The sequence below is a fragment of the Phocoena phocoena genome, chromosome 18, assembly GCF_963924675.1.
Source record: "Phocoena phocoena chromosome 18, mPhoPho1.1, whole genome shotgun sequence".
Classification (NCBI taxonomy): domain Eukaryota; kingdom Metazoa; phylum Chordata; class Mammalia; order Artiodactyla; family Phocoenidae; genus Phocoena; species Phocoena phocoena.
This window is the reverse complement of record NC_089236.1, coordinates 25473562-25545650: the sequence shown is the minus strand read 5'-3', so window position 1 is coordinate 25545650 and position 72089 is coordinate 25473562. Positions and strand designations below refer to the sequence as shown.

Genomic DNA, 72089 nt, shown 5'->3' with positions numbered 1-72089 from the left:
AAGAATAGGATCTCTGTAAGCGCCGCCAAAGCTTCATGGGAAATTTTATCAGACAAGAAGGAGCCAAGACCAGGGTACTAGGAGGCGTCTGCCTTGGTCTGGGGTGAACTCAGTGGCAGGGTAGGAATGGGGCAGTTCCTGAGCAGTGTGGCTCTGTGCTGAGACAGTGGATGCACTGGCATGAGCGCCTGCATCACACCCACTGGGAACGGGTTGTGTGACAAGGCAGAGTCAGCAAGACTCGTCTGGAGAGGTGCTGAGCTGACCACATCAGCCCAGAACAAGAGCCTTATTTATAGGCATGCATGTCCAACAGCATGAACAATAGAAACTCGGCTGGGGAAGTTTATCTTGCCAGCAGTGAATCTGAATCAGAAAAAAAAAAAGGATGTAAGGATGGATTCTGGAAAGAGCTGCAGTTCCCAAAGTAAGGTCAAGCCAGGATGGGGGCATGTACAGTCCAAGAACATGAGAACTGAAATACTGCCTGCCATACGGGTAAACAAAGTGTGCTGCAGCCATCCAGCCACCACATTACAGCCTCCCGGATGGTGAGCCCTGAAGGAACTCAGGATGGAGATGAATGGGCTGCCCACTGCCAAGCCCATCTAGCAGTCAGCCACTACCGTCACCCACAGTGGTGCACCCTGAGGAAACTCAGGATGAGAAAACACAGGATGCTGGGCCCAGAGAGCCGAGGTGCGTATCAAAGGAATGATTTCAGTGAGCCCACACTCTTGCACCTTCCCATACATAGAAAAGCGTTAATTCCTTAACTTGAGATATCTGGTTTTCCTTTATTAACAGTAACCTTTTGATGTTCCGACCACCTGGTTTTGTTGCAAAAACTCCTCTATATCCTGGCTCCCCCACCTCCCTCTTTGGAACAGTTTCTCAGCTTTACCTGAGATGCTGTGGCCCAGGTTTAAGTCCTCAGATTTGGCCACTGAATAAAACATCAATCTCAACTTTTAGGTTGTACTTTTTTTTTTTCAGTCGACAAACAGATGGAGAGCAACTGATGATCCAGCTACCAGAAACAGTTAGAAACCAGGGCGAGTATGGATGAAGCTGGGTATGTATGCCCGCCCTAAGGCTAGATCGGGCTATGGTGTGTGGATGCAGGTATCTGTCTTTGTGTTGTTTCAGCCTAAAATTCCCTTGCACAGCTTCTGACACATCATAATAACAGCAAACACCTTATTTGTGAGTTCCTACTACGTGCCAGCCACCGTGCCAAGAACTTTGCACACATAATCCTGATTTATCGTCACTGAAGTCCTGTGAGGAAAGTACAATTATTATTCCCATTTTAGAGGTAAGAAAACTGAGGGACTCAGAACCTTACTTGAGGGGATAGACTTAGTAAATGTCAAAGCTGCAGTTCAAGCTCAAAACCTTGAATCCGGAGCCTTGAGCCTAATCACTAGGCCATGCTGTTTCAAAGTTTACTGACTTTAACTGGAAAAGGAAAGATGTAAAAGCAGGGAGGTAAACTGTCAGAGCCCCATTTTGCAAAATTCACACTTATCGTGTTCAGGTTGGACCTGGGCAGTGGACAGAGGGAAGCAACAGGAATGACACTGTCAATCAGGACCATGGAATACCCCACCCCCAGCGTTCCAGAAATGACCGTCTGTAACCACAGCGACCTGGGCTGGGGGTGGGGATTGCAGGCCTTGCGTGCCTCCTGAGAAAAAGGAATTCTTCTCAGGTAAGAGAAGGTGACGTTGCCATGGCAACCACAGAATCTTGGTCCAATCCTAGAGCAGTAGCTGGAGTTTTCAGAAAAAAATAAATTAAATTAAAAAGAATGAGAGCCTCTCTCGGCCACAGAAGTCACCCACAAAGGGACAGTGTCTCTGTCAGGCTCGAAGTCTAAACAGATGAACCACAGATGCCAGGAGGCCAATGAGGGGCCCCGCAGGGGTGAAGCGCCCTTTCATACCGGAGGGTCCCGCGGCGGGGCCTCAGCGTGGATTTGCCGGGGAGCAGCCAGGATAAACACAGCACATCTCTCCGACGAGGACCACATTCCAGCCGTGGGCCTCCCGCAGCAGCCGGCAGTCGGCTTCTCACAATGCTGGCTTTTTCCCTGCCGGTCAACCCTCATTTCCCCAACCCAGCGAAGCCCTGGCAGCCCTGGGTGCTTCCCTCCTCAGCCTTCCTCAGTTCTTCCTTGCAGCTCAGAATCGTTCCTAAAAGCCTCCAGTTGAAACAGAAGCCAGTTGTAATTCCTCTCAAACGATGGTTCCCTCCTTAAGGCCCAACATGGGGAGTCCTGATGCCACTACCCTGTCCCCCAGTGGTACCTGTTCATCACCCCCACCCCCACTGCCAGGCACATACAGCACGGTATACACACGGGGAAGGGGACTCTCAAGTCCTACGATCAGGACACCCACTGCAGGAACTTGACCCACCGCTGCTACCATGCTACTCCAGGACATAGCAACCACCCAGAAATTGTATAAACCAGGTCCTGCTTTAACATCCTTTACCCCTGCAGTGCAAAAGTACTCAATGACTAGACTGCAAAAAAACAACAGCAACAAACGGAAACCTACCCAAATCCTAAAGCTTCCTGTACCTCAGAAGGGGTCCAACAGAGTGATGCCATCTAGTTAGAACCTGTTGACAATAGATTGCATCATCCTTTATTTTTATATTTCTATTTCAGCTTGTGCAGAAATTGTTGAAGCATTAAACAGAATTTTAAATAGGTGAAAGAAAACTGTGTATTCCATTTTTGGATCCCAATGGGGTAAATTATTTTCATTTGTCTCCACTCAACTGCTGTTGCCTTTTTATCTTTCCAGAGAACTTTGACTGTTGTATCTCGTCTGAAGTTTAACTAAGCACATGAGAAGAGTAGAATTGGCATTATTACCCCCATTCCATAAAAGAAGCCCAAATGATATAACCAAGGTCAGGGGCTCAGCTGTTCTCTCAAGGTCAGGACCAGAGCAAAATCTTAGTGAGTCTAGGGCTCTATCCAACTTTCCATAATATCCTTTGTATCAGCAAGGTTCACGTCCTGAGTTGAACCGAAGGCTGAGTGAATTAGGGAGATAGGTTTCCTTTCAAAAGCAGTAACAAAGATTGCCTCGTGGAAGGGGAACTGGGTGGCTGGAGCCTGGGGTGAAGGGGAGACTTTCTTTTCACTGCCTCTGAATTGTGTACTGTATGCAGGAACCAACTCTTCAGAAAATAACTAATATTTAATCTTAAATGTTAGCTTAAATGTAATTTAAAGTTTAAATGTAATTTTAAAACTTCCTTTTATAAATCAATTTTCTCCTGCCCGTAAAGCAATGGAGTTGAAACACACATTGTGAACGTTGTGATACTTAAGTCTGCTTAGAGCCTGCCTGGAAGGGCCCACAGCCAAGTTCAAAGGAAATAGACTGGGACTGGAGAGCCGGGACCCAGAGTGACCCCTCTACATCCTAAAAGGTGCATAATTCAGTGGAAAAAGAATAGCCAGCTCTCGATTATCGGTGTCAGTGCAGAAAAGTCCTGGGGTAGGTAGTTTAAATGCAAGTGCAGATTAAAAGTTATATTTAATTTATATTCAGCATTGGGATGTACGCGTCTGTACGCGTTGGAATATGGATCTGTTTCATGCCATGAACTTACAACACTGCACACTAAAAAAAAAACCAAAACACTGAAATATTGGGACACTGTCCATATTTTCCCTTTGAATTCATCAGAATGCTTTTGGCTACAAGAAACAAAAACCCTGACAGAAGCTGACTTAAACAGTGAGGAAATTTACTGTCTCACAAAACAGAGAGACCACAGGTCAGGGTCTCAGTTTGCGGTACGCGGGCTTCTCACTGTTGTGGCCTCTCCCGTTGCGGGGCACAGGCTCCGGAAGTGCAGGCTCAGCGGCCATGGCTCACCGGACCAGCCGCTCGGCGGCACGTGGGATCTTCCCGGACCGGGGCACGAACCCGTGTCCCCTGCATCTGCAAGTGGACTCTCAACCACTGCGCCACCAGGGAAGCCCGAGGGTCTCAGGTTTTGTTGAAGTAGCAGCTCGGCGGTGTCATCAAGGTCCAAACTTTGCTCTGCTGTTCTCAGTGCCAGCTTCCTCCTCAAGCTCATAGCAACAAGGTGTCAGGACTTCCAGGTGTCTTCTCCAGACATGACAAGGTCAAGGAAAAAAAGTGGAAGCATTTTTCTGTAGAACAAGGAAACCTCTCCCAGAATGTCCCCACCCCTACACCACCCCCAGACATCACTGCCGGCCTTGTTCATCGTGTGCCATTCCAGAGCCTGTCACTAGCAGGAGAATAGGGTCACTGTGATGGGCTTAGACTAATCAAAGGGAGAAAAACCGATGCTGGTTTGTCAAATACAACATCCACTGCATATACCATCATTCCCCCAAGAAGCCCCTTCCTTTGTGAGAGACATCCCAGGGGCAGAGGCTGAGGCTTTTGAGTAACACTGAGTATCAGTTCACATAGAGATGCCTCCCTCCTACTTCCTTCTGAGACAGGCTGGGACCTGGGAACTGGCACCTTCTGCTGTAGTGTTTGCATTTGGACAAACGTATCCTTGAGCAACAAAATACAAAGAAACTATAAGGGACTAAAAATGCACAGTTGGGGCAAATTATGGACAAAAAGACACAACTGCCAGCTGGGAGCAAATGCAGGGTGCTGTGCCTGCCCCATGCGCACACCATCCCCAAAGCGGTGGGCAAAACACTTAAGCCACCCCTCTCACGCGACCCCTGGACCTACCCCTATCCTCACCCAATATAAGGGGTCAGCTTGCCACCCCCCACCCCCCGAGTGAGTGAGGGAGCAGGGAACCTGTTACTTGTCCTCACTCCCTCCTGCTGCAGCACGGACCCCAATAAAGCCTTGCCTGAATTTCTTGTCTGGCCTCTGATCAATTTCTATGGATTAAGGAGGCCAAGAACTTCCTTAATTGGCAACACTTCCTTTTGGATTTACTCCTGCTGAGGAATGGTGAGACGCTAACTGTATATTTTAGTTTCAAGTTCCTTCTACCTGTGTGCTATATGTGATAGAAATCAGTATAAACAAAGATAATACTCACATCACTAAAAGACAATTTAGACTGAGTAAGTGGGAATTCAGTAAGCCATTAAAAGCAAGATTCATCATGAGGGAACACAGGAAGCAGCTGGCCAATGTTCAAGGTGAATGTGTCTATTAAGATGGGTATCAGGTCCATTACTGTCATTTCCAGAAATCTACCTGAGCCAAAGGTATTTTTCAAGGCTAATGCAATATGTCAGATGGGTGTGAGCATACAGGTGTCAGGGAAGAGTCTCATTGACTCGAAGGTTTATTGTACAGAGGTCTCACCCTTGGCCACTGCACCCTCCCCAGCGGCTCAGAAGTGGACACTTGGAGAGTGCTCTCATTAAAAGCAAATGATCCCATGGGAGAAGGGATGGATCGATGGCACTAGCTTGCTGAGATAATAACCACCTCTGTTGCACAAAGCCCCAGTTGGAGGTTGAAGAGAATTGCCTACAAGCAATTTACAAGGAGCAGCTAAGAAATAAAACACAGTGTCAGATGGGCCTTTGAAAACCAGTGTGGGAATCTGTTCCTTTTTTTTTTTTTCTGGAAAGAAACAGAAGGTACAGCCACTGGCTACATTTATTTTTGGAGCAGGGAGAAGGGGAAAAAAGAGGAATATATAGAAAAAAGATGTAGACATACAGATTGATCTGATTCAACCCTGGAGAAAAATATCCATCTCAGCGTGTCAGGGTTAAGAAGGGTCACATCCTCGTGACTTTGCCATCAGAACTACATAGCTTGGTCTTGCTTTTTTTTTTTTTTCTTGCGGTACGCGGGCCTCTCACTGTTGTGACCTCTCCCGTTGCAGAGCACAGGCTCCGGACGCGGAGGCTCAGCGGCCATGGCTCACGGGCCCAGCCGCTCAGCGGCACGTGGGATCTTCCCGGACCGGGGCACGAACCCGTGTCCCCTGCATCGGCAGGCGGACTCTCAACCACGGCGCCACCAGGGAAGCCCGGTCTTGCTTTTTAATAGCAGAAAAGAGCAAGAATGCTGGGACGGGACAATTCTGGAATCAAAAACTGAAAAATACAAACGCCCGATTCACCTTACCTCTTACACAGCCGCACTGCGCTCCGGAGCAGCACCTGTCAAGATTTAATGTTGCGTGAATCACCCGGGGACCTTGTTCACATGCAGACTCTGACTCAGAAGATGTGGGGTGAGACCCAGGATTCTGCATTTTTAACAAGTTCCCAGGTGATGCTGATGCTGCCAGTCCGGGACCACATTTTGGGTAGCCAGGTTCTAAGGTATCTATGATAGAGTGCAAGGTTTACTGAGTTAACAGTAGGTGTGGTTTTAAGATATATAAATGTTAAGACAGGAAGGAAGCTTTAAAGAAGGCAGATGAGATGGCTAAATATCCAGAGTCTATAAGTAACTCCTACAGCCCAACAACAAAAGTAAACAATTTTAAAATGGGCGGGGGGGGGGGGGGGGGGCGTTCCCTGGTGGCGTAGTGGTTGAGAGTCCGCCTGCCGATGCAGGAGACACGGGTTCGTGCCCCGGTCCGGGAAGATCCCACGTGCCGCTGAGCGGCTGGGCCCGTGAGCCATGGCCGCTGAGCCTGCGCGTCCGGAGCCTGTGCTCCGCAACGGGAGAGACCACAGCAGTGAGAGGCCCGCGTACCACAAAAACAAACCCAAAAAAATGGGTGAAATTTGAACAGACATTTCTCCAAAAAAGATATATAGATGGCCAGTAAGCTCATGAAAACATGTTGAACATCACTAATCATTAGAAAAATGCAAATCAAAACCACAGTGACACACCACTTCACATGTGTTAGGATGGATGCTATCAAAAAAACGGAAAATAAATACTGACAAGGATGTGGAGAAATTGGAACTCTTGGCACTTTGCTGTCAGGAATGTAAAATGGTACAGCCTCTATGGAAAACATATGGCAATTCCTCAAAAAATTAAACACAAGGAGAGGATTCTGGGAAGATGGAGAGTTAAGATGTAGATAGATAGATGGCTATCTGAATCATTTTGCTGTACACTTGAAACTAACACAACGTTGTAAATTAACTATACTTCCATAAAGATAAATAAAAAGCACCAGGAATTTGTCTCTTCAGCTAGACAGCAATTGCACTGGCAGAAGCTACCTGATGTAACTATTTTGGAAGTCTGGTGTCTATTGAAGGCTTGCAACTTCCAGGGGCAGACTTGGATGGTAAATTGCAGTTAATTTCAGTCCGTTTCAGCCTGTAGCAGTAGTAGCAACTAGCTATCCTCCAACCCCACCCATGCGCAGGCAGCTGTGCATGTGTTCCTGAAGTAGCTTAAACACAGCTTTCTGGAGCCAGAGTGGGCAAAAAGGAACCTGTCCTCCAAATACCAGGGATCTGTGCTCTGATCAGGAATTGCTGCTTCTGATCAGAGGTGCAGGGGAAGAGACAGGCAGCCATTGTTGTTGTACCTCCCCTGCACCATTGTTGCAAGCCCCTCCCCCCCATTAAAGTGAACAGGGAATTCAAAAGGCAAGGCTTTCCCCCACCTTCTTCGTTTTTCTCTTTTTCCCTGTTTGGGAGCCAGCCATTAAAGACTAGGATGTTCAAAAACAGCTGCATACATGGGGAAAATTAGAAAGTAACTACACATGCCCAGGGAAAGGCTCTGAAAAGACCTAAGAAGACCTTTAGTTTACACCTCAGGCTAATTCGCCCCACAGAGGCAACCTGCAATAATAAAAAGGAATTAGAAAAAAAATGAAACCCTGGAAAATGGGGAGAGTTTTATTTGTAGAGTTACCATATTATTAGAGTCAAACGTCCAGTTTTCAAAAGAAATCACAATGCATGCCATATATTTGTTTCTACACAAATATATGGCCCATTCAGAGGGGAAAAAAATCAACAAAAATTGTTTTTCAAACAGACCTGATGACAAATCTACTAAACAAAGACGTTAAAAGAATGTCTTAAAAATGCTCAAAGGGGGCTTCCCTGGTGGCGCAGTGGTTGAGAGTCCGCCTGCCGATGCAGGGGACGCGGGTTCGTGCCCCGGTCCGGGAAGATCCCACATCCCACGGAGCGGCTGGGCCCGTGAGCCGTGGCCGCTGAGCCTGCGCGTCCGGAGCCTGTTGCTCGGCAACGGGAGAGGCCACAACAGTGAGAGGCCCGTGTAGCGCAAAAAAAAAAAAAAAACTCAAAGAACAAAAGGAGGATATTAAGAAAGTCAAGAAAATGATGTCCAAATAAAATGGAAATATCAAAAAATAAATAGAAAACCTAAAAAGAAACCAAAAAGAAATTCTGAAGCTGAATAATACGGTTACTGAAATGAAAAATTCACTAGAGGTATATTCAAAGGCAGATTTAAGCAGGGAAAAGAAAGAATCAGCAAACTTAAGATAGGACATGAGGCTGAGAAGCATAAAGAAAAACGACTAAAGAAAAGTGAACAGAGCCTAAGGGACCTATGGAACGTCAGCAAGCAGATCAACATACACGTTGTAGGAGCTCCAGAAGGAAGAAGAGAAAGAGGCAGAGAAATTACATCAAGAAATAATGACTGATAACTTCCCAAATTTGATGAAAGACAGATAAGCAAAACGTGGTACCTACTTACAGTGGAATATTGTTCAGCCTTAAAAAAGAAGGAAAGTCTGCAATATGTTACAACATGGATGAAGCTTGAGGACATTATGCTAAGTGAAATAAGCCAGTCCCAAAAAGACAAATACAGCATGATTCCAATTACATGAGGTACATAGAGTAGTCAAATGCATAGGGAGGGAAAGTAACATGGTAGTTGCCAGGGGCTAGAGGGGTGGGGGAATGGGGAGCTCATGTTTAATGGGTACAGAGTTTCCGTTTGGGAAGATGGAGAAGTTCTGGAGATGAATGATAATGATAGTTGCAAAACAGTGTGAATATACTTAACGCCACTGCAACTAAAAGTGGTTAAAATGGTAAGTTTTATGCTGTATATATTTTACCACAGGAAAAAAGAGTCAGCCACCTTAACTCCCTGGTTTCACATATGAAGAAGGTAAGACAAAAGATTATTGTAAATGACGAAGCAGAGAGGCACAGCTGGCTGGCGATGGAACCAGATGGAACCCTGAGACCTAACTCCCAACTCCACGGTCTGACCTCAGAGCTCTGATACTGTGCTGACCTGATATGATGCACAGATGCAAAATTGTGTAGTGAGGAGAGAAGAGGAAACCAAGATTCTAACCATAATTCTCCCACTGTTGGCTGCGATGCTTTAGACAGATGAATCCTTGACTCTCCTGGGAAAGTCCTCTTCTCGGTAAAATGTAGAGACTGATGACATTCTCATCAGTAAAATGAAGAGAATGTCTCCCAAAATATTTTGCTTGGGGTCCTGGTTTCAAGAGATATCTGTAGGGGGAAAAAATATGGTTTTGTAGTCAAATATTTGGGAAATTCTGCAGACTGAATCTCTCTCGGATAGTCACAAAGTATATTAGCATGTTAAAGGCTCTGGAAAGTTCTGTAGTAAAGAAATCTGTTCATTTTTTCTTTACCCAGCAATTTTACTTGGGGCTCCCAAAGCAGATGCTGAGACAAGGATTTGAGTGCAAGTAGCTGATTTGGGAAGAGAAGGGGAAAAAGCTAAGGAAATTGAGAAGCAAGACAGGGAAGGGAAGACCGCCTTGAAGGATGCATTATTAAGCCAGCTACCACTGAGGGCAACTGGACCTCGGTCCCACTGGGGAAACTGAAGGAGGCAGTGTAGAGCACACGCCTCAGTTATCCCACCTGAGGGGTGAAATTGCTGGGGTGTTTATACACCAACTCTCTCCAGTTATAGTTTAAGGATTGCTTGGGGTCAGTGTCAAGCTCTTGGTACCCCCTGGCCGATTATGTAAGAACAGACCAGCCCTCCATGTAAGGACAGACCAGCCCTCCATGACTTCAGGAAGGGCCTTAGACAATGAGACACAAACGGAGGCTGCTGGAAGTCAGTCTCTTGTGCTGAAGCGGGGCACCAGCAGCTTCTACAACATCCAGCATTTCCCGAATGTACTTGACCGTAGAACGCTTCCTCCCTTATATTTCTGAGCACCTAAAATTATCCTGCAGAACTTTGGGAAACTAGATAACCTCTACGGTCCCATCTGGTTCTAATGTTCTAACACACTCTGATTTTAAGTTACTTAAAAATAATTACGGGACTTCCCAGGCCGTCCAATGGTTAGGACTCTGCTCTTCCACGGCAGGGGTCTGAGGTTCAGTCCCTGGTCAGGAAACTAAGATCCCACAAGCCGTGCTGTGTGGCCAAAACTAAAACAAAAACGCGATGCCTGTTCATCGCTGCAGTACCATCTAGTCCTAAGCCTTGACCCTCCTCTCACGTGCTAGGCAAGGCTGGCCCCCTGCAAGGGTGCGATGGACTCCATCCAGGCTTGGCAGGTGAGAAATCTCAGGACAGGCTCTGAGCTCCCATCCCTGTCATCCCTGGGATGCATGGGTGTCTGTTTCTCATGCTTTCCTCCCAGAGGTGCCTCAAGAAAGCAGGCCATCTCATTTTTCATCACACCCATCCTTTGAAACGGAGAGATTTCATCTAGGTTCCCAAGTTTGCATATTTGATTTTTTTTTTTTTTTTCCAGTAGCAAACCGACCACCTGAACTATTTGCTTGCGTTCACAAAGAGAACTGTTATCTGAGCCTGTGGAAAATCTGACGTCAGAGATCAGTCATTGAAGACTAATATCATAACTGTTTGTGTCAAAGAAAAGAAAGAAGGACAAATACTTCATGAAGAAATGTGGCCAACCCCTCCAGACAAACAGACTGTCTCTAAAGAAGCACCCCCATGAGCAATCAGCCCAACCAACACCACTGTCAGTGTTCAGCCTTCACAGCCAGGCAGCTTGAAGCCTTGCTCTGGGTGGAAAAAAATTACGCTGACCTTGGTTCAAGCCTCCTAACTCCCTTTAGCTGACAAGCCTTAAAAAGAAATCAAGAACCAGAAAGAGTTAGAGGTTTGCCGATTTTTTCTTCACATTCAGAGGCTTTCCTGCTCCTAGGATTCGTCCTGAAGTTCTGTTTTCTCCCTGCACAAACATATCAATAATTGTCCAATGATACACACACCTGAAATGTGTGTATACTCGTTACATAATGTGAGTATAAATTATCCGGCAAGTCATATTAACACTGTGGATACGTTTAAGGATGTTCGCATGAGACAACTAACGGGCATATTTCTAAATCAATTCAGTCGGTTCAGCCAAGAGCCTGGTGCTCTGCTGAGGGGTTGAAGAGAGAGTAGATCAGATGCTTTGGAACTGCCGTGTCTGTAGCAAAATCGGGTCAGATATCGGCCATTTAATGAGCTTCAAATTCATACAAAAAAATGAATGAGGAGTAACCAGGAAGATGTCCTAAGGAAGTAGAGTTTTTGCCTTTAGTAAAAAAAAAAAAAAAAAAAAAAATTCAAATATTACACAAATATTGAAGAAAGAAAAAGTCCTCCATAGTCTTATCCTCCAAAGATAATTCATGTTGCCAGTAGTTTAGGATCAATACATTCTAGACTTTGCCTATGCTCTTATCTCTCTTTTTATTCTCTAAGAAAATTTGTTTTTATAACTCATCTTGTTTTGCAACGTGGTTTTCTTTTACTTAACCATACATCTTAAACATTTTTCTGTTCTATATCAATCTCATTTTTTTTCCAACTGTGCATAGTATTCCGTTGTGAGGAGGTGTCAATTTATTTCACTCTCCCCTACAAACGGCCATTTAGCTTGTTTCCCCTTCTTGACAGTTGCTGTGAACATCCTTGAACTTAGATCTTTGAATCCTAATATGTCTTTTTCTAGTTTAAAATCCTAAAAGTGGAATTGCTAGATCAAAAGATGCATTTTATGTCTAACAAACATTGTCAGATTCGAGGAAATCAATTTTAAGTGGACCTTGAGGAGCTGGAGGGAAAGGGTAATGGGATTTTCAGACTGAGGTCAGCGCAGAGGAAAGAGGTATAGCTGTAAGCGGGAACAGCAAGCTGACTCCTGTGGCCTACAATTTAGGGCAGAGGCTGATAAGGCCAAAAATGTAGTTTGGGGGCTGATTGTATATGGAAGGACTGGGCAGCGACAGCTCCTACTGCACTGCGTTTCCATTCCTGCCTTGTTTCCTCAAACTCACACCCACCACCACAGCTCACACCCACTGAGCTGTGATCACACGGAGAACAGTGGACGTGGAGAGGTGTGATGGTTAATTTTACGTGCAAGCTTGCTGGCTAAGGGATGTCCAGACGGCTGGTAAAAACATTACTTCTGGGTGTGTCTGTGTGGGTGTCTCCAGAAGAGATTTGCATTTGAATTGGTAGATGGATCACCATCCCCAGTGCAGGTGGGCATCGCGTAGTCCAATCTGCTGACGGCTTCAGTAGAACAAAAAAAAAACAACAATGGAGGAAGGGAGAATTTGCTCTCCATGCTTGAGCTGAGATACCCATCTTCTCCTGCCTTTGGATGTCAGACATTATTAGCTCTCCTGGTTCACTGGGTATTCAAACTCAGGCTGGAATTCTCAAGCTTGCGGACTCGAACTTAAACCATTGATTTTCTTGGTGCTCCAGCTTGCAGAAAGCAGATTGTAGGAATTCTCAGCCTTTAGAATTCCATGAGCCAATTCCTATAATAAGTCTCCTCTTACCTCTACCTGTATCTATAGCTATACCTCTATCATATTGATTCTTTTCCTCTGGAGAACCCTGACTAACACAGGGGGTGTAGGCAATGGTGAAGGGTTAACAGAGATGGATGGAAGCTTACCTAGCCCCCTCCTTTTGCTTGGGGGCCATGTGAAGGGTCTTCCCTTAAATGTGAAGGTAGAGAAGGTATTGAGAGGAAAGGAAATGCCCTCAGATGCAAAGAATTTGAGAGACAAAGAGTAAGTGATGATTATGGATTCTTTGGGGACACATGGTCTCTGAGCAGAGGGACATTGAAGAGAGGGTGTGTGCAGAGCAGCCATCTTTACTATGGAACCTGAGTCCTGGCTATACAAGGCTTCCAAAGGGCATGTGGGCACAGGTGGTTCAGAGGGAATTAAGTTCCATGTCTTCCATTTCCATGCAAACTCTTTCCTAGAACTAGTCTGCCTGAGGTTGTATCTGTGGCCAAATATCCTGGAGGTTTTCCTTCCCCACCTCTCCTTTCCTAAGCGCCCATCTCCCATTTTTAGCTATTATTTTGCTGCTGTTAACCACTCCCTAAGTTCATGTATTTTCTATGTTGGGGCATGATTTTGCACAGAGGGGAGTCTTGCAAGATTGCCATAGGGAGAACGAGAAAAGGATATGCTTTTAAATGTCAAGAAACCAGGAAGAGGTTTTCTGACATCCTGGGTGTGGTGAAAAATAAGCCAGATCAAGATTTTACTCCACTCCATCTGATCGGTGTATCAGAAGGGGTTCCAACACACAATGGGCTGTATGCTGTGATCCACGGGAAGTTGTCAAAAATGATTTTTGAAATGAACTGCTTAGGCTACTTTGTGCCCTGAGAAAAATGGCCCTGTATTCAGAAAAACCTCATTTTTTAAAGAGGCAATTTCAGTGCCTAAATATCTGAACGTAGTTAAATATTTATAGATTCACAACGTTAAATATTCACGTTCCTTCTGGTAAGCAAATGACTTCTATCCTCCATCATAGCCTCACGGATTCATGTATCTCTCATTACCTGCTTCTTTAGCTATTCTTTTTAGTCCTTTCAAGTCATCTAATTGCTCCAGCAACCAGGACATTTTTCTCACTCCTGTTCATTAAAAGGCTTGGCTTGGGCTTCCCTGGTGGTGCAGTGGTTGAGAGTCCGCCTGCCGATGCAGGGGACATGGGTTTGTGCCCCGGTCCGGGGAGATCCCACATGCCGCGGAGCGGCTGGGCCCGTGAGCCACGGCCACTGAGCCTGCGCGTCCGGGGCCTGTGCTCCGCAGCGGGAGAGGTCACAGCAGTGAGAGGTCCGTGTACCGCAAAAACAAACAAAAAACAAAAACAAAAACAAAAGCCTTGGCTTCCAGTGCTCTGCGCTTAGAGCCAGAATCAAAGCTACAATGAGGTATCACCTCACACCAGTCAGAATGGCCATCATCAAAAAGTCTACAAACAATAAATGCTGGAGAGGATGTGGAGAAAAGGGAACCCTCCTGCACTGTTGGTGGGAATGTAAATTGGTGCAGACACTATGGAAAACAGTATTGAGGTTTTTTAAAAAACTAAAAATAGAGTTACCATGTGATCCAGAAATCCCACTCCTGGGCATGTACCCAGAGAAAACCATAATTCGAAAAGGTACATGCACCCCCATGTTCATTGCAGCACTATTTACAATAGCCAGGACATGGAAGCAACCTAAACGTCCATCGACAGAGGAATGGATAAAGAAAATGTGGTACATATATGCACTGGAATATTACTCAGCCATAAAAAAGAATGAAATAATGCCATTTGCAGCAACATAGATGGACCTAGAGATTATAATACTCGGTGAAGTAAGTCGGACAGAGAAAGATTAATATCATATGATACCACTCACATGTGGAATCTAATTTTAAACAATTATATAAATGAACTTATTTACAAAACAGAAACAGACTCACAGATTTTGAAAACAAGCTTATGTTTACCAAAGGCGAAAGGTGTGGAGGGCAGGGATAAATCAGGAGCTTGGGATTACCATACACACACTACTAAATAGAAAATCGATAACTAACAAGGACCTACTGTATAGCATAGGGAACTCTACTCAATATTCTGTCATAACCTATATGGGAAAAGAATCTGAAAAACAATGAATATATGTGTATGTATAACTGAATCACTTTGCTGTACACCTGAAACTAATACAACATTGTAAATCAACTATACTCCAATAAATTTTTTTAAGAAAGCTTCCAATGCTCCATGCCTAGGGCCAGAATTAATCCAGAACTAGAGCCTTCTCTTTAGCTTGGTCCTTCGTCCACCTTACTCCCTGATTTCACCATTGCCATCACCACCAGCCTGCTCCAGCTTCGTCTCCCACCTCAGCTCTCTGCTACCCGTTCCTTCTGAAGCTCCTACACGCCTCTCCATCTGAAACAGGAAGGGACAGGCTGCCCTGTGGGTTTGCTTCTGCCACAGAAGCCAGAGGACACAATTAGGGACTCTGAGGATTGTCCTATAAGCCTTGCACTTTGGGTCAAAAGTAATAGGACTGAGATTTGGCATCCACTTAATCACCTTCGATGATCATGTATGACCCCGATGAGTTCCCTCTGCACTCCTTCATCCTTCTCGTTACTCATTCTCCTATCCTTCTCTTAAAGTTATCTCCCAGAGAGAACCAAGATGAGAGGCAACGAGGGTCTGCCCAACACCCAGAGGTGTTGAGTCCAAGCCCTGAAGTCCCTGAAACTACTTTAGTTCCTTCAACTTCTTCCATTCTGCAAACCCATGTCCTTTCCCATAGGTCCCTTTTTTTGACTAAGCTGGGTTGAGCTGGATTTCTGTTCATACACGGCATGCCGTAATAATCAATGAACGTGTGTGCAGTGTAGAAACTTCTATTCCTGGGAACTATATTCAATAGACCATAGTGGAAACCATACTGGAAAAGAATGTAAATAAATGTATAACTGAATCACTTTGCTGTACAGCAAAAATTAACACAACACTGTAAATCAACTATACTTCAATAGAAAAAGAAATTTCTATTCCTTTATAATGGCACTGGTAGAAAAGCTAAGGGGTCTCAGTTTTGTTTTCCCACAAAACAATAAGGTGCCTCTGAGATGCCCTACATGCCAGGAATGCACAGGTGGATAAGATGCTCACAAACCAGAATCTGCAGACATTTTTTTTTTTTTTTTTTTTTTTTGCGGTACGTGGGCCTCTCACTGTTGTGGCCTCTCCCGTTGCAGAGCACAGGCTCCGGACGTGCAGCCACAGCGGCCATGGCTCACGGGCCCAGCCGCTCCGCGGCATGTGGGATCTTCCCGGACCGGGGCACGAACCCGTGTCCCCTGCATCGGCAGGCGGGCTCTCAACCACTTCGCCACCAGGGAAGCCCTGCAGACATTTTTTGAGGGCCTGGTGGAAGTCACTGCCCTCAGGAGTTTGCTCTCCAAAGAGGGCACTCACCGCAAATTATGACATGTGTAATAAAAGAGGAACAAAAGACTCGCCATGCTGATTCAAAATGGGAAAAATGACATCCCACTGTGGGGACAGGAAAGGCTTGGAGAAGGAGAAGCCAGTTTAGCCGGGCCCTCAAGGATAGCTAGGAGGTTCCAGCAGGTGAAGACCGTGAGAAAAAGCATTCCAGCCGGAGGATTCGGAGAAGCAACTAAGTGTAAGGCAAGCTTCCGGAACGGCGAGTACCCAGTCTGGCTGAAATGTTGGGAGTGTGAATGTGAGCTGTGAGATATCAATAAAAGGCAGGAAGGGGAAGATATGGTATGGGGGCCTGCCTCTCATCAGGCCAAGAGTGTTCTCTTCATTTACAAGACAATTGAATAGATGTCACAAAATGTTTCCGAGCCAAGAAATAACGTGGTCGGAGCCACACTTTAATAAGATTAATCAGGCAGCATTATGGGGGATGATTTCAAAGGCAGAGAGAATGGGGGCAGGGAAACTAGTAAGAAAGCAGATGCAATCATCTCAGGCAGGAGATAATGAGGAACTGAGCTGGGGCGGTAGAGATGGGAAGGGAGGAATTGATGGATGGGAGAGGAACCGTAGAGGGAGAAAACTGACAGCATTTGACAACTCTGAGTAGGAAATCCTTCACAAATGTGTGCATCATTTTTATTTGGTGTTACTTAGGGTAGTCAAGATTTGCAGACCATCTGTCATTGATGCTAAGAAGAAAGTCAGATTTTTTTTTTTTTTTTTTTTTTTTTTTTTTGCGGTACATGGGCCTCTCACTGCTGTGGCCTCTCCCGTTGCGGAGCACAGGCTCCGGACGCGCAGGCTCAGCGGCCACGGCTCACGGGCCCAGCCGCTCCGCGGCACGTGGGATCTTCCAGGACCGGGGCACGAACCCGTGTCCCCTGCATCGGCAGGCGGACTCTCAACCACTGCGCCACCAGGGAAGCCCGAAAGTCGGATTTTATCCCCACTTAAAGCTAGTGTCGGAAATCAGGAGACCGCAAGCTCAAAGGATTTTGCAGAAGGAGAATGTAGCAGAGGACCAGTCGCCTACTCAGTGCAATGCCTGGACAACATCAGGCTCCTCTACTCACAATGCTCTCTAAATGGAACACCTCACTAGGTACCAGAGCCATCACAGCAGTCATGAGCTGTCCAGGCGTCCACTAGGGCTGCGTCGCACTCGGGCACAAACCAGCTTCAGAGCCCCACCTGGGAGCAGACCCAGGGCTCTGGACAGGGACAACGTACAAGCCCTAGGGGACAGGAAGCAGGGCTGCCTGTTTGTCACCCGCATCCCCCTCACCCAGCACAGAGCCTGGCATGTAGCAGATGTGCAGTCAATGGATAAAGGAATGATCCAGTAACTGAATGAATGAAGGACTTCTAGAGTGTCCAAACATCCTATGGAGGCCTTAGCAGCTGCCACCCCTCTCCCTCCACCAGCATGGTAGCAGCCCCCCGCTTCTCTCTGAAGCTCCCCAGAAAAGCTGAGCTCTCCGTGGCTTCAGCCACAGCCTGAGAGGTGGCAGAGTGTGACCCCTAGCTCCAGGGGACAGGAGAGGCGGGAGGCAGGTGAGTGGCCAGGAGACGAGGACCTGATAGAGACCCATCCAACACTCCACTAATTGGGAAGGTCATAACGCTGGTTCTCTCAAGAGTAGACAGAGGAAGGGAACACATTAAATCATCATTTTTTAATTTCAGTCGGTAAAGCACCGAGGAGTAGCAACAGCGTGAACCACTCTCACAAGCAAATAATATCCGAGGCGCCTACACGGTGACTGCCAGTGTCTCAACACTTGTTTCCTTCCTTGTCATCTCTCTGTTGCTTCAAGCCACGATCTGATGAATCTCTGTGCCAGGAAAAAAACAAAATTTATTAAAATTATGCTGCCAAACTGTTGTAATTTTACTTGGTCTTGCTTTCAGCTATTTAAAAGAAAAATGTTCCCTCCCCAGCCCGAGAGCTTTAAGCTTAGAAAGAACACCTGCCTCGGGTCTTTCTGCTTCTTTCTTGCAAAAACAGAAGGGCCTCCTATATATTGTCGTCTACAAAGGTCCAGAGAGAGAAATCTCTTGTCATTCCTCCATCCTCTGACTACATGAGGGTTGTCATTACCATACGTATGAGGCATTTTGAGATTGAGAAATTCCAGTGATCAGAATTTTGCCACATATATCCCAGGGGAGAGTGTGTGTGTGTGTGTGTGTGTGTGTAAATATAAATATATAAATTTTTATGTGTCCATATACACAAGCAAAAAGCCAAAAAGACTTGACCTCCATTGGGTTGTGGCCATATCAGTGACCTTGGTCCTGCAGATGAGCTGAATGGAAGAAATGGTTGTTCCTGAATGGAACAACCAAGGTGATCCCACTCGATCCTGGACAGTGGAAGGTATGGGGCCTGCCAGTCCCCTTCAGGTGAGAGGGGGCCATTATCAAGGGGTGACGGGTGTCCTCCTTGGGGATTATGAGGCCACTGGTGAGCCTCCAACTTCATGACCAATGAAACTAAAACTACCTAGAGGTAGGATCGGCCTCAAGAATGAGCTGGGGGGGCTTCCCTGGTGGCGGAGTGGTTAAGAATCCACCTGCCAATGCAGGGGACATGGGGTCGACCCCTGGTCTGGGAAGATCCCACATGCCACAGAGCAACTGCATGTGCCACAACTACTGAGCCTGCACTTTAGAGCCCGCGAGCCGCAACTACTGAGCCCACGTGCCACAACTACTGAAGCCCACACACCTAGAGCCCGTGCTCCATAACAAGAGAAGCCGACGCAGTGAGAAGCCCGTGCACCGCAACGAAGAGTAGCCCCCCACCCCAGCCCAGCTCACCTCAACAATAGAAAGCCCGCATGCAGCAATGAAGAGCCAACGCAGCCATAAGTAAATAAATAAATAAAATCTATAAAAAAGAATGAGCTGGTGAAAGCACCTCTGGAAAATCAGGGCAGCTGATGCTGGGGGAAGAAGCAAAAAGTTTGGGGGTCTGGCAAAAGCAGTCCCAGCCAAACTAGTTGGTGGCAGAACTTCAGTGGAGTTAAGAAATCAGCAGTCTGTGATCACATTCATCTCCTCAACTCATGTGTTTCTGTGTTGTTTGGCTGGGATTTGTTTTTCCATGCATTTCCTAATAAGATTCCTTTGGGGAAAGTCCAGCCTCACTTCAGTTGAATGAAGGGATGAGAGGAGGCAGACAGCTGGACCAAGTCACCAGTAGACATCAGGCTTCTCCCCAGCCACTCGGAGGAGTGGTGGCCCTGGCAGCATCTCAGCTGGAAGCAGTGCGGTGGGTAGGAGAGAAAAGCGAACCGCAGGAGCTGGAGGTTAGAACCCTGTGCCCCTGGGGTACTCCCTCTCACCCCCTTAGCTCCTTGAGTCTCTAACCTTCGTTGTCTGCCCTGAAGAACGTGGGCTGGGGACTGAGGAGGGAGAATAGTGTTCTGAGCACAGCTGCGCATTCAGACAGATGGAGATCAAGGACTCAGCTCTGTCACACTAGGCTGAGTCATCTTGGAAATGATACTGAATATCTCCAAGCCTCAATTTTTTCATTTGCTAAAAAGGAATAACAGTAGTTATTTAATCATTGCTGGAATTAAATGAGATAAAAATATACTTAAAAGTTTTTAGGGCTCAGTCAGCCCATCACCTCCCACCTCCTCTGGGAAAAGCCCTCCTCCTTCCGGAACTACCCTTCCCCCACACCTCTACTTCAGCATCCACATGGGAGTCATTACCTTTTTACATGACCTTAACCACAGTGACTGACCAAGAGGTAATCCCCCCTCTAAGTTATGCCAGGAACAGTAGACACCCCATAACTACAGTCATCGGTCCGGGGATGGGCATGTATCTTAAGCAAGCCCCTGGGACTCTTCAAAAGGAAGAGAGGCGGCAGATGTTGAAGTCCTCGGCTCCAGTCACCCCACCCTTCAGTGGTCTGGCTACACGCTAATCTGAATTATGTTCGTGTCACATGCGACCAAAAGAATCCTGTATAAGCCAGGAGTGGAGTGTTCAAAGTGAAAAATCCTAAAATGTGAACAGGTTGAGTTGAGGGCAGTACGGTTGTTTTAACACGTTTGCAAGTTCTTTTTTTTTTTAATTTAACATCTTTATTGGAATATAATTGCTTTACAGTGGTGTGATAGTTTCTGCTTTATAACAAAGTGAATCAGCTATACATATACATACATCCCCATATCTCCTCCCTCTTTTGTCTCCCTCCCACCCTCCCTATCCCACCCCTCTAGGTGGTCACAAAGCACGGAGCTGATCTCCCTGTGCTATGCAGCTGCTTCCCACTAGCTATCTATTTTACCTTTGGTAGTGTATATATGTCCATGCCACTCTCTCACTTTGTCACAGCTTACCCTTCCCCCTCCCCATATCCTCAAGTCCATTCTCTAGTAAGTCTGTGTCTTTATTCCCATCTTGCCCCTAGGTTCTTCATGACCTTTTTTTTTTTTTTCCTTAGATTCCATATATATGTGTTAGCATGGAGAACAGCATGGAGGTCCCTTAAAAAACTAAAAATAGAACTACCATACGACCCAGCAATCCCACTACTGGGCATATACCTTGAGAAAACCATAATTTCAAAAGAGTCATGTACCAAAATGTTCATTGCAGCTCTATTTACAATAGCCAGGACAGGGAAGCAACCGAAGTGTCCATCGACAGATGAATGGATAAAGAAGATGTGGCACATATATGCAATGGAATATTACTCAGCCATAAAAAGAAACAAAATTGAGTTATTTGTAGTGAGGTGGATGGACCTAGAGCCTGTCATACAGAGTGAAGTAAGTCAGAAAAACAAATACCGTTTGCAAATTCTTGACACACCTTCCATCAAGAGGAGAAATCTGTCCCCTCCCCCGACACTGGGCAAGACTTAGTGACTGCCTCAATGAACAGAATGTGGTGGGAATGACAGTGTAGGATTTCTGAGCTTAGGAGGAAAAGAGCCACAGGGCTTCTGCCAGTTCCTCTTGGGACACTCGCCCTGGGAGCCTTCAGTCGCCATATAAGAGATTTAGATCCCTGAGACCGCCGTACGGAGAGACCACGAGGAGAGAGAGTTGCACAGGGAGCCCATCAGGGGATAAAGACGACTTTGAGAGGACCCCAGCCCCAGCCACTATCTGAGACCACGAGCCAGAGCTGCCTCACTGAGCCCAGTCAACCCCCAAAATCATGAGCAAAAAAAAAAAAAAAAAGGGATTGTTATTGTTTTAACCACTGTTTGGGGGTGGTTTGTTGCCCAGCAACAGGCAACCAGAGCAGCAAAGGGAAGGCGGTCAGGATCCCTTCATTCTCTCTTTGGTAAGAATCAGTTAAGCTGTTTGTTCATCGATTACCTGCCGTGTCTGGGGACTCAGCCCACTGAGACTAGAGCCTTGGGAACTTGGGTAAGTTGAGAAAAATTAAATGTTCGTGTTGCCTGTAAATTACAGGACCATAAGAAGCTATATCCGGAGCTGATGAAAATGAATGGACATCACAAAAGATGTGGAATTGTGGAATTCGGAAATGACTTTCGATCATTTCTAAAGGCTGAGGAGGTAGGCCTGTTTGCGGTTTTGCACAAGGTAATTGCATTTTTGGAAAGATCTCAGATGGAGAGAGAGAGAGAGTGTGTGTGTGTGTGTGTGTGTGTGTATGCGTACGCACGCATGTGTACACACATACCCAGGTACTGAATAGCCAACGGTATGGACTGTAATGGATTTATTTTTCCCTTTACCCAGCACTCCTCCCTTCTTTTGAGAACAACCCTCTCTCCCTCTTCCATTAGAAGGACCATCCCTCCCCCTCCTCCTTCACTACAAGGTCTGAAGCCGCCATTGCCGTCTTCTTACAATACCCACTATCACCATTGATCAGGAGGTAGAAACCTGACCCAAGCCAGCCATCCCGGGCCCTTCCCCAGCATTGTTCACACTTGAACTGGGATGGGAATAGTAGGGTTGGAGGGAGAGACCCCTCCTTTCTAAACTTGGATCTGTTGAGACGTAAGTCCAAGTCTGATAGTCGAAATGGTTCTAGCCTCTTGAAGAATCACATCAACCCAGAAAAAATAATTAATGAGAGACCAGGGAAGCCTGTACAGCGCTTCAGTCCCTACCTTTTCCACCATTTATTGGTATCAGCTAAAAATTCTTGGCCAAATTGCTTGATTCTATCATCCTCAACCGAGAGAATCTTTAATGCAGTACTAGGTACCTAGAAAGGGGCCAATTAGCTGTTTCCTACTGCTGTGCTTCTAGCAAGAAGGAGAGAAGTCAAGTGCGCATGAGAAAATCGCCGAAAGCCACACTCCACCGGGGCTTAGTGAGCCACCAAGTCGGCTCACCTCATCACCCTACTGGGAGCCCTTAAAATGTAGGAACGCCCAGATCCCACCCCAGGCCTCCACATGGGAATCTTGAGATGGGACCTGGATGCCGAGATATTGTTAAAATTCCCTCGGTGGACTTCTGATGACATAAACACAGATGTTTATCTCCACTTCCTCCTAAAGCCTGATAAAATGACAGCAAAAGAGTTAAAGAGGGACTTCCCTGCTGCTGCAGTGGTTAAGAATCTGCCTGCCAATACAGGGAACACAGGTTCGATCCCTGGTCTGGGAAGATCCCACATGCTGCGGAGCAACTAAGCCCGTGCACCACAACTACTGAGTCTGCGCTCTAGAGCCCGCGAGCCACAACTACCGAGCCCACGTGCCTAGAACCCGTGCTCCACAAGAGAAGCCTCTTCAGTGAGAAGCTGCGCACCTCAAAGAAGAGTAGCCCCGCTCGCCGCAACTAGAGAAAGCCCGCGTGCAGCAACAGAGACCCAATGCAGCCAAAAATAAATAAATAAAATTACACACACACAAAAAAAAGAATTAAACAGCTAAAAATATACAAAAAACCCCCCAGCAGACGAGAAATGTCAATAACATTCTGTAACATGGAAACTACATGGAGAGTCAAAAAAGATAGCTGAGTCTTAAGTGCCTTCTGGGAAGGTAATCAGAGGCGAAGTTATTGTACCCCAGGACCCCAGGAAGACTCAGGAGTTGGTAATATTATGTACCCCTGAGGGCAGAGGTACAAAGCAAGGTTGCAAAGAAGAGGATGACTGATGGGAAGTCTATGTAAGAAGCAGTTCATGCCCCGGGTGCCTGCCCCATCCATGCAGCCAGGTAACAGCTCTTCCCCCGCCAGGCAGAAAACTAGGTTCATTCTGGGAGGATAACCAAGACAGCAGTGGGAGTCTGCGGCGTAGGCACAGGTGAGGGCAAGATGAGATGCATCTAAAAGAGGAAAAATTGAAGAAGATACTGCAAGCTGTATGGACAGAACCTCCTGCCCCTTCCCTTCTTCCTCCCCAAATGCTGGAACTAAATTGAAATTCTCAAGACAAGAGTATACAGAGGATTCCTCTCCAAGAAAACTGATGGGCCCAAGGGAAAGACACCCTCCCAGATAAAAACATGTGGGTGTCCCCAACAAAAAGCCAAGTGTTCCCGTCCATTTTCCACACCAGCCCATAGTCCTGCTCATGCACACGAAGCTCCCATTCAGCTTCTCAAGACCTCACACTTAAGTGGCAATGACAGCCAAGGATCCCAGACAAGTGAGGAAAGCCACTACAGGAAAAGAGAGTCCAAAACCAATACACAGGACAAAGAAACCAGGAGGAAATAAAGACGATGCAGGGAATAGAAGAAAATTTCCTTAAAAACTGTAATTCAAAAATTCAAATAATAAATAATTTTTTAAACTGTAATTCATATCCTCTTAGATATAAAGGAAGGTATTAAATCAATGAAACTAGACTAAAATGCTATTTTTAAGCATCATTTGAGAAGACATATGACAGCAGAATTAAAGAAGTGGAAGATAAAGATGTGAAAAATTCACAGAAATTAGAAATTTTTAATGGGAAATTTTTAAAAAATGAATGATCATTCAAAAGATATTAAAAAATGCGAAGACATGGGCTTCCTTGGTGGCGCAGTGTTGAGAGTCCGCCTGCCGATGCAGGGGACACAGGTTCGTGCCCTGGTCCGGGAAGATCCCACATGCCGCGGAGCGGCTGGGCCCGTGAGCCATGGCCACTGAGCCTGCACTTCCGGAGCCTGCGCTCCACAACGGGAGAGGCCACAACAGTGAGAGGCCCGCGTACCGCAAAAAAAAAAAAAAAAAAAAAAGCGAAAACATAGGGAAAGAAATTGACTTCCAAAAGGGACAAGAAAAATTCTTAGAACTAAAGGATACACATTTCCCTTTTATGATGCTGTAGGTGGCAGAAAGTCCAATCTCAAAACCCAAAAAACACTGGGTGACTGTTCATCATATCTTTACACTGCTTACATTCACAGGGAATACATGAGAATAATAAAATAAGAGTACTTACCAAGGGCTTGCTCTATGCCAGCTACATGTTGTGTTTCCTATTCCCTATAACTCGTTTAATCTTCATGGCAATCCTATGAGGTCGGCACTGTTATCTTTCCCACTCGCAGATGAAAAAATTAAGACTCAAAGAAGTAACTTTGGGACCTGTGACTCAACCCAAGACGGTCTGTCCTACTAACTGTTACGTTCTTATGCATCTTGTCTGTTAATGCCAACTGTGTATATGTACGCACACACACACACACACACACACACACATACACACACACACAGAGATCTTTTTTTCCCAACTTTTAGTGGGTTTTATTATCGTGTTTAAAATCTCCATTCCCCCCAACTCCATGCCACCGTTCCCAGATTCTTTTTTTTTAATTGAAGTATAGTTAATTTGCAATGTTTTGTTAGTTTCAAGTGTACAGCAAAGTGATTCAGTTACACATATCTATCTATCTATCTTTCTATCTATCTATTCTTTTTCAGATTCTTTTCCATTATAGGTTTTTACAAGACATTGAGTATAGTTCCCCGTGCCATATAGTAGGTCCCTGTTGTTTACCTATTTTATATACAGTAGTGTATCTGTTAATCCCAGCACACACACAGATCTTTACCTGTGCCATCCCTTGCTCTCACTACTTGGGTAGCTGCTAACAAGTCTTATTATTTGTTTTTATGGTGGTTATTTTACTTTTCAGAAAGACTTTTAGTCCTTTGTACTACTTCACATTCTCAAGTTTTAACTAAATTGGTCATTTCTGCTTTTCATTTGGGAGAAATGTGAAAAAATAGATCAGTCCTTGGGTCTGTTACATCAGCTCATATGGCCTTTTAACCTCCCAGTCGGTCCTTGGAAGTCAAAATCCCCTAGAAAAGAAAAATCTTTTTTGTCCTGTTTGATGAAGTGGGGACCTGCTAAGGAAGGACTTTGCAGGGACGGAGAAAAGTACAAATGCTTGTCCCTCGCATTCTCTGTGAAATGCAAAGACCAGCTTGGCAGCCAGTATTGATAGATCTTGGGAGAGGAGCAAGACCGCCTTTCACCAAGGAACGTTTTATTTGAAATTGCAAAGATAATGTCAACTGTGTCTGTCTTTGGACTTTATTCTAAAGGAAGAGTATATCTTCAGCTGGGCCAAGCCAACCCTCTCCAGATAAAGGCAATGACAGAAACTTTCAAGACATGTTGTCTACTATGGAACACTATTATACACCAGCACCGAAAAGCAGGGAAAAAGCTCATAAAATGCCTCAAAGGCTACACTGTTACTGCACAGCAAGAAGAGGACTTTCTTCAAAAGGGCACATTTATGCAATTGCTTAAGTTCTGCCTGTCCATCGAGGTGGTCTGAATGTGTCTGTTTCCATAGTGTCTCTAATATTCCCCTCCTGCTCCGTAAAGATTCTGCAGAAGCAGTGCCCAACTGCTGGCAGAGATCATCTCTTCCAACTCTCAAAGGTGAAAAGAGCAATGAGGAAATTAGCGTTGGCTGCAGGTCAATATGTGCTAGCTGTGTATTGCTGAAGCAGACAATAGAGAGATGAGAAAACAGGGGTTATACCTACCAAAAGGAGAAAAGGTGGGTACAATGATGGGCCAGCTTTCAAGAGGAGGCTGTCCTGTGAAGTACTGAAAACAACTTTTTGGTCACATGAGAACATTATTTTCTTAAGCCACCAAGTTACAATTATGCTGTTGACTACTTAAGGGATTATTAGAATCTTGGAAATCACCTGTATATCAAACGAAACAAATGGCAACATTCAACAAGGAACAGCAATCATTCAATCATGCCCAAATGGACAACACTCAAGGCATTTCACTTGAATATTTTTAAATTAATTTTTCTAAATTGCTAAAAAAAGTATTTTGCCATTTACCCAGGTTTTCACATTATCTCGTTTTGAACTTTAAGAAAAATTTATGGAGTGGACAGGCCTGCTATTACTCTCCCCATTTTACAAAGAAGGAAACCAAGGCTCAGGAAAGTTAAGAGGTTGGCTCAAGGTCCCACAATTAGTAAGAATAATGGCTAAATTAGTGCAGTACTTTAGAAGACACAAAGCACTTTCAAGTACATCATATTCCATGGAATGCACCTAACAGTCCTATGAGAATAATGTTACTGATAGGTTCATTTCTCAGAGATAAACTGAGGCTCTGAGGGGTGAGAAGGTTTTCACAGTTGCTAACATTGGTCCATATAAGACCCACATCTCAAATTTCAAATCTCACCCTCTTTCCACTTGAGTTCAAACCCAGCTCTATCAAGTACAAATCCACTGCGCCTTCTTCTAAGCCATCTGCCCTTGAAGAAGATGGAGAAATAAATCTGCTTCCTCTTTAACAGGCAGTTGTTGAGACAGATGTTTTGAGAGGTTTAGCATCCTTGGGTTCTATGTTGACTGTTTCAGCTCAGCTCACAGGATATTGGAGCAATAGTCTACCCAGCAGTCAATTTAAGCTGATTTACAAATGGAAGATGCCTGGGAAACTGTAGAAGTCTTAACATGCCCTTATAGAGCACAATATTTGGCATTTTAGATCCAGCTAAGAACATCCATGGCTTAAGAACAGCTCAGTGTGTCTTGGAATGCCACCACTAAGACCTGAACCAAACCAACATACTCGAAATGAAGAGGACTAAATAAGGTAGTTTCAAACAACACGATACTCAAGCAGCCATCTACAAAATGCCCAGCTGTCCTGTGTAACCTAGACACTCCTTCTTTAGAGTAATCTAAATTGGGGTCCAGTGTGGGAGACAGTGTATCTACAAACAAAGCCCAAAAGTTATTAGTCTTCACTTGGCATTCTGTCACTTTCCTTATTTTCTCATTCAAAGTTAACCTTATTTTGGCATTGATTTTGGTGTCTAATTTCATTTTTCAAGCGAAATTTAAAGACTGTCATTTCCACACACATGCACCCCATGAGAAACAGCTCTGGTGACAACTTTTTTAATTAAAGTTCCTCATGACCAAACAATAGCGCTTCATTCATCTGAATTGAAAGACCAGGTTGTCAGAAAATCTGTAAGCTGTTTCCACAAAAATCCCCAAGTGCTGTGAATAGCGCCTCTGTCCAGCTCCCTTCATAGATCTGGCTGGCTTCAGCACAAAACTTGGCTCAGTGGGTTTCATAAAACCAGTCTTGAGCTGCCATACATACCCAGGGGGTTTTGTGTCGACTCTGAAAATACCGTGTATTTGCCGTGTATTTAATCCTTCCATGCAACATACTCATTCGCTCAGTTTCCACATTCCTGAAATACTAGAAGTTTCTCGGGTGTCCAAGGTCCGCTTTGAGACATCAAATTAGCTGATTGCTTTTTAAGTTTTGTACAAAACATTAAGAACTACTCTCCTTTCAACATTCTTACTTTCCTAAACAACGTGAAGGCTGGGTGAGAAGAGAAAAACTTAATATTGGGATGAAAAAGTCCCAAGTGTTTCTGTTTCCTTTTATGGAATTCTTGTGTAACTATGTAAAGAATCTTTGAATTCAATGCCAAATCTCAATGTCAAAGGAAATCTTGGTCCCAAGAGAATTGCTAAGGATTTAAAACAGAAAATAGCTCACATGACATGTGTAGCTGGCATAAGTCTGAGAAGCCAGCTTATTAGGGAAGCTACTCTTTGAATTGCAGCATGAAAGGCTGATCTCGTGGCTGCAGACAGTATCTTGACTCAGGGAAGGTAGAGCAGGTGCCTATGGTGATTCTCAGATTTTGCATTTGATTTTTTTTTTTTTTTTTGCAATTAAATGAGAAGTTAGGAGCCTCTTGATTGCTCACGTTTGTTTTTGGTACAGCTGCTCCCAGGAGAAGCGGGATCTTCGCCATCTGTGAATCGACAGTGACTCCCAACTTTACGTCGTAGCATATGTTAGCAGCAGTTTTCTGTTGCTCGGGCACTTGATATGCTCCTTGAAATCCCTACTTAAAACTCACTTCTCCTGTGCTTCCGTGTGTGTAAGCCCACCAGCTTGCTCCTGGGTCACTATCCTGTGTCTCCATTTAATTTAGCACCTACTACACGCCTGTTCCTCTCTATGCTCTCAACAACCTTCAGGGATAGGTCGTTTGTTTAAATTTATGTTATTGAAGTATAGTTATTTACAATGTTGTGCTAATTTCTGTTGCACAGCAAAGTGTTTCAGTTTTACATATATATACATTCTTTTTCATATTCTCTTCCATTATGGTTTATCACAGGAGTTTTTTTTCTTTCTTTTAAATTTATTTATTTATTTTTGGCTGCGTTGGGTCTTTGTTGCTGCATGCGGGCTTTCTCTAGTTGTGGCGACTGGGGGCTACTCTTTGTTGCAGTGCGTGGTCTTCTCATTGCGGTGGCTTCTCTTGCTGCGGAGCACGGGCTCTAGGCACGCGGGCTTCAGTAGTTGTGGCTCGCAGGCTCAGTAGTTGCGGTGCACGGACTTGGTTGCTCCACAGCATGTGGGATCTTCCCAGACCAGGGCTCGAACCCATGTCCCCTGCATTGGCAAGCGGATTCTTAACCACTGAGCCACAAGGGAAGCCCCTATCACAGAATATTGAACATAGTTCCCTGTGCTATCCAGTAGGACCTTGTTGTTTATACATCCTATATAGAACAATTTGCATCTGCTAACCCCAAACTCCCAATGCATCCTTCCCCCACCTCTCCTCACCCTTGGCAACCACAAGTCTTTTCTCTGTGAGTCTGTTTCTGTTTCATAGATAGGTTCATTTGTGTCATATTTTAGATTCCACATATAAGTGATATCATATGGCATTTGTCTTTCTCTGTCTGATTTACTTCACTTAGTATGATAATCTCTAGGTCCAACCATGTTGCTGCAAATGGCATTATTTCATTCCTTTCTATGGCTTAGTAGTATTCCATTGTGTATATGTACCACATCTTCTTTATCTATTCATCTTTTGATGGATATTTAGGTTGTTTCCATGTTTTAGCTATTGTGAATAGTGCTGCTGTGAACATTGGGATGCATGTATATTTTTGAGTTATAGTTTTGTCAGGGTATATGCCCAGGAGTGGGATTGCTGGATCGTATGGCAACTCTATTTTTAGTTTTTTGAGGAACCTCCATACTGTTCTCCATAGTGGCTGCACCAATTTACACTCCTTCAGGGATAAGTTTTGATGTCCCAGTTGTACAGATGAGCAAAGGGAGGTTCAGAGAGATCAAAGGAATTCAGCCACAGTCACAAAGCTTGTCACTGGGAGAACTGGGATTTGCTCCCAGGGCTACCTGACCGCAGAGCCTGGCCTAGCCATTCCCAGTGTCCTGCTCGTTAGTGATGCACCATGTCTGCCTGGAGGAGGAGAAGGCCTATGAACAGCGAAGAGCCTTGGCCACATGTGTATAAACGTCACACGGATGATGGGTGAGGCTCGTAGATTCAACGAGACTTCCAGATCATCTAGTTCAAACTTCTACCCCAATCAACAACAATCCCTCCACAGCAGTCCAGTTTCCCAGCCTGTACTTGAGTTGTTTTTAAATGAAAAAAAAAAAAAAAGGGTAGATGGCCATGGCTATGATCACATTTACGTGTAAATATTCTTCCAGTGTTTGCGTTTCTGCAGCAACGTTCTATTTGGGAACGATTGTGCAAACAGCCACGATCAGGTTGGATCAGTGTATTCCCACCGGCAGAGCCAGGCCCACAGGAGAGACTCCGTATTAAGGTATATTCAGGAATTGCAGCTCTTGTTGCTGTTTATATGCCTTCCTGGGGCTGACAGTCTCGCAAGTGGTTCCCCAAAGGGCGGAACGGCATCCTTTTGAAACTGCACAAACAACATGAAAAACAGCACACAAATGCCAAAAGCAGAGGAATCTCTTACAATTCCACTGGCTGAATTAATCATCTGTTTTCATTCTCCCTGCTTCCTGCTAGTCCTTGCCACATGTAAACATGATTTTTAGGGTTGTAATGAGGTATACATGCAATTTGCTATTCCACTTTGTGTGCTTAACATTATATCATAAGCATTTTCTGTTGCTACACAGTCTGCCTGATTCTAAGTTTTAGTGACTGCATGATAACCCATCAAACTGACACAACATAATTTACTTAACATCTCTTCGGTTGTTTCTAGTTGTTCATTATAAATTACTCCGCAATGATCATCTTCATTTTTATTGACTTTTATTGACTTTTCCTTCTTTTGGATTCGTTCCTTGGCGTCAAAAATCGGTATACTCTTTTAAAAATAAAGTTGATGTAAGTGGATTCTGTGTTGAATTTTTTGTTGTTGTTGTTGTTGTTTCGGTACGCGGGCCTCTCACTGTTGTGGCCTCTCCCGTTGCGGAGCGCAGGCTCCGGACGCGCAGGCTCAGCGGCCGTGGCTCACGGGCCCAGCCGCTCCGCGGCATGTGGGATCTTCCCGGACTGGGGCACGAACCCGTGTCCCCTGCATCAGCAGGCGGACTCTCAACCACTGCGCCACCAGGGAATTTTATGACATACAACAGATCCAAGTCCTTAGTAGAATTCACATCAGGTGTGGTTGTTCATCCACATATTACTTAGTATTTAGGTGTCTAATCACTTCGTGTCATAAATTAATAAAATTCTGCTCTCAATGAGCTTACTTTCCACAAGAAAGTAAAAAGGCAGGTTTTTTAAAAAAGAATTAAGCAATTTTCAACTCTTCCCCCCAAAGAAAGTTTTTTTAACTTTTGTTATCTTTCCTTTTTTAAGTCAGACACATCTACGTTTTATAGTCTTCAAGCACAGGTTTTTAAGCAGGAGGATGAGGTCACTGGATTTGTTATTCAGGCAGCTCACTTTGTCCCCAACATGGGAGGTGGCCTGGACAGGGTAGAGGAGTAGCAGGGGTCCAGTTAGGAGACCCTAGCAGTAGTCCCAGCAGGACAGGGTGAGGCTCTGAGGTATGTAGGGCAGATGTGATGGGGATGGTCAGAAGGGGCCAACGCAGGTGACAGAATGGTCAGAGCTTGGGCTTCCTTAGAGGCGCAGTGGTTAAGAATCCGCCTGCCGGTGCAGGGGACACGGGTTTGAGCCCTGGTCCAGGATGATCCCACATGCCGCACAGCAGCTAAGCCCATGCGCCACAACTACTGAGCCTGCGCTCTAGAGCCCATGAGTCACAGCTACTGAGACCATGAGCTACAACTACTAAAGCCCGCGTGCCTAGAGCCCATGCTCCACAACAAGAGAAGCCACAGCAATGAGAAGCCCATGCACCACAACAAAGAGTAGCCCCCGCTCAGTACAACTAGAGAAAGCCTGCTTGCAACAACGAAGACCCTACACAACCAAAAATAAAAATAAATAAATAAAATTTATAAAAAAAAAAAAAGAATGGTCAGAGCTTGAAGGTCAATCAGATATGCAGGTTAGGCAAGCGAACTTGTTTGCCAGGTTTTGGGAGATTTTCAGAATGATCCTGCCTCAGGCTTAGGTGTAGGAAAGAGAGACACCTGCTACTTCAGAGTCCTTTGAGGTACCCCAAATCTGAGCTCACCTGCCCAAAATGCAGCCATAGGGGTGTCATTCATTTAAGTTGACATCCTCTCCATCAGCCTCCAGTTATGAGGTGACCTGCTCTCGAATGAATGACACATTATGACATCATCCACAATGTGGTACTGGGGAAGGGACGCTGGGCTAGGGAGTCAGAGAACTGAGTCCTAGTCTTTGCTGCATGGCCACAGGGAGTCACTTGATCCTGCTAAGCCTCAGTTTATTTATCTTTAAAATGGGGATAATAATGACTGTGCTGCCTCTTTCACAAGTTGTGTTTGAGTATCATGTGAGCTCACATATGTGAACTGTCTGTAAACTCTGTTGTACAACACAGATGTTGGAGGGGTGAGAGGGCAGGAAAGGGAGGCAGGAAGCTGATCACGTCACCAGCTGTTGCTGAATGGCGGAGAACAGAGCCTTAAATGAGTGGGACACAGGACAGGGAAATGTTGATGAGTGTACCTGAAGGGTTGTCTTAATCTGTTCAAGTTGTCATAACAAAATACCACAGATTGGGCGGCTTAAACAACAGACACTTATTTCTCATACTTCTGGAGGCTGGGAAGTCCTAGATCAAGTTGTTGGCAGATTCTCTTCCTGGTGAGGACCCTCTTACTGCCTTGCAGATGACTGCCCTCTCACTGTGTCCTCACAAGGTGGAGAGAGTAAGCTCTGATGTCTCCTCCTCTTCTTATAAAGGCACTAATCCCATCACGGGACCCCACCCTCATGACCTCATCCAAACCAAATTACCTCCCAAAGGCCCTGCTTCCACATACCATCCATGGGGGCCAGAGTTTCAACATATGAATGGCAGAGCACTGGAGAACAGAGCACTAAGAGAAACAGACCTAAATGGGAGGCTGATGGGACTCTGAGCACCCGGAATAAGGGGATGCTTGAGGACGGTAAGTAAGATGTGAATCCTGGCTCTGTCACTTTCTACAGCTGGACAACTTGGATGGGTTACTAACTTTGCCACACCTCAACCACCTCCTTTAAAATGAAGACTTAACTGTTCATCCACCAAATATTTTATTGAGTTGCTACTGTATGCCAGGAACGGTTGTAGGTGCTGGGGATAAAAAGGTACACAAGACAGGCCACATCCCTGCCATTGTGAAGCATATATCCCCAAGGGATGGTAACAGTGTCCCATGGGGTTGCTCTGAAGAGTCCGTGGTATAAGCTGCATGGCACGGCGATTGTGCAGAATGTGTGCTCTAGAATTGTTAGCTGCTATTATCATCTGTTTCACCATTTCTCCTCAGGTTGGTCCTGTTAAGATGCTATATGAATAGAACAAATGAATAGAAATCAGGGGCATCAACCCAGAGGTCCATTCATACGTCGCATCTGTTTGTATTTGCTGCCGTGGATAGAACTTCCAGGGTCACCTCCACGCTGCTCATTTCACTGAGTAGCCAATATCTGTGTCATTTAACCATTCTCTGGGCTCCCTTCTCCAATGAGTCCAGAAGGGCATTGCTTATTTAGGAAATGACATGTTCCGAGTTATTAATACATTCCAAATATTAAAATTTCAGTCGAAGCACTGGGAAAATCATGGCAGGCTCATAATTTAGGGAGGCCAGGTGGCTAATGAATGCTTGGTGCCCAGGAATATCTCGATTCCTCTAACCCTCTCTCCCAATTAACAAAAGCGCTGATGATCTCAGGGCTGTTTCTGGCCAGCTGGGATAAATTAGCCCACTGGCAGCTGCCCAAATGATGTATTTTAAGGGCACAGGCCATGTGGCTCTCTATTGCAAAGCAATTGGGGTCACTGTGTTTGCATATGGATTAACTTGCTGTGCAGGGATCCTACCCATTTACTGCGCCTGCTGTGGGTTGACACGCAGTAGCTATTCAGCAAGGATGCAGAAGAGGCAGACCTAATGATCCTTCAGGATGCCCCCATCTTCATTTCTCTCTATTCCCATGTTTATTACTTTCAGCAAAGAGACTTCAACTGGCTTTCCCTATCTATTTTCACAGTCCCTTTTCTTAGAAGGAATTTCCCACAATTGATGGAAAGACATATCTGGATGAGTATGGCTGGAGGACCATAAAGATTCATATGAATGGGACTTGAAAGTTACCAGCTTGGCCCATTTTCCTTAGTGATTCCAAGGCAAGGTGTGTTGAAGTCATAGTCATGTTAAATAAACTGTTGGGCTTCCCTGGTGGCAAAGTGGTTAGGAGTCACCGGTTTGAGTCCTGGTCTGGGAAGATCTCACTTGCCGCGGAGCAACTAAACCTGTGCACCACAACTACTGAGCCTGCGTGCTACAACTACTGAAGCCCGCGCCTAGAGCCCGTGCTCCACAACTAGAGAAGCCACCGCAATGAGAGGACCACGCACCTCAACGAAGAGTGACCCCCACTCGCTGCAACTGGAGAGGGCCCACCCACAGCAACGAGGACCCAACGCAGCCAAAAATCAATCAATCAATCATCAATTTTTAAATAAATAAATAAACTGTTAATTGGATGAGCTGTTCTCTGAGGGAAACCCAGGGCAAATCACAGTGAATGGGCTCAGGTGGTAATTGCTCTGTTGTGAAGAGTGTCAGGATGTTCCTGAGTATTCTGTCTCCGTTCCCCCGAGCAATTATGTGCAACACAGAGGAGATGACTGACTGACTCCCTCTTCAACATCAACAAACATCTACCAATGACCTACCATGTTCGACACACACCACTAAACATTGGAAGGGTCCAAAGTTGTACAAGACAGTCCCCAGCAACACAAGGTCATACAGTTTAGATGCCAATTGCTCTGCCATCCTTATGATCTGTGATCATAGGTCCTGGATTTACTAGGCTAGTTTTATTTTTCTTGCCCCCCCAAAACAGGCTAGTATTAATACTTCATTTTCTATGTCATTATCCCCATAACTCATTGAAGTACTCCAAGAATCAGCATGCAAACTGCATTTCTCAGACCACCTCTCCTATCTGGAAGGAAGGCAAAAATCCTGTCAAACCATGAGTTCTGGTTTTTAGCTAAAAATGATGGTCACTGAACACACGAGTAGCTCCTATCATAAGGTGAGTGACCATTCATAATTCTACAAAGGCAATTAACAAGGAACATGAGCCTTTCCAGCAACGTTTCCTAAACTATGACTTGTTTTCGATGGCCCTTGCGCTGCTTCTCTTTTCATTAATTAATTAACTATGCATCTATCCAATGAATGACAGTGAATAAGACACAGTCCTGACCTCCCAGAAACTTACACCACAGTCTGGCGGGGAAAACAGACAAATAACTAGGCAAATGGGCAACTGGAGAAATGGCTGGAGCCTCGTATGTTCTTTGAAGGAAGATGGACTTGACTCTGGGCACTGAGAGCCACTGTGGGGTCTTAAGCAGAGGTGGGAGGGGATGGGAGTTGCACTTTAGAAAAGTGGATCTCACTACAGTGCAAAGGGGTTGAAGGGGGGCAAGCCTGAAGGGAGGCAGGCAGACACAGAGGACGTTCTCATGATATCCCAGGGATTACTGCCACATAAAGCTCCATCAAGGGGGATTTCAGTTCTTGAGAGTGGAAAGGTGAGATGGAGCCAATGAGCCGAGAAATAGCCGCCTAGAGGGGGGCAGTGGCAGGCTACGGCTCCAATTATGTATACAGGCTCTGTATCACTATGTTCTGCACATTTTCTATACACTCTGGCATTTAGATGAAGAGAAGGAGGCAGCTCAGGGATGAGTAGTGAAAAATCATCTGGAAATCAACCTACCTATGTGGACTGACAAAAATTTTAAAGGCTCAAAATTGGCTAAGCTAAAGGGAAGAAGTCCTGCTTTGATGACCCCAAAAGGCAGATAATAAACTAACCCCTGGTATGTAGCATTGGAATGTACCTTTTTTTTTTTCCTGGAGTGTATCTGCCATCAGTGCAATGGCTTTTTATTTTGTCAGTATAAAAATGTTCCCTGCACTAACTCCAAACTGGCTGCACAGCAGGAATTGGGAAAGGAAAAGCAAACAGAGCTCATGAGCTAGCTCATGAGCACGGGGATGTAGGGACTGGAACGATACACCAAGATTTAACTGCCTACGACGGCCGTACATCAACGCGCTCTCAGTCCCCGTAGTTGTGGACATTGATGTTGCCATGGGAAAGTTATAGAGAGGTGCCAGCTGTCTGAGTAGAGTAAGTGTGTGTTAGTGACACCATGGAATCCCTTTTTCCCCAGTTTTATCGAGAAATAATTTCCATATATCAATGTGTAAATTTAAGGCGAACAGAATGGTGGTTCGATTTACGTATATTATGAAATGATTACCACAATAGGTTCAGCCAACGTCCATCTTCTGATATGGTTGCAATAAAAAGAAAAGAAAAGTAGGAAAAGCGTTTTCTCCTTGTGATGAGAATTCTTAGGCTACACTCTCTTAACAACTTTCCTATCTATATACATATATATCACATAGCAGTATTAACTATAGCCATCATATTGTAAATATATTACCTCCCTAGTATTTATTTGTCTTCTAACTGGACGTTTGTACTTTTTGACCACCTTCCTCTGATTGCCCGTCCTCCCACACCCCGCCTCTAGTAACCACAGATCTGATTTCTTTTTCTGTGAGTTTTCTGATTTCGTTTTGTTTTTCTTTTAGATTCCACATGTAAGTGAGATCATACAGTATTTGTCTTTCTCTCTTGTTTCACTTAGCATGATTCCTTTAAGGTTGATTCACATTGTCAAAAATAGAATTTCCCCATTTTTTATGGCTGAATAATATTTCCCTGTATATACATTTCTCATCTTCTTTATCAACTCACCCATTGATGGACACTTAGGATGTTTCCATATCTTGGTTGTAAATAGTGCTAGAGTGAACACGGGAGTGTGGATATCTTTTTGAGTTAATGTTTTTGTTTTCTTTTGGAATCCCCTCTTTTAACCACTTGTCCACCGTTTCCTCACCTAAATGCCAGAGTATACAGGAAGCAGTAGTGATAGAAAACCCGTATAAAAGTAGCTACAACAATAGTGCTAAGATTGGAGCTCTACGCTGCTCCTCTATCCCTCTCCTGGAAAGGAGAGGTACTCCATGCGTTCCCTGGAGACCAAAAGCTGTTTCTGGTTCTCCGCAGTCCATTCCCGGACTGGGTCTCACCACCCTCTGGGAACAGAGTTCTTCTTCTGACGTTCATGCATCCATTCACGCCATCTTTTTCTTTTTCTTTTTTTCACACCATATTATTCACTCCCTCATCTCTGGCCAAGGAGTTCCACGCAGAACATTCTCCCTCTTTCCTTAACAATTTCTGCAACTCTCTTATACTTTTTTTTTTCCGTCACATCCTTATAACCCCTACTTCAACTTCAAAATCACCCTGACCTCAATATCCTCAACTCCTAGAAGCATCATCTCCAATCCGCTCTGTCCCTAAGTCCACACTTTAGACCACATTTCTACGCAGAACCAAACCACCTCTAAGTTCTCAAATTCTGTGTTCTCCCCCTCTGATTACAACCTACATAGCTTTTTCCTCTCCCACCCCATCAGGCCACCACCATCACGCCAATCCTCCTCCAAGTTCATCAGCACCTCCCAACTTCAAGGACCTCCCTTTCCAGCCCATACCCTAGAATCACTAGACCCTGACCTTCTGCCCTTCCCAAGACCATCTTCAATACCCAATTGTGATGGTTAATTTTTTCAGCTTTATTGAGGTATAACTGACATATAAAATTGTAAGATATTTAAAGTGTTACGTTGTGCTGATTTGATAACATATACATTGTGAAAGAATTTCTCCCCATCTGGTTCATTCACATGTTGTGATGGTTATGTGTCAATTTCACCAGACTAAAGGATGCTCAGATGGCTGGTATAGGTATCTGTGAGGCATCTCCGGAAAAGACTAGCATTTGAATCAGTAGTCTCAGTAAAGAAAATCTGCCCTTACCAATACGGGTGGGCATCTTCCAGTCTGTTGAGGGTCTGAATAGAACAAAAGGGTGAACTCACTCTCTGCTTGAGCTGGGACACCCATCTCCCACCCTCAGACATCTGTACTCATTCTCTGGTCTTCAGGACTCTAACTGGGAATTAACAGCACCTGCTTTCCAGGGCCTCCAGGTTTTAGATGGAAAATCATGGGACTTCCCAGACTCCATAATCATGTGAACCAATCCCCTGTAATAAATAACTTTCTATTTACCTATATACACCCTATTGGTTCTGTGTCTCTGGAGAACCCTGACCAATATACCCATCACCCCCAACGTCATCCAGCGCCCTCTACCCTGCTCCTAGTTTGTTCCAAGCTAATGGGGTCCTGGCACCTTTCTGTTCTCCAGCTCCAAATGGTCACAGCTTCTGTAAACTCCATATTGTGTTTCTCATAAAACTGCTATCAACTTCTCCCACACTTCAGAAGCCCTGCTCCATCTCCCAGCCTCTCTGCCTCAGCAGATGGCCCCCTCTGCCTCTTCCCTGACACTATCAAGTACAAGCCCTCCACCTGAATTTTTATAGCTCTTACACTTAACATGTCCAAAATTCAGCCAGCACTCCCTCCATCTACCCAGTTTTTTGTGCTCCAAATGTAGGGGTCATCTTGACATCTGCCTCTGCCCCATACCTCACACTCAATCAACCTTCAGAGCTTGTTGATTTTTCCTCCAAAAGAAATCTCCAATCCATTCCTTCCTTCCCATATCCATCGTTTGTGATTCTCCTGGTCCTAACCACCATCATCTCTCTCACTTGGACTGCTAAGGAGCCTCCTGAAACATCTACTCCTTTCAATCTTGCCCCCTTCCAATTTAGTCATTCTAGCCCACAGAGGTCAAAATGATGTTTCTATTATTTTATTTTATTTCATTTCATTGCATTTTTTGCAAGTAGTAATGTTTTATTTCTATGACTATCTATAAGGAAAAACATAGACTTATAGAAGGTCACAAATTGAGACGCCTTTTAGACTTTTCTTTCATCTTAAAGATGAGAAAAAAGAGCACCAAAGAAGTGAAAAACCTTACCCAAAGTCACACAGCAAGTATATGACAAGTTTAGGAAAGAAAAGAGGGTTTTCAATTCCAAGTGTAGCACTGTTCTATAGTCTGGTAAAGTATCTCCCTATATATAGCCAAAGATCTAGGCTACCGGGAAAAGGTGTCCGAAAAAAGATAAAATCATTGTCATCAAAAATATTCAGGTAAAAAATTTATCATGAGTTTGTGTGGGTTGTAATAAAAATGATGTCTTTAAAATGCAAACCTGATCGTGCCATTCCACTGTTTCAAACCCCTTATGACCTCCCAATCCCAAGAGAAAAAAATTCAAAACTCTTAACATGGCTTTGTCTGCTGAGATAACTGCCTCTCTCTGTAGCCTCATCTCCTGCCACTCTTTCTCTCATTCTCTACAATCCAGCCTCTCTTTTTTTCAAATGCCAGATTCTTTACCACCTCAAGGCCTTTGAACCCACTGTCTCTCCACACTTCCCACACCCCTACACCCATCTCCACCTGGAAAATTCTTACTCTTCTTTCGGTTCTCAGCTTAAATGTCACTTCCTCAGGGGCTCCTTCCTCTCCTGCCCAATGTAGAGTACATGTTATGTTATCTTGGGGTACCTGTACTTTTCCCTCTTATTGTTTATCATAAAGGCAGGGACACCTTTATTTTACAGTTACCTGGCTAACGACTGTCTTTCCCACTCCATTATAGGCAACTCAAGAGCAGGGACCATGTCTCATTTGCTCATTGCTGTGTCCCCAGACCTGGCACAGTGCCTGGCACAAGGGCAGAGTCGGGTCCCGACCCCCAGGAAATGAGCCCGTGGATTAGGTACAGCAGGGGGATGCGCAGAGGGGAGCAAGCCTGTGAAGTGGGGATCCCTTCATCCCCTTCACCCCGGACCCCCCGCCGTGCTCTTGCCTCTACTCTCTTTTCACCATTCTTAACGATCATTGTATAAACGTATAACCTTAAAATTGTTGAAAATATACCACTTGGGGAGAATGTGCTCAGAGGATGTAAGTGGTCTCCCTGCCCAACCCTCACCGCCATCCCTCGAGCCCCAGTCGGCTACTTTCTGTGTCGTACCTGAAACAGGCATCATTGGCTGTATGAATGCGGCAGAGTCCTGCATCCCCAGCCCCACTCCTCACCCTCTCCTCAGCATCCATATCCCCAAAGCATCCCTATCGTCACTTACTCCCCCAGACCCTCTCTCCTTCTCAGAGTTAATCTTCTCGCTTGATTTGGCTCCACCGCCTCCTTTCCCATCCCCCTTCAGCCTTCAAACATCTTTCCAGCCTGGGTGGGTTGGGGAGAACTTCCTTGATCCTCCAACTCCCTTGATCTGTCCTCCTTACTTTCTTCTCCCCTGAAAGCCGAAAGAATCGCCTCCATTTGCAGCATTCGCTTCCTCCCCACCCACTCACTGCGATTTATTGTTTTTTTGTTTTTTTGGTTTTTTTTGCGGTAGGCGGGCCTCTCACTGTTGGGGCCTCTCCCGTTGCGGAGCACAGGCTCCGGACGCGCAGGCTCAGTGGCCATGGCTCACGGGCCCAGCCTCTCCGTGGCATGTGGGATCTTCCCGGACCGGGGCACGAACCCGTGTCCCCTGCATCGGCAGGCACAGACAGAATTCAGAACGTTCCAAAAGGTACACAGTGTAGCACCTTCCCCCCATTGGTGTCCCCAAGCCCCACGGTTCTCCTCAGAGGCAAACCCTGCTGTCAACATCCTGTGTGTCTTTCCAGAGAGCATATGCATATACATATTCTTGTTTGTATTTTTTTTTTTGGTCGCACTGCACAGGTTGTGGGATCTTAGTTCCCTGACCAGGGATCGAAACCGGGCCCTCAGCAGTGAAAGTGCAGAGTCCTAACCACTGGACCGCCAGGGAATTCCCTTGTTTGTATCTTTTATACAAATGGAGGCATTTATGAACATTTTCTACCCTTTCCTTTTTCCACTTAAAGTATCTTAGGTGATGTTCTTAGATCAGTATATTCAAAGCTTCTTCATACTTTTAAATGCCTGCCAAGATCCCTCTGTGAGGCTGTACCATAAATTCTCTGCTGTGGACACTGAAAACGTTTCTAGTCCTTTGTTCTAACAAACATGCTACAAGGAGTATCTTTGCATGTAGAGGACTTTTCCAGCCTGTGAGCGCATCTGTGGGATAAATCCACAGAAATGAAATTATGCTTTGCATTTTGGAATTAAATTTTCTCCATAAAAGTTGTACCAATTCACCCACCCACAGCAACAAGACCTCGTTTCCCCTCATACTCTCTAACAGATTGTTTTAACAAGGGTTTTTATTTTTGCCTGTCTGATAGGTGAAAAAGAATACTTTTCATTTGCATGCCTTTTTATAAATGCAGTCAAGCATTTTTCTTTTGTTAAAGAGCCATTTGAATTTCCCCTTCTGTGGAGCCTCTGTTCCTATCCTTTTATCTCTTGGTGGTCTTTTTATGATTCCGAGGACTTCTCTATTTAAGAAAACGAGCTCCTTGTCTGTGGTATGAGTTGCAAATATCTTTAGTCACTCTATGATGCTTTGAGGCATGTCTTCTGTGCCCAATAAATAAGACAACTGGAACTGCTGTCTCTTTGGTTCCCGCGCCCTCCTAACTGGGAAATCCAATGGCCTTTCCGTGTATTCCTTCTTGCTTCCGTGATTTCAGCATCTGACTCTGTGGGCCCATCCTTCCCGAACTCTCCTTTTCTTCCTGCATCACTACTTTATCCTGGATCTTCTCCCAATTTTCTGACTGTGACTACTCTTATTGCTTCCGAAATTCCCATTACAAGGGCCCTTGGGAGAGGAGGTCTTGAACTCTGCAGCAGTGCCCTGGGGCTGAGCCTCTGCAGAGTGTAAGGGGGTTTTTCAGGCCCTTACGTCTAGTGGGAGGTGCAGCCAGTGGTGCCTTGTCTGAATCCAAGGCAGGTTTGGGACGTTCCCGGGCTCTTCTTTTCCATTCCCCACAGCAAGCTCAACAAGTCTGAAATTAGTCTTACCATATCCGCTCTCTCCCAACTGCTCCTCACCATTTCCTCATTTCCCTTGGGCTCCCACCACTCTCCCAGCCTCCCTCGGCCTGAAGCCTCAGTCTCCCCAGCCCAGCACCGGCAGAGACCTACAGACTCTTCTGTGCAAGTCTCTTCCACTCCTCCGCTCCTTCCCAGCTCCGCTGTCATCATACTTGTCAGCACGTGCCCCCTCTCATCAGCATCCCCTCAAAATCCAACACTTCCTCCTACCGAAGTACTGTCTACCCAACCTCCCGCTGCTCAGGAAACCGCAGGTCCTCCCCTGCACCGTCCCGTACCCTGCTTACTCCCCAGCAAAGGACTCTACACCAAGCTAGAACCCAATTAATGAAACCTGGATCCAAATGAGGAACCACGTAGTCCTAGTACTGGCAGATGGCATTTCCAAAAGTGAAAAAACTCTCCTGTTCTGCTTTAAAAATACATACTATATACTATATCGATCTGTCTATCTCTCTGTATATATAGTATAAAATACATACTATATATGTACATATATACTTAGCTATTCCTTTGGACATATCGGTGTTTTTGGTGTATGCGTGTTGCCATTGTTGTTTTTGTCTCTGTTTAACTTAGTCAATCAACCAGAATGTACTCTTATTCTGGTCTCGCCAGCTCTTTCCCTCCAGCCCCTTTGCTTGGCTTTCAGTTTTACTGCAGCTGTACCCTCCTGCTACGGCTCCTAGAGAAACCATGACAAGGGCCCATCTCTAAGACCCTGATCCACGCTCCTGTCCCAGGGCCATCCAGCAGTGCCAGGCCAGCATAAACCCTGGCAAACTTTGGCCAGTGTCCCCAGTTCCACCTTCACGGCCCTGCTCTCCTCTGCGTCCTGTTCCACCAGCACCACCGCCCAACACACACATCCAAGGACACTGCAGGAAATGGGCCTCCAGCCAAGCGTCACGGCAGAGCTCTCTGACATCCTAAGAGATCCTTGGATGGTGGAAGGAGTGCCGGCGATTTAGCATTTCTTGGGGTCAGCATCCCTAGTCTACTCACTCAGCACCACCCACCATGACACACTCAGGTTTACCAGGATGTTTGGGGGGGTGGGGGGGTGGGGGGGGATGGAGTGGTGAGGGCAGTAGACGGGAGAGAGCGAGAAGAGGGGCATCTGGAAGGCAGGATGAGCTCACTGCTGCTCCAGGCTGGAGAAGGAAGGGAGGAGAAAGGTGAGGCGCCGGGAGGGGTGGGGAGCGCTGGGCTGGCCCAGGAGGGACGGGGCACGGTGCAAGCGCGCGCGCGCGCGCGTGCGCCGCGTTGAAGTGCCCGGCACGTCGGGGCAGCAGGAGAGAGCCCAGGGCGCGCGCGGAGCCGCCCAGTGTCCCGCTCCTGTGACCGCAGCCATGACGGAGAACTCGGACAAAGTGCCCATCGCCCTGGTGGGACCCGACGAGGTTGAGTTTTGTAGCCCCCCGGTGAGTACCGCCTGGGAGCCCCAGACACGCGGGGCCCGTATCCCCTGTCCCGGGTCAGCGGTTTGTGTCACCGAATTGAGCTGGGAACAAATATGGGCGCCCAAATGTGGGCTTGGGGTGGCGCCCCACGCGTGTGCGTGTGCAAGGGGCCTGGCATCCCCAGTCTGGTTTGAAGGGGAGGGTGGATAGGGAAGAAAGAGGGGGCGTCGGGTGGCTGGCGGAGAGAGACCCGCGGGGCGATGGCCCTGCACGGCGAAGTTTGTTCAGCGCACATCCACTCCCGAGCACCAGGGACCCACGGACGCAAGCGCGGCGAAAGGGGGCGCCCGGAGGAGCCCGGGGCGAGCTGTCCGACAACCCCGATGCGCCGGGTCGCTGCGCGCGGACATGACAGTCCCTCTCCCGCCGGCCCGCAGGCGTACGCCACGGTGACCGTGAAGCCCACCAGCCCCGCGCGGTTGCTCCAGGTCGGAGCCGTGGTCCTCATTTCGGGGGCGGCGCTGCTGCTCTTCGGGGCCATCGGGGCCTTCTACTTCTGGAAGGGGAGCGACAATCACGTAAGTCCGGAGGGCGGCTGCCGGCTTGCGGGCACGAGTCAGAGTGCGCGAGGCCGGGAGGGGCGCGGGGCCTGGGGGCGCACGGGATGGCGGGGTCCTCTCTGTCACTCGCGTGTCCCCTCCTAGGTGGCGCCAGAGCGGCCCCCTCGCCCCAGCTGATGCTTTCCCCTCGGGGCCTCCCGGGTACCTTCCCCCTTCTTCCAACCAACTCCACGATGCGGCTTCCCACTCACGGGCAACTTTGCAGAAAAGCCAGTCAGGGCTTTATGGGAAGATGTTAAAGACAGAGTAGCGGGGAAAAGCAGTCAGTGGACGGTTCCAAGAAAGTTCTTTTTGGCCCATCCCAGCCTGGCGTCTCCTCTAAGCAGTTGAGTGACCATGGGTAAGGCACATCCCCTCTGGCCTCGCTTTACTCATCCTTAGGAAAGAAATGGAACTAAGCCCTCTCCCAGCTGAGAAAGGCTGTGAATTTAAGACAAAGACAGTGGAGGGACATTCAGACCCAATAAGGGGACGAATTTGACCTCTCAGTAGCGCTGTCTCTCTCTCTCCCTCCCTCCCTCCCTTCCTCCCTCTCCCTTCTGTCTTCTCTCTCTCTCTCTCTCTCTCTCTCTCTCTCTCTCTCTCTCTCTCTCTCTCCCTCCCTCTCTCTCTCCCTCTCTCTCTCCCCATCTTTTAATGCCCCCTTCTCTCATGCAGTAAGGGGGAAAAAAAAAAAGATCTAACTTCCTTAAAGATGGCAAATGTCTTTAAAAATCACTTCTGGCTTGGTCACGTGTGATTTAATGGTAAATGTTTTACTAACTGCTGTCCTACTTTGTATGCAACTATTTATTTTAGAGCTCAGTTGGCTCTCAAGGAATAAAAAAAGTGTTTCTGACCCAACTAAGCAAAATACCCGTGTTTTTGTTAAATACTCTGAATTTTGTTCACCTACGTAAAGGGAGGCATTTTATCTTGATGACCATTGCCAGGCTTGGTATAAGTATTTCAATTAAAGGAAAAGAATTCCATCTCCAGGGTGCACACAAAGGGCTGTTTCTTAATCACTACCCTCAGAGGATCTGTGACTGCTGTTTCCCATTTCTCTCCCACCATGAAATTCAAAGCATGAATGAATCCCAGTACTTAGAGAAAATGGTGCTGAAAGCAATTCAGCCATTTTACACATGACATCTTCTGCAGTCACTGCATAATTTGTATTTTTAACTCAAATGCCTAACATAGATAAGCATGCCATTTAGCACTGAGTCTGTTTTAGAGACTATATCAAATTTACAAGCATCGATTTGTAAGATCAGAATTGCACAATATCTTGTGTATATTTGAAAAGTGCCTTAATCTATTTGTATATTTTAAATATAGAAGCTGGGCCAGATGCTCACATTTGAAAGCAGCATATCTGAGCATGAGAACGATGTCAGTATCTCCACCTCCATTAATAGCAGGGTTTAGATTGTCGTCCCTTGGGAAATCGTACCATCTTCAAATATAAATGCTATCTTTTAGATGACAAAACTTCAATGGTATAGGTCCTTTGGGTACAAAAATAGCTTTGCTTTTTTGGGGGGAGCGGGTAAAGATTTTGGTCCTCATATGTATTAAAATGAGCACCATTTGGCATTTAATTATTCAAGGCAAACACAGCTAACTGACAAGCTTCTAGAAAGAGAGACTGAAAGATCACCTTGAATGAGCAGGGCCTCCTTTTATCATAACTTGTACTTTACTGCAAGATGTTTGGTTTTCTGGTTCAAGAGAGCAGTATTAAATTCTAAAAATACAGAGGAATAGTGAATCACATTTTATTGCCAACAAAGTCATCCCTGTCTCTTATAGAGGCAGGAAAATGAAGAAAATCGTGGTAGGTTTTTTTTTTTTTTTAACTCCCAAAATATTCCATGCTGATCCATATTACTTAAGTCTGAAAAACAAATCACAAAATACTAAATAGAGTAAATTTGGCACCATCTATGCATAGCACAGGCACAGGTCTGCTTTCCCTGAATACAAATGTAAATGGCCCAAACAAAACATAATCAAGTCTCTGTCAAACAGAAAGTCATCCCCAACCAAATGAACTACCCACTCTTTGGGGATTATCTATGCCTCTGCTGCTCTATATTGGTTTATAGAGGAGAGCCAGCAGTAATTTACCTCCTATGCCTTTCATATGGGTAATCCCCTTAGGACAGGTTTACTGGAAAGCAGCTAGAGAACTCTGAAGCATTGGAGTGCTAATAATCAGGGGACAAGCGACTGGGCTCAAATATTGAGGCCATGCTTCATCCACATTATTGTAAATGGAACAAGGCATTGAAATATGGGAAACTCCCACCAATATGACATAACTGACAACCCTACCCCGTGGGATGAGGCGAAGACGTCATTGCTTGGGGCCTTTATTCTCAGCCTGATTTTTCATGATTGTCCCAAACATGATGTAATTATCTTATGAACCCAGGCTTTATTAGAAACTCATTAGCAAACCTCCTTGGCTGTAAAAGGTACCATATTGAGCAGACTATTGGCACATAATAAACCTTCTTTGTGCTTGGACAGAAATAGCCTTAGGTGCTAACAGCTCCATCAGTTTAGAGCAGATAATGTGATTACTGCTCCACCAACCGAGCCACTTTCTGAGCTCAGGGCCCAGTACTTTGGAAATAACTTCCGACTTTTTACCACCCCCCAACCCAAGGCACTTCAGGAGGGCACAAACCTCCATTGCTGCCTCATGCAGACAGTGTACTGCTTCTGAAAGCCGGGCTGCAGCTACATTACAAAGGACGCCTCGTTAGGGAGCTTTTGCTGGCGGGGAGGTGGCGAAGGGTGGTAGAGGAAAGTGAAATTAGGATAAAAGCCACAGTTCTAGTGTTGCGATCTTGTCTCCTTAAGACCCGCTAAGAATTTGCAAACAGTTACTTAAATTTAGGATTGCTTGAGTAGTAAAAAGCTTACGTGCAATGCTTAAAAAAAAAAAAAAAAAAAAAGAGCCTCTTGTCTCATGAGTGAAGGAAGGACACTCGTGCCAGCAGAAACTCACATGCGCGTTGTCTGCCATGTGCCCTTGGACAGCCAAAATTAGTTCAAGTGAATAGTGGCTGCTCAGAGAGCACAGGGGCAGAACAGAGCCTGCTTTCTGAGCTTTACCTGCAGAAAGCCCTGGCTCAGCCAAAGAAAACAGGTTTCCCCAAACTGGCTGATGGTGAGGACGCCTGAGGTGCAAAGTGAAAACAGATTGGTGGGCTCTGCTCCCGCTTCCCCTAAAGCAGAACCCCTAGAAGTGGTTCTTTTTTATTTCTTTTTTGCGGTACGCAGGCCTCTCACTGTTGTGGCCTCTCCCGTTGCGGAGCACAGGCTCAGCGGCCATGGCTCACGGGCCCAGCCGCTCCGCGGCATGTGGGATCCTCCCGGACCGGGGCATGAACCCGTGTTCCCTGCATCGGAAGGCGGACTCTCAACCACTGCACCACCAGGGAAGCCCCTAGAAGTGGTTCTTATGATCAGGTGAGCTGTGGAGACAGTGTCCTACAGGAATCGAAGTTCATCAGAACGAGGGAAGGAGGGTCACTGAGAATGAGGCTGAACTGCATGCTGGCATTTTCTCTTCCACTGACCGAGGGCTGTTACCTAAAAGGGTACACGCTAGCAAAGCCGTTTCTACGTCTCTGCTGATAAACTAAAATAGCACCCTGTGGGTCTTGCAATAATGACTTTTCTACAAGTAATGATCCAATAACAACAGATACTTTTCCCAGGGTTTGTCCATGCTGCGGTCAGGCATTCGTCATAATGAGGGAGAAAATCAGGCTTGAATTGAATCTGAGCTCTTTGCAGTTCTGACCTACTGACCTGACACTAAGTAGCAAGTGTCTTTCATCAGTTCCCATTCCTTCCCCTTTAAAGATTTTATAGCTTATATATCACTTAAGAGATATATTATATATCATATATAAGATATAGATATATACATATATATACCTTGAAGAAAAAGGAAGAAAGGACAAGAAAAGGAACCCACCTACTACCCCATGACACAGAGAATGTTCTAGAGCAGCGGCATACTGAACAGGAGCAGTGTGTGAATTACTTTTTAAACTATTGTCCTTACCAGATGTCTAAACTAAGAGAGCCCTTTGGATCATCTAATTTAGTGGTACACTGTAAAAAAAATTTCTAATGGTGGAATTTTAAACAAGATGTTACTCAGAAATCCAACACATAAAACAGATCAGAAGCAGAGCTGCTCTGGTTGAACTGCGTGGGGCTGGGGCTTGGGGTGGATAAAGGAACCTCACAGTCCCACCTACTCTGCTCCCCTCACCTCTGGACCACCTCCATGAAGCCCCAGAACTCTAAGGACATAAATGAAAATCACCTCTGAGGGGGCTTACCTGGTGGCACAGTGGTTGAGAGTCTGCCTGCTAATGCAGGGGACGCGGGTTCAAGCCCTGGTCTGGGAGGATCCCACATGCCACGGAGCAACCAGGCCCGTGAGCCACAGATACTGAGCCTGCGCTTCTGGAGCCTGTGCTCCGCAACAAGAGAGGCCGCGATAGTGAAAGGCCCGCGATAGTGAGAGGCCCGCGCACCGCGATGAAGAGTGGCCCCCACTTGCCACAAGTAGAGAAAGCCCTCACACAGAAACGAAGACCCAACACAGCAAAAATAAATAAAGTAATAAACTCCTACCCCCAAAATAAAAAAAAAAATCACCTCTGAGGTCCCACTTCATTGTTTTACACTGAAGGCAACTCCCAAGACCCAGGGATAAGGGGTGTGGCCACCTGTTTTTCTGATTCCTGGGCCAGTGCTCTTGGACAATGCCAAGCCTCCCTCCCTTCTCCCCACACGTCTCATAACATAATGCCTTATGATGCCATGTCTGTCCCATAGAGTCATTAAAATGAGTACCTCTTATTTTGAGCTGAAACAGATGTGCACATTGACCTTGCTCTCTGTAAATGCTACCCTATCTCAGGCATATCCTAGTCCTGTCTGCAGTTCTTACTGTATACCACACTCCACGCCGAATCTTGACTGAAGGACTTAAAAAAAATACCTTCAAAGTGAGGTGCCACTGCAGATTTGTTCAGATAACAGCCCAGTTAACCCTCTGCCTCCTCAATTTCCATTTATCCACCAACGGGTCTTAATTCTGGCTGCATAGTAGAATTGACCTTCAGAAAAAGAAAGATCTGTGCTCACACCCCATCCCCACAGGCTCTGATTTGATCAGTCCAATGGGGGGAACCTAAGCATGGTAGCTGGAGATTCTACTAAGATGCTTCTACATGTAGCCAGGATTGCAAATCGCTGAACTGTTTCATTTAGCATCAGAGACTATCAAAAGCTTTACTTTTAAGATATTTTTTAAGAAATCATGTATTAAGTGATTGGTCTATGAATAAAGTCCTCACAGATAACTAAGATAATCATCCCTACTATTAAGGATGATTCAGTGTATCTCTGAGAAATAGGAAGGCTACTTTATATACTGCAGATCTAAAGATAAGCCCTGAATTGCTCTAAAAGGGAGGCATCACTAACTCTGATGTTCTCTTCCAGATTTACAATGTCCATTATACCATGAGTATCAATGGGAAATTACAAGATGGGTCAATGGAAATAGATGCTGGGAACAACTTGGAGACCTTTAAAATGGGGAGTGGAGCTGAAGAAGCGATTGAAGTTAACGATTTCCAGAATGTAAGTATATTTCATGCGTTTAGGGAGTTTAACCAGGCAAACCTGGGAGACTTCTCATTCAGGGAGAAGGAGCGCCCCTCACACACATCCAAATGGGAACTGTTCTTTTTGGCAGTCATGGTACCGCTAACCCACCTGCACCGTGCTGCGTATTCTCTCTGAGAGAGGACCACTCTGTGTCCTTTACATTTTCAAAATGAAAAAGCAACACCTTAGCATTGAAAGAAAACAAGTTCTTAGAACTATACAAAGGCTTGGCAGAGGGACTTCCCTGGTGGCGCAGTGGTTAAGAATCCGCCTGCCAATGCAGGGGACACGGGTTCGAGCCCTGGTCTGGGAAGATCCCACATGCCACGGAGCAACTAAGCCTGTGCGCCACAATACTGAGCCTGCGCTCTAGAGCCCGCAAGCCACAACTACTGAGCCTGCACACCTAGAGCCCGTGCTCCGCAACAAGAGAAGCCACCGCAATGAGAAGCCACCACAATGAGAAGCCCACGCAACACAACAAAAAGTAGCCCCTGCTCGCCGCAACTAGAGAAAGCCCACGAGCAGCAATGAAGACCCAACACGGCCAAAAATTAATTAATTTTTAAAAAAACTTAAAAAAAAAAGTTTTGGCAGAAAGACTTGCGAGAGCTATTTCTTTCCAAGCAGCTTTCTTAACGCAGTGAATAAAATGCTCAAGCTCCTCTAGAACATTGCAAAGTCTGAAAGTGGCACTTGTCAAGAGGAGGGAAACTTTAATGACCTAATAATCTCATCAACAACAGGTGGGATCTATTTATACATGTTTCTCAATTCTTCAGATTTCCCGTTTAATCCAGGAAATGAGCGTGGAGAAATTCCCCTGGTGTATCATCTGCTTTCTGACTATGGCCTATTACAGATGAAACCTTCGAGTCTCCTTTGAAAAGGGCACACATGTTTGCTTTCAAAAATTCAATTTACAGGCAGTTGGAGACATTAAGCCACGCACTGATGCTTCAGTGGACATCTGTGAACCGAAGTGTCACTGCAGGCCTCCTCTCTGGATGACCACCATAAATATCTTACTCTCTTTCATGTTCTGAGATGAGAAAGAGGCATCACTGTTTGTGCTCTCCTGTTAAATCTGTAGATGGAGTCGGTGAGACTTCATGAAAAAAGGCTCTTGAAAATAATGTCTCTCCTGATAGTTTATTGGCCTGCAAACATCTCATCGACCTGTCTTCCTCTGACTGCTGAGAAAAACTAGAGATGCTTTTCATTCGAATGAAAGAACTCCCCTTGTTGATACCCAAACACACTTCACAAGCCCTTTTGAATAACAAACAGATGCTAACCTCAGAGCCCGACTGATGTTACACATTATTTGATGATGACAAGGGCTGGCTGTGTTCAGCGTGGGCTCTGCCCCGGGACCAAGCTCTGCAGCCCCATGTGTGCGTGGCTGCATTTCGCTTAGTCATAGCTTTGCAGATGGTTCTGGTCAAGGCACAGGGATAATTTCTCTGGACCTATTAAAGGCTTTTACTGCAAGACCGAGGACAAGGTAAAAGGCATGTTTTTCTTTGCACTGCTCAATATAAAATTATAAAATGTGACTCCCACACATGCTTTATTCATCCAACCCAGAACAAAATTGAATACCTAGGATGTGCCATAATATCAAGATATGCAAAGGTAGCTATGCAGTTAAATAAGAAAAGATCCATCTCTCTCAAGATGTGCATGTATCAGGAATATCCTTTTAAAATAGTTAATCCTGGGCTTCCCTGGTGACGCAGTGGTTAAGAATCCACCTGCCAATGCAGGGGACATGGGTTCGAGCCCTGGTCTGAGAAGATCCCACATGCCACGGAGCGGCTAAGCCTGAGAGCCACAACTACTGAGCCCACGTGCCACAACTACTGAAGCCCGCACACATGGAGCCCATGCTCCGCATCAAGTCGCCGCAATGAGAAGCCTGCACACCGCAACGAAGAGTAGCCCCTGATTGCCACAACTAGAGAAAGCCCACGCGCAGCGAGGAAGACATAATGCAGCCAAAAATAAATTTACTAAAAAAAAATTTAATCCCAAACCTATATTTCTGTTTTATAATCCTTTGGTTCTAATAATGGTATTGATTGTGTTTTGTTCTCAGAGGCCAATGGGGACACACATATTTTATAAACTGATCAATCCTCTTTGATAGGTTCCACATTTCTCTAAGTCAGAACCGGTGAGTAGAACATTTTTTTGATGGATAGAACCTGTTATGGGTTTAAATAAGCCCGGACTTTTGAAAACCCATGAATCAGCCACTATGGTACCTGCAGTGTTACTTTCTCCTGTATTTCAAACTGTCAGTCAAATTCAGGAAGTGTTATTGGAGCCCACTGTGTGCAAGGGATGGTGTGAAGCATGGAGGATGCAAAGATGACTGACGCTTGTTCCCTCCCTCAAGGACCTTACAGTCCGTGTCCAGGAGGCGGACATCCACACGGAAATGGCTTCAGGTCAGGCCGGGAAACACGCTGCCATGGAGCTATGAACAGAAACGTGGAGCCATCGAGAGGAGGAGGCCATCGCTGTCAGTTAGGGGATGGAGCAGGTTTTACAGAGGTGGCAATGAAGCTGAATCCAGTCTCTGAAAATCCCAGCACTGAATTAATTTTTGGAGACAGAGTCTTGGGTGAAGTAGAAAAGAATAGCTTTATTGCTTTGCCAGGCAAAGGGAGCCACAGTGGGCTAACGCCCTCAGAACTGTGTGTCCCAACCTGGAGGGGGGAGTGAGGAGTTTACAGTAATGGTTCAAAAAGGGTGTGATCAGCTCGTGGACATTCTTCTGATGGGTTGGTGGTGAGGAGTCAGCATCATCAACCTTCCGGTTCCAGCTGGTCTGGGGTCTACAGGCTTGTGGGTAGCATACAGCTAACTTCTCCCACCTGGAGGGGGTTTCAGTATCTGCAAAACAGCTCAAAGATATTGTTGCTCCTATCCCTTGATGGGGAACCAGGACCCTGCCCCAAGGCTGCACTATTGTTTCTTGACTGTTCCTCCCTGGTCTCTGCATCCCTTCCCTTCCTTAATTAGCAACTGTTTGAACCTGCCCATTGGAACTCAGGGAAGATCCTGAAGGCTGAATGGTGCCTATTTCCTGTAACCAAAGAAACAGGGGACACAGAAAGGCTTTTGTGCCCAGGAGCCCCACAGAGACCTGCTCATTATCAGCAACAGTTGAATCAGGTCTGGAAGAATGCAAGAAGAATTTTGACCGGCAGAGAAGCTGGGGCAGGGCTTTCCAGGCCCAGGGAAGACTATGCAATACCCGTGCTCAGGTCTGCTCCCAAGTTCTAAGTAGCCCGGGAGGTGGCAAAGATGAGAAAATGGAGTTGCAGGTGGGGCCAGAGTAGGAAAGTTTCTGAATTGTAAGTGAACAGCCTTCCCCGCTAACCCCACCAAGACTGTAGTAGAGCCAATGGAAAAAAAAAGCCCCCTGAGAGGGAACTAGCACTGAACAAAGGGCTCCGGGCTCTACACTGTTAGAGAAAAGGTTGTTCAGGACACTTGTTAAAGAAGGTGAGGCGGACTTCATTCAAGGCAGGCTACTACCGTGGGGTTTTGTAGTAGGAGAGAGAGAGTGGGCTCAGCCCCGAATACAATAAGGAAAAGTGGGGATTTATAGCCAAAGAACAGGGTGGACGTATTGGTGGATGGAAAATTACTAAGAGGTTCTTTGCTAAACTGACCTAACAGGATTTTTGCTGCAGGTAGGTCAAGGAGATCAGATATCCAGGTTGATCAGACCAAGGCTGATTCAGCAGGATTCTTGCTAAAACTGGAATAAACGGGCCAAGACAGAGCCCAAGGTTGGGGCCTAGTAAACAGAGGACCCAGAGGAGCCTGACTAGAGTTAGGTCAGAAGAGTCTTTGTCAATACCCTGTGGAACACAGAAGCTAAGTTTGTTGATAATATATGAGTTACTTTCTAGAAAGTTACACCCTCAATAGCATGGGTGATGTTGGTCTAAGCCAACCCTCTCAGACCTAATGACCCATTTATATAACAAAAATCCTGGTTAGAAATTAAGATAGAATAAATTGATATATACAGATTTTCACTGTACAACGCTTTTGACTTTGTGTATATTTGAAATTTTTAATTTAAAAAGCTGGGAAAAGGGAAAAAAGTGGGGGAGGTGGTGGGAAAGGATAGCACAACCTACCTGGTAGGTAAGTAGGTTATTGGTTTCAAGAATCAGTATGGCCCCCAACTATAACATAAAGAAAAAATAAATTGAAAGTAATTTATAATAAAATTTGGACTTGAGCCTGATGTACTAGAAAACGTCATAAAAGTCATATGCTTGGGTCACTGTCTGTGCCACAGCCTAAAATGCAGACTGACCTAAGTGTGTGTTGACAAATTAAATACCAGGTAATTTTCTCAAACAGTAAACGAAAGTACCATTTTTTCTCCATTTGCACAGTAATTCCAGTCCTAGGAAATTGGTTGTACATTAAGACTATACCAAACATCACTCTTTTATATGTAAAATGGTGTTATGTTCTAGGCACAGAAGCTTACCATCAGGTTTTTCACCCAGGGCTCTAGGTGGTTCGTTCTTCAGGGCCCCCCTGAGCTGGTTGGGATCTGACACCCCTGGTCCCCACCCAACAAAAGCCCAGAGAGCCCCCAGTTTTTGTGACAATAAAAAACTCCCTCAAAAGTTTCTAAATGGTTCCCTGGAGAAAGGACCCCTTGCCCTCCTTGGAAACTTCTGGTTTAAGCCACAGAAATAAATGAGATCCCCTAGAAAGAAAAAAATTGTGCAGCTAACATGAGATTAGCCGACTCGATAAAAGGATGTTAGATCACTGGGATCTTCACTCATTACCTTTTTAGCAAATTTCTTCATTATCACCAGCTTCTAAGGTTTTGTTTGTTTGCAAAAACAGGATATTTTCTTGACTTTCCCTTCCCTCTGTTTAATCTCTTAACATGTCTGGCTGTTTGATATGGATTTGTAGCTAGACAGGGTGGTTAATAAGTGTGAACTCCTTCCCACAGGGCCCATCCCTATGGGGTTTCGGTTTTCTGTGCAGCCGGTAGACTATCAGAACTAACTCAATACATACTACACTCACATTCAGGGCTGTGAATCCTTCCAGAGCGTCAGTTCTCTCCCTGGGGATATGGTAATAGCTCTATGGTGTTTCCTCCCTGGCATCTCAGATTCAGAGGCTATGAGAGTTTGAAGTTAAAAGAACATATCCCATAGAGGGGCAGTAATCCCCCTCCCCTGCCTTCTGTTTTTCAAACCATGTGCCCTAGATTTACAAGTAGAATAAGAACAGCAGACCTTCCAGAGATAGCATGGTGGAGAGCAGTGGTTCACCAAGTGTGTTCATTAGGCCACCAGCAGCAGCAGCACCTGAGTGCTTGTTAGAAGTATACAGTTTAGCCCCCACTCCAGACCTCCTGAATCAGAAACTCTCGAGGAGGGGACCAACACAGTATTTTATTTAACAAGTCCTCCAGGTGATTGGAATACAAGGGAAAGTTTGTGAGCCACTAGTACAGAAGAAACTTGGGTCCAGAGGCTGTGTCTTAGTCCCTTGAGGCTGCTATAACAAATTGCCATAGACTGAGTGACTCTTAAACAACAGAAATTTGTTTCTCATAGTTCTGGAGGCTGGAAAGTCCAAGCTTAAGGTGTCAGCAGGTTGTGTGTCTAGTGAGGGTCTTGCTTTCTGGCTCACAGACAGCTGTCTTCTCACTGTGTCCTCACATGGCAGAAGGAGGAAGGAGCTCTCTGGGAAAAGGGCACTAATCCCATTCATGAGGGCTCCACCCTCATGACCTCATTACTTCCCAAAGGCCCACTTCTGGGTACCATCACATGGGGGGTTAGGTTTCAACATGGGAATGTGGGGGGACACAGACATTCAGTGCATAGTAGGCTGTTTCAGTTATTTTAAAACTTTGTTACCCTGAACAAGTTTCTTTCTCCCTAAACTGGTGGTCCTCAGCTCCAGCTGTACGTTATAAACACATGGGGAGCTTTTAAGCATGCCAGTGTCTGGGCACGGCCCCAGGCCAATTAAATGGGAATCTCTAAGGAGAGGCCCAGGCCTCTGTGTTTTTAAAATCTTTCCAGGTGATTTTGGTGCAGTCGAGACCCTCTGCAGTAAGCCTGGAGTCCATCCTCTGTAAAGGGGGCTCGGGGGGTGTCATGCCGCCACCTCTCTCTGGGTGAGAGGTGACACTGGGAGGAATAAGTGAAATGTGTTACATGTGTATGTGGCCAGTCAGGCTGCAAGGCGGATAACGAGAAGCTTCAGGAAGAAGGAGCCTTTCCTTCTCCTCTCCAATCTGTCACCCACCCCGTTTTGCAGGGCTCCTGGCTCTGAGATTCCATATGGTGTAACCGTCCGTGAATATCCTCAAGCATGAATGACGTTTGACTTCGTTCTTCATTTAAGAGGGCTGACTCCTGAGCCAGGCCCCTAGGTTGATAAAGGCTTTTCTTCTTCCCGCTCATTGGTGTTGACGTTAGAACAAGTTCTGTATCTTCCTGACATTTGTCTCAGTTCAACAGAAGATTGATCAGTTGAGATGTTCAGATTTGTGTTGGTATCTACATTATGATGGCATAAAATTTGTAGGTCTTTAATACCGCTTTTGGCCACTCACTAGTCATGAAATTAACCAGCAGAGTGAAAGTAAACACTCTTGGGTCAGAACATACCGTTATGCCTGATGCGCTCCGCGGGCGGAGTCCATGCCCAGCTGTCAGCCAAGACTGGAGCCTTGTGGCTGAGGTTTCCCTTGAGGCTGTTCCCTAGGCAGAGGAGGAGACACTGTTTATATCTCACAGGAGACAAAAACAAAACGTCCAAGTCCTTGGATAAGGTCTAGGAGCAAAATCCAGTTCCCAGTGTTATAGAAAGCTACTATTTACTCTGGGCTCAGCAACTTAGGAAAAATCCGAACTGATGGAATTAATTAATTGGACCAACATCTTTTGAGAACCTTTGTGGGAGCACCAAACAAAGGAAAACAAAAAAGAAAACATTCAGATCGATCTCAAGCTTAGAGCTGAGTAGGGAGGTGACATTCACAAGGAGCAAGGGCCCTGAGACCTAAGTGCCAAGTGAGGAATGAAGATGGGAGGGCTTTCAGGGAGTTAGAGAGCGGGAAGCCCACTTAGCCTGAGATGGTCAGAGAAAGCTGCATAGGAAAGACGGCATTTCATCTGAGCTTGGCGGGATGAATGGAGCAATGAACAGCTCTGTCTGAGCTTGAAGGCAGCCCCTGGCAGGGGCCTCCCCATCACACGGTCTAAAGCACCATCCCCTGTCACTCCTATCTCTGCACTCTGCTTTATTTTTCTCCATAGCACTTAACGCCACCTGACTTTATCTCTGTTTTTATATTTTTGGTAAATAACACTAAAAGATAAGCTCCATGGGGGCAGAGACTCCATCTGTTTTGTTCATCCCTGCACCCAGGACCTGGAATGGTGCCTAGCTCACAGTAGACACTCAATACACTGATTAAATGAATGGATGGATAGATGGATGGATAAACTTTTGTTTCCTAGGGCATCACAGGAATCCGTTTTGCTGGAGGGCAGAAGTGCTACATCAAAGCACAGGTGAAGGCTCGAGTTCCTGAGGTGGGCACCGTGACCAAGCAGAGCATCTCCTCTGAACTGGTGGGTACCAGCCTGCACCACACAGCAAGGGCTTTGGGCAGACATTGAAGGTACAACCCTTTCTGTCTCTAGTTCCTGGATAGGTTCATGGCCAGAACATAAGTTCTCTTTCTTCTCTGCCAAAGGAACTTAATTATTTTGGTCCTACTCATTGGTTCCAAGTGATCATTCTTACATGATGTAGTATAATTGGAGGTTTTGGAAAACCAGATTTTAAAGTACATAAAGGGGATTGGTCATGACATGGCCCTTATTTGCCTGATGTTAGGGAACTATCTGATCAGTGATTACGACAACCTAAAGGGGACTTCCCCGGTGGTGCGGTGGTTTAGAATCTGCCTTCCAATGCAGAGGACGCAGGTTTGATCCCTGGTCAGGGAACTAGATCATGCATGCCGCAACTAAGAGTTTGCATGCCACAACTAAGCAGCCCACCTGCTGCAACTAAGACCCAGTGCAACCAAAAGAATTTTTTTAAAAAATGACAACTTAAAGGACTTCATGGGCTTCCCTGGTGGCTCAGTGGTTGGGAATCCAACTGCCAATGCAGGGGACACGGGTTCAAGCCCGGGTCAGGGAGGATCCCACATGCCGCGGAGCAACTACGTCCGTGAGCCACAGCTGCTGAGCCTGTGCTCTGGAGCCCGCAAGCCACAACTACTGAGCCCACGTGCCGCAACTGCTGAGGCCCGCGCGCCAAGAGCCCGTGCTCCCCAACAAGAGAAGCCACTGCAATGAGAAGCCCGCACACCGCAACAAAGAGTAGCCCCCGCTTGCCACAACTAGAGAAAGCCCATGCGCAGCAACGAAAACCCAACGCAGGCAAAAAATAAATACATTTTTAAAAAAATAATAAAGGACTTCACGTGTTAGGATCTTTTCATTAAAGGGGCCTCAGGAGCCTCAAGCCTCACTCCAGCCTCAGCGCCACTCAGCAGGGGGATTTCCTCCTGAAAATTCACCATAGCTGATCCCCTAGCCTCTGCTGGAAAGCAGCAACAGGGCGCTCCTTCCCTGTGTATCAGGCAACTTCATGGGAGGTGGTTCTAATTGTTTTGCCCTACGTTGAGCTGAGTGACTCCCTCTGCAATTTCTTCCCACTGGTTCAAGTTCAGCCCAAGGAGGCTACTCAACATATATCGAATTCCTTTCCTATGTGTCAGGCTTGTGAGGTGCTTTAAACATTGTTCATCCATTTATTATTAATAGCTTGCCTTTGAGCTTGGTTTTATAAAAATTTATGTTAAGAATTGCACACAGAGTTATAAAGACACATTTAACAATAATACCTTACACTTATTTGGTGCTTTAGGGCTTACAAAGTAGCCGCATTCGTTCTCATCTTCCATTTGAGTTGTGGCAGGGTAGGGTGGGAAAAAAATGGACTTTGGAAAAAGTGGGTTCAAATCCCAGCTCTGACACTTGCTATGGATGTGGCTTCAACTCTTTGAGCCCCAGATTTGTCACCTACAAACTACAGTGTGCACCCTGTCCCCATAGCCCTGAACTCGATAGATGATAAATACGGCTGCTCCTTTAATTCTTAATTTTATTATGATCAGCTTTGATCTTTCCAGTATCCCCGAGAGGGAGATCTATCAGGCATCAGCTCCCTCAGGGCAGCTGAGGAAAAATAAGAATAAGCAAAAGTGCCTGGAAACTGCCCAATTGTTTGCTCTCCTAGGAGCAGCCCCAGGTGTCTCAAAACAAGAGCTAAAACCAACCCGTGAGTTTTTAAAGTTGGCTCTCATGTCCTCAGTATCTCCTCTACTCCCAGTCTCCCCACCATTCATCCTGTGAGATGGGTTCCAGCCCTTCATCCCTCTGGTGATTCTTCTCCGATCATGATCTGGTTTGTTCCCCATGAGCTGCGCCCTTCAGAACACAAGTGTGGACCCACTGGTACAGAGTCTAAAAATGAGACGGAGACCGCCTGTGTTCTGACCTTGAACATCCCTTATTGCATTACCTTTTTTTTAATGGTCCTATCACTCAGTTTCTGTTATGAAGCCTTTAGTGAACTAATAACTCTTGACATTTCCCCCATGAGTGGATATAAAGAACCAACTCCTCAACCATAGCCGACCCAGATCTTATCATAAGTTTGCAGTTCATTTTCTGATTTTTTTAAAAACAAGGTGGGGTTTTTTTTCTGATTTTTTTTTTTTTTTTTTTTTTTTTTGGTTGCGTTGGGTCTTCGTTGCTGCGTGCGGGCTTTCTCTAGTTGCGGCGAGCAGGGGCTACTCTTCGTTGCGGTGCACGGGCTTCTCATTGTGGTGGCTTCTCTTGTTGCGGAGCATGGGTTCTAGGCGTGCAGGCTCCAGTAGTTGTGCTCATGTGCTCAGTAGTTGTGGCGCACGGGCTTAGTTGCTCCACGGCACGTGGGATCTTTCCAGACCAGGGATCGAACCCTTGTCCCCTGCATTGGCAGGCGGATTCTTAACCATTTTGCCACCAGGGAAGTCCCTTTTCCTGATTTTTAAAAACAATACTTTGTCATTGTAGAAATTTGGGAAATACATAAAAGAATAGAGAGGAAAACCACCCACAACTGCATAATCCACAGATAGCTAATGTTAATGTTTTGGTGGATTTTCTCCATGCACAAATGTATGTGATATTCTTTTCATAATTGAAGTTATACTGGTGTACATTCTTATTATTTTCACTTAACTTTAGGTCTTCTAAAATGTAGATTATAATGGATGTATTGTATGTCATCATATGCTTATAATTTTAAAAGTCTTTTGTTCTTGAATACAGGTATCTTCAATTTTCCATTTTTCAAATAATAATAATAATTCAAAATAATTTTTTGAATACAGATATAATTCACTGTGGTGAATAGTTTTGTATTTAAATCTTTGCCTCTGATTCTTTTCTTAGGCCATAGAGGTGAATGCTTTCTCCTGTGTTTTTGTTGTGTATAGGGTGTGTGGTGGATTCTCTGGTGGACAAAACCAAATTCAGGCAACGTGTTTGTGGGAATTAGGAATGTGTTTGGCTGTCAGTAGCAGCACGTTACACTTAGAGTGACTTAGACAAATAAGGCTTTTTCTCCACAGTAAGTAATGTGGAAGTAGGCAGCCCCAGACATTGGGGCTCGCTGATTTTTTTCGTCCTTTCCTTCCAGCCCTAAACATCAACCACGCAGTCAAGTAAGGAAGGCAGGAAGACGCTGAGTAGTGCCAACCATGGTTTCCCTTAACTCGGGAAAAGCCAGATGCCTTCTCAGCCCCGCAACACACTTTAGCATGGGTCGCATTGTCTAGAGCTGGTCACACGGGCACCCCTAGCTGCCAGGGAGTCTGAGAAAGCAGGTGTCTCCCCTGGGGCCAGCAGATTGCTGCCACCAACAAAAGCAGGATTGTGTTGCAAGGAAAGGGAGGGAGGGAGGAAGGAGATGGGGTACGCAGCTGAAAGTATGTGCCATACGCTTTTTATTTAACAACATCCCTAGCTTGTAGGTTGCGCACACATGCATTCTTCCTATCATCCCATTCTGTGTCCACACACTTTAGATTGTGATGGGGTAGATTTATGCACCACTAGCTCTCATACATTTTTCATCAGTTTTGTATAACTTTTATTTTATTTACTTTTTAAAAAATTTATTTATTTTAGGCTACGTTTATTTGGGTCTTTGTTGCTGCGCTCGGGCTTTCTCTAGTTGCGGCGATCAGGGGCTACTATTCATGGCAGTGCACGGGCTTCTCATTGCGGTGGCTTGTTGCGGAGCACAGGCTCTAGGCGCATGGGCTCAGGAGCTGTGGCTCACGGGTTCTAGAGAGTAGGCTCAGTAGTTGTGGCGCACGGGCTTAGCTGCTCCGCGGCATGTGGGATCTTCCCGGACGAGGGCTCAAACCCGCGTCCCCTGCATTGGCAGGTGGATTCTTAACGACTGCACCACCAGGGAAGCCCAGTTTTGTATAACTTTTAAAAGCTCCTATACCCAAAGAACATTCATTTCCTGGATGGAGCCATTTAACTTAAGGTAAATATCTGGATTACCTGAGTGTTAGCTACCTCCAATAACTTTAACTTGTTTTAAGGCGGCCAGAAGCCTGAGGGAGAAAGCATAAATGAAGTGCTGCTTTTAGCTAAAAAATAAGAAAACATTTTAATTTCTCCAACCTACAACCTATTGCAAACTAATAAATGCATGAAAGGAGCAACCTGGCAAAATAAATTTGTCTCCTAGGTTATCAAACTATTCTCAGCATCTCACTGTAGAAGAAAACTCAGCATTTAGCTTTGAAATCTCAGTGGTGTGCTTGATGCAGAGAACATCTGAAATACGTTTTGTTATAGCTGGGAAATGTAGAAACGGTTTATGTTAAATGCTACTTTGAACTGAAGACATTAAAGAACCAACTGCCGGCTGCTTCCATCGTGGTTTGGCAGTGGCAGGACAAGCCCCCAAAGGACTTTCACTTCACTCGAAGGGCTCCTCTATCCTTTATCAGATTCCGGAGTCCGTTCAGTTGCTTTTCCTCTAAAACATCTTTGATCAAAAACATCAGATTAACCTAAATCTCAAAGTTGACATCAAGTAATTTTCACTTCCACTCAGGACGCTCATATTCACACATTCGAGTTATCCAAAGGCAGGATGGCATGATGGGTGTGGAATATTGTGAGAAAAGCTACAGAGAGAAGAGATTAGAACTTCAGAGTGTGTGTGTGTATGTGTGCGCGCACGTGTGTGAACACGGATGCGCACACATATACACAGAGAATTCTCATTAAGTTTTCTTTTAAATTTTATTGAAGTATAGTTGATTTACAATGTTTTGTTAACTTCTGCTTACAGCAAAGTGACTTAGTTGAACAGATATATATTCTTTTTCATATTCTTTTCCATTATGGTTTATCACAGTATATTGAATATAGTTCCCTGTGCTATACAGTAGGACCCTGTTGTTTATCCATCCTATATATACTAGTTTGCACCTGCTAATCCCAAACTCATTAAGTTTTTATAGGGCGAAATAATCTTTTACCAACACATGAATCTTAATATGCAACATGTTCCACTGCCCTCTTTGTTTAGTGCATTTCATTTTCACTTACTTACAGGAAGGCAAGATCATGCCTGTTAAATATGAAGAAAATTCTCTCATCTGGGTGGCTGTAGACCAGCCCGTGAAGGACGACAGCTTCTTGAGTTCTAAAATCTTAGAACTCTGTGGCGACCTTCCTATTTTCTGGCTTAAACCAACCTATCCCAAAGGTAACATTTTAAATTCTTCTGACGCTGCTTGGAATTCTCCCTGCCCTGGTGAGGTTCCTGTGAGCCCCTGCACAGGCCCAAGCATGTGACAAGGAAGATGAATCCGGGTGCACATCACAGTGTCACAGTAATTGGCGTGAGAGATCGAAGGGAAGGGAAAGGACAGCCGTGAATGTCGCAGGGCAGGGCCAGAGCAGCGGGGTGACAGGAAGCAGGGGGGCCCGGAACACCTCTGCCTTACCTGCGGATTTTATTTATGACACTCCCACTGCTTCCGCTCTGCCCCTAATCTCTGTTGTTTGCAATTTGCAATTTTACATTTTTTTATTCCTAAAGCAGAGAATCAGGGGTCTAAGAAGCTGTTACACCGCCGAATCCTTATTATGGTCAAAGCTTGAATTCTGGGGCAGCCAAAAGCAGCTGTGGGCATAGGCTGAGATTCCTTAAGTTCAAGGTCCACTTCCAAGTCCGGGGAAAATAAGTGAAGGACCCCTGGGGTTCAGAGCTAGGTTGGAGCACCCTGTGGGCTGTTTCCCAGTGGAGAAGGGCAGCTGATGAGCTCTGCAGGCCAGGCTCTTTTCCCGGATTTTGTCTGTCTCCAGGGCTGCTCTCTTGGTTCCCATCCCAGTCACCCCACTGGTCTCCCAAAGTCCTACTTTGTAGCTCTGGCTCAAGCGGGGCGAAAAGGCCCCTCTCCTAGCACAGCCTAGATAGGCTTTGTTCTCAGAAAGATTATGTTGAACTCAGAGAGACAGCAGCATGGAAATAAAGAAAACACAGGAATTAAAACCACCAGACTTAGGAGAAGGGAGCGAGCAGTTACTATTTAACGGGTGCGGGTTTCAGTTTTGCAAGATGAAAACTGTTCGGGAAATAGATGGTGATGACGTTTGCAGAGCCATGTGCCTGTACTTAATGTCACTTAACTGTACACTTAAAAATGGTTGGAATGGTAAGTTTTATATATATTTTACCACAATTGGAATAAACAGGGACTTCCCTAGCCGTCCAGTGTTTAAGACTCTGCGTTTCCAATTCAGGGAGCGTGGGTTTGATCCCAGGTCGGGGAACTGAGATCCCACATGCCGCGCACGGTGCGGCCAAAAATTTAAAACACACACACACACACACACTCCAGGCTTCTGATTCTGCCATGGCTAACTTATTCCTACAGTTCACAAGTCTTATTCAGTTCCAAAGCTTGGATAAGACGGTTACTTTTTAGCCCAGGCAAAGCAAATAGGATGCAATTTATAAGCTGCTGGCAGTGGCTGACTGGAAGAGTGAGTTGAGAATTCCAAGGCTACACGCAGGCTCAGTGAGAAGGAATCCTCTGAGCGGTGTCTGCCACAACCCTAGGGGCTGCCAAATGGACCATCGCTTTTGCCATCCTAGGTCTTGCCCCAGCGGGTGGTCGCAACTCAATTCTCTGGCCATTTACAAGTTCTGGCTTTCAGTTCCCCACTTGCCTCCATGTGGAATGGGCCTTCTTGCCTTCCACTACCCAGCAACTCCTTCTCCAATACCTTGTCACCTTTTCCGGTCAAGGACAAAAGTCTCCAACTCTGCTACATGTAGACCTCTCTCTGATCACTTTCTGTTTGAGGACATGCTTCTTACCCAGAGAGTTCATTCATGTATTCAGTCAACAAACATTTATTGACACGTTTATTATGTGCCATTTATTTGTTCTAGGCACCTGGAATGTGCTGATGAACAGAAGAGACAAGAATCCATGCCCCCCAGGGGTTTTACATTGTAGCTAAAGGGAGACAGTAAATAAACACTAAACTAAAATAAGGAAATCATATGGGATGATCCAAGGTTCTATGGAAAAAGAGCAGGGCAAGGGGTCTGGGGGTGGGGTTGGGAAGACAGCGCTCTTGGCAGTGCTGGGATAACTGATAAAATGAGAACCATCACCCTCTGGGAAAGAGCTTGTTTCCTACATCCAAGATGTGACTTGGCCCCTCACAGCTAACAGCATGACCAGATCTTTTTTCTTTTCGCCGCACTGTGCAGCATGCGGGATCTTAGTTCTCCAACCAGGGATCGAACCTGTGGCCCCTGCATTGGGAGCACAGAGTCCTAACTACTTGGACTGCCAGGGAAATCCCATGAGCACATCTGAAGCATTCAATTATGTATCATTAAGTATTAATTACCCATCGTAAGTATTCAGTCATCACACACCATCCGTCCAAGAATTACACACATTACATACAACATCAGAAAAGTAGAAACCACCTAAATGGCCCCAGACTTGAAAAGCATTAAATAAGTGTTGGTGTGGTCATAGGACGGAATATCATAGACGTTAAAAGTGAGGGAATTTTTTTTCCAGTCTCATAAATGCAGTCCTATTTTACAATAAAGTCAACAAAATGAAACCCTCCCTGAGGATGCCTGGCTCCCCGCCACCTAATTCTAATAAAAGCCTCCCAGCTCCAGGGTCCAGCGACCCCTGCCCTTGGATCTTTATGCTGGCAGGTTATCAGTGTCATGTAGCTATATCATCAGAGACCCTGGGAATGACGCTGTACAAGGTCAGAGGAAGGCGGGGAGGGGGGTGGGAGCTGAGGTCCGCTGAGCTCGGGCTGTGTACCAGGCACCGTGCTGTGCTAGAGCTTTACATCTTGTCCTCATTTAACCTCTGCCAACACCTGTCCAGCTAACTAGTAATATTCCCACTTTATAGATGAATAAACTAAGGTTCAGAGATTGAATCACTCTCCTGAGGTCATTGTTAGTTAAAACAAGTGAGTTAAAAAAAAAAAAAAAAAAAAAAAAGGAGTGAAGTTGAGGTTTGAATCCAGGTTTCCCTGATGCCTCTCCAGCCCTGCCACAGAAACCAAGAAACCAAGCTATCCATGGCTGGACGCACATGCATGCCCTCACAGATAACATAGCATCATATCATCATCATCACCTGACGTTTGAGGGCTTATGATATGCCAAACGCTATGCTAAAACCCTTAGAAACAAATTCTCATGAGCTCTACTACTATCCTCTGAATTAGATACTATTATTATCCCCGTTTTACTGAAGAAGAAACTGAGACTCAGATGCCAAAGCCACCCCGTGTGGTCCTCTCTCCGTTCTTGTTACTCGGCAGCCATCAGTCCTGCTGCAGGACCCATGAGGCATTGTGGAGAATGAGGGCAGTGGGCTGGAAGCCAGAGAAGTTCATGTTCGACCCTCTTCTCTGCCACCTTCTGTGATCTCGGCCAAGTCACTTGGTCTTTCCGAGCCTTGTTGCCCTTTTGTATAAAAGTATCTGCTTATTCTATCCCAAATGATTTTTAAAAGCATCAACCAAGATAATAGTAAATCCCCTGAAAACTGTAAAGCTTTATACCTATATAGTAAATTCATGAGGAATGTGTAGGGCGGCAAGTAACAGAATAGCAGACCAACAGTGGTTTCAACAAATACGGGTTGACTTTGTTCATACAGCCGGAAGTCTGGAGGTGGGTTTTTGGCACTATCGTCACCTCTCTTTCTAGCTCACCGTCTGCTATCTGAGGCATGCTGGCTCGTCATCCTTGTGCCTATCACTTCTGGTCACATAACCCAGATGTCACATCTACATTCAAGGAAGACGGACGAGATGGAGGGAGCTGTATCTGTCCCCTTTTAGAAAGCAAAAGCTTTCCCAGAAACTGCGCTAGCCTAGTCTGCTTATGTGTCACCTGGCCATTCCTAATTGCAAGGGAGGCTAGCGAAATAAGTGCTATTTTACTTTCTCAGCCCCTAAGTAGCGGCAGGCAAAGAAAAAGGGAACTGAGAATGGATTTTGTCAGTTATCTTACAACACCTGCCTCAGTTAGTATGAGAAACCAAATTCTGATTATCTGATGTTTAACTACTAACCCAAGACTGTGAAACATGCTTTATTCTTATGAAATCATTAATACAAATTTAAATAGGATCTGGTCGTATGTGTTTTAATATCCTTTTCTTATGTTTTTCACCCTGATAAACACAGAATTTCCTTAATTATTCAAATTAAGGAGTTAACTTACGGCAAGTTTTGGGGTTTTTTTGGGCAGAAATCCAGAGAGAAAGAAGAGAATTGGTAAGAAAAGTTGTTACAACAATGACCACAAGAAGATTACGCAGTGGCCCATGGGGCAACCCATGGCCTGGAAGACCAAATAACGAAACCAGACCCAGTGTTCAAGAGGATTCAGAGCCCTTCAATCCAGACAACCCTTACCACGTGTGTACTGGTGTTCGTATGACAGGTTCAGATGACTGCACTAAACCCAGCACTGAAGCAGTGATATTTCTGCTTGAGATTTCAAATAAGCGTCTAGTATTCAACTGAGACTTTTACCCAATTATTTTAAAAAATACATCTTTTGTTTGTTGCAGGGTTTATAAATGAGGGTAACAACTCTTCAGCATTGCTTCTGTAGTGTAAAATCCTGATTGGTTGTACTCCTTGTTCAAAGTTGTTTTCTGTGCTCTCCTTTTTTGAGTCACAGGCGAATTTATAAAGACAAATTCATATCAGGAATTTGATGATTGAAAAATATTTCCGGGAGTGTGCCCTGCAGGCAACACACAGGATGAAAGTATTCTCTTTCCTCCTTTATATCCACTTTATTCGTCCATTCAACAGACATTCGTTGAGAACCTGCTCTTTTCCAGGCCCTGTGCACACAGACAGGAGTAACTTCTGCCCTTGAGGGCACTCAGTCCATTCGGGAGACAGACTCACATATGGGGATCAAACACTTTAGACAGAAACCTCGAGAACTGGTGTTTGTAAGGATGACACCAACATGCTAAAAACTTCTCAAATCTTCAATGAAATGTAGTTTTACCATTACTATACTTTGCAGGGAGTGAAAATAGAAAAATAAGTACTTATGTGTAACTAGTGTTTTAATTGAAAAAATAATACATGCATGTATTTTTTTAAACAGTATAAAAATGTATACAATGAAAAGTGAGTTTCCCTTCTACCACAGACACCCTCCCCTGAGCAACCTGTTAACAATGGCTATTTGCCCAGTTCCTTTGTATAAGTGTACACACACACACACATTTTTAACACAAAAAAAGCATACACAACTTCCACTTTGCTGTCTTTTCAGTTCCAATACAGTATTTTGGAAGTTTTTTTGTATCTCTTATATGGATCCACCTCATTCATTTTAATGGCACCATTATATTCCATTGTGTGGATAAATGTACAGAAATTGAACTAGTTCTGCTTTGGTGGACATGTATTTTCCTCGAATACCGTTTTTTTTTAAACTTTTTGTTTTATTTATTTCTCTGCGTTGGGTCTTCATTGCTGCATGGAGGCTTTCTCTAGTTGTGGTGAGCGGCGGCTAATCTTTGTTGGGGTGCACGGGCTTCTCACTGCAGTGGCTTCTCTTGTTACGGAGCATGGGCTCTAGGTGTGCAGGCTTCAGTAGCTGTGGCACGCAGGCTCAGTAGTTGTGGTGCGCGGGCTTAGTGGCTCCGTGGCATGTGGGACCTTCCCACACCACGGCTCGAACCCATGTCCCCTGCATTGGCAGGCGGATTCTTAACCAATGCGCCACCAGAGAAGTCCCTCCTCAAAGAGTGTTAATAAGATACACCTTGTACATGCTTCATAGGGTATGGGAAGGAGTAAATGAGGTAATGCAGGTGAAGCTCTTAGCACTGTGCTGGGTGCATAGTAAGCGCTACCTGACTCCATGTTAGCTATTAGTCTATACCTCTTGTACACTGTAGGAGTACATCTTTACCACTAATACTGAAACATGGGTCTGCTGGGTCAAAGAATTTTACATTTTAATGGAGGACAATAAATTGTCTTCCGGGGAATTACAGCAGCTCCATGTCTTCAAATGGTAATGAAAGGCCTAATTTATTATCAAACTTTTAAAAAGTCTTGGGTGTAAAACCGTATCTCCTGGTTATCTTTTTCTTGCCAGTCTTTAATTATGTGTAAGACTGAGCATCTTTTCATACACAGAGAAGTCATTTGTACATTTTCTTTCCTCTTGTTTCATGTGTTGCAAATATATTTTCTAGTTTACCATTTTAGACTAATATATTTTAGAAAGATTTAGAGCAAAAAAGTATTTTTTTTTTTAAGTAACCCAAGGCTTACCAGAAAACTCAGGACACCACAGTACTTCATTCCGTAAAGCTCAAAGAATAATAAAGAAATAAAATCTGGGACTTCCCTGGTGGCGCAGTGGTTAAGAATCCCGCTGCCAATGCAGGGGGCACGGGTAATCCATCCCTGGTCCAGGAGAATCCCACATGCCGTGCAGCAATTAAGCCTGTGCGCCACAACTACTGAGCCTGCACTCTAGAGCCCTCAAGCCACAACTACTGAGCCCGTGTGCTGTAACTACTGAGGCCCATGTGCCTAGAGCCCGTGCTCCGCAACAAGAGAAGCCACTGCAATGAGAAGCCCGCGCACTGCAATGAAGAGGGGCCCCCGCCCACCCCAACTAGAGAAAGCCCGTGTGCAACAACGGAGACCCAACGCAGACAAAAAACAAAAACAAAAACTGAATAGGCAAACAGAAAACTTAATATAGTTTATTCTCTAGGTAGCTGGCCTAGCTGCATCTGGTTCTAGGGATGAGGGCATCAGCCCCTCCACAGAAGGGCAGGATGTGACTGCCCTGCTTTCAGGCTTAAGTGATCCATATTCTTGAAAAAATTTCACTGGTAACAGTTTCTTCCTTTATTACATGTTGAGCTTTAAGCAGGAACACCTTCCCCATGATCTCCGTCCTTCACATATCCCTTTAAGGAAATATCTCAGGGCAAGAACCTGAGATTTCTGCCAACTTTTTAATCCTAACAAACTTTTGTTGAACCCTCAGGTGAGGAAATGCCTCAACCAACAGGCTTTTTGACTACTGCCCTGGAAGAGTCAGCAACAGTTAATTAATGAGGCAGTTTTTACTTTTGCTGTCCCAGATGAACCTATTTCAAGAGATAAGGGGGGGAAAATGTCTAAAGGGGACATTCTAAAGGGGAGAGTCTAAAGAATTTTTTTTAAATGGTGTTAAGAGAGTAAGACAAATACTTTGATGACAAAATCTGAACATAGGCTGTGTCAGATGGTGTTAATGAATTGTTAGTTTTGTGAGGTGTGATAATGGCAGTGTGGTGCAGGAAAATGCTATCTTATTTTGGCAAGACATTCTAATGTATTTATGGGTGGAATGTCACAATGCCCTCAAGTCTCTTTAAATTTACTTCAGAATTTAAAATACTTAAAAAAAATCAAATTTGACAAAAGGTTGGCAATTGTCAAATGTAGATGTTTGGCACACAATTTTCTCCACTTTCCAATACGTTGGAAATTTCTCATAATAGAAAGCACCCCCTCACACACACACAGCAAAAAAAGTTGAATAAAGACTTTTAAAAAAGTATACCAGAAAGGTGATAGGGTTGCTTAAGTTCACTTAGCTCAAGCCTAACCTATGTTGGTCCTGCATCTCCCCAAGTTATTCTTCCAGGAAAGAGGCTTAAATTGAACAAAGAATTTACATGAATGATAAGGGCTTTTTGCCAGTGTAATTCAATGTCATATTAAAGAGGATATAGACTCTTTACCCCTAGAAATCCATGAAAAGGAAAACCAGATATTACATAACTTGGCAGGGGCACATTTCTTCCAGTTCTGTGATCTCTCCAGCAGCGAAAATAGGGTTCTGTAGGTGACTTTTACTGCGATACGAGTTTGTATTTATGTAACTATAATGATGGCACATAGAAACTAGAAGATAAAGTTCAAGGTCTTGAAGCTTTACACCGTATGGTGCCTTCTTCTGAGTGTTACAGACCCTTATGTTGACACAAAGGCAGAAGCTAAGTGACTTGGCAGTGTTCTCAGCCAGTTCAAGTGGAATAGCAATCTGTTGTTAGCCTGGATCAATGAGTTTCAAAATGTGCTCCCCAGAGCCCTGGAAGCCATTACTACAAGAAGGCACCAGGGTGCCGCAGCAGTGGCAGAAACGCTACTTTTGAATCACGCTCCCTGTTTTCCTATTTAAAACAAATTGAGTCACTAGTGAGTGGTAACCATGGCTCATTTAAGGCATGGAGAAACTTCACCATAACATTCAAAAAACAAAAAAAACCTAAACCTTCCTGCCAGTGACAGATTAGCTAGGATGGGAGTTCCCTGATGTTAGAAGGATTTCTGAATTATAAGGTTTAAAGATTGAAAACTCCTTACAGAAAATAATGCCGATTTCTGGTAGCAGTAAGACATCCAGGACCTTATTTTAAAATAACGTGGATGCTATAAACTTCTCATTATGAAGGAGACACAAATAATTCTCTTTTATTTCACAGCAGCAGGAAGGAGAAGGCATGACATTCGACCCTAGATTGGATCATGAAGGAATCTGCTGTATAGAATGCAGGCGGAGCTACACCCACTGCCAGAAGATCTGTGAACCACTGGGGGGCTATTATCCATGGCCTTATAATTACCAGGGTTGCCGTTCAGTCTGTAGAGTTGTCATGCCATGTAGCTGGTGGGTGGCCCGCATCTTGGGCATGGTGTGAAATCACTTCATATACCAGGTGCTGTAAAGAATTAACTCCAGAAACAACCAAAGTTTGAGGCATCTTGATGCTGAAGGGACCACGAAGTATTTTATATTCCATCTGAGCAGTGTTATTCGAGACACTTAACAGAATATTTTTGAACTGCTTTACAGAACTTTATCCGGAATTGCAAATGTACTGAAAGGGTAGTTTAAGTCTAAAATCTCATCATAATCCTTTTACTACTTGCTCTTTTTTGCTTTTCTTTGCCAGTAAGGCCTGCTTTTAAGACTTCCTTACCAAGCTATTTTGAAATAATCATGAAAAATTATTTACAATTTGTCAAAGATCTCAACTGTACCCTTGAGTTCCTTTTAAATCGTCACTAAAACAATTAAGTTGTCTTCTGTTGTTATTTGTACATAACTCCTCAGTTGTTCTTAACCTTTATTGTTCTTTCCCAGTCTTGCAAATGTGCCCCCAGAGTTCCTAGATAAAAACATAGACAGAAAAGGGAAAACAAGACATACAATGGCATTTGAGAGTGAACATTATAAGGCAGCTCATAGGAAATTCTTTATCTATACCATGTGCTGACATGTGATTAAGAAGTGGCCGCCCTGTTAAGAGTCACCCCCAAGAAAAGAGAATTAGCAAGCATTAGGATAAAGAAGGAAAATGTAGGCGAAGGTAAATCAGACTTGTGGGGAAAGGACTTTCATTGACATTCTGAAAACCAGGTCTTCACACCCTTTCAGTC

General features: G+C 45.2%; 1 protein-coding gene across 2 annotated transcripts; it reads left to right on the top strand.

The window, feature by feature from the left end:
- The first annotated feature begins 43468 nt into the window (after positions 1-43468).
- On the top strand, positions 43469-71720 carry CNMD (chondromodulin). 2 transcript variants are annotated; one of them, XM_065896152.1, is made up of 7 exons: positions 43469-43606; positions 44023-44163; positions 49735-49875; positions 57450-57563; positions 62643-62796; positions 66850-67019; positions 71132-71720. In XM_065896152.1, the coding sequence occupies exons 1-7, from the start codon at positions 43535-43537 to the stop codon at positions 71345-71347; spliced, it is 1008 nt and encodes a 335-aa protein (XP_065752224.1). In that variant the 5' UTR covers positions 43469-43534; the 3' UTR covers positions 71348-71720. The 2 variants fall into 2 exon arrangements, with proteins under 2 accessions (XP_065752224.1, XP_065752226.1); XM_065896154.1 differs by having other exon boundaries at positions 43535-43606; positions 71135-71347.
- Positions 71721-72089: the final 369 nt, after the last annotated feature.

Bases quoted from the DNA above. Each gene is read 5' to 3' on its own strand.
- CNMD (XM_065896152.1), top strand. From the start codon at position 43,535: ATGACGGAGAACTCGGACAAAGTGCCCATCGCCCTGGTGGGACCCGAC. The intron at 44,164-49,734 runs GTAAGTCCGGAG...GTTCTCTTCCAG, and splicing joins GGAAGGGGAGCGACAATCAC to ATTTACAATGTCCATTATAC. The intron at 62,797-66,849 runs GTAACATTTTAA...TTTTTTGGGCAG, and splicing joins TAAACCAACCTATCCCAAAG to AAATCCAGAGAGAAAGAAGA.